This window comes from Corylus avellana, chromosome 7 (genome assembly GCF_965113065.1).
Source record: "Corylus avellana chromosome 7, dhCorAvel1.hap1.2, whole genome shotgun sequence".
Lineage (NCBI taxonomy): Eukaryota > Viridiplantae > Streptophyta > Magnoliopsida > Fagales > Betulaceae > Corylus > Corylus avellana.
In genome coordinates, this window is record NC_142496.1 from 2184174 (window position 1) to 2256262 (window position 72089).

The following is a 72089-nucleotide window of genomic DNA, read 5'->3' on the forward strand; positions in this document are numbered from 1 at the left end:
AGATAAGCATGGCATGAGCAATCCGGCCCTATTAGTATTTGCATTCCGTTCAAGTAAGTTTATTTCATTCTACTAATCAACTAGGAGTGTCTTTAGAGTTACTATAACTTTTCTTATAAATTCTTTATAAACTAACTTGGTTGTTCAGGTAATACTCACTACGTCACCCGCATCTAAATAATTAAATTTGGTTGTGGCCAAAGATATATAGCTGTGTCAGTTTATAAATTAATGTGACACTTATTATGTTAACTACTAACCAATTTAATTTGATTGTGGTTGGGTGTTAATAATATTACAACTTTTACTACCAAATTCTTTACAAAATGACGTGACAGTTCATAATTGCTGAAATAATTACAGTGGCTAACTTGCCAATCACATATTTTAATTATTTTACCAATTATGAATTGACACGTTAGCTTGTAAATTACTTTATAATAAAAATTGTAATTTTCCAAAAAGCGTCAATTAAACTGCTACATTAGCTTGTAACAAATACCATACTTCTCTAAACATTTTTCTATCGATCTTATAATCAAAGTAACACAGCATTGCCTCTGAGAGTTCATTGGAAACCCAAGCGGTGGCCTAGCAATAATCAAGAGAATGTCACTCCTAATTAAATGTAAGACCCAAGAACAAAGAAAGGTGGAGAAAAATTACCCTTAAAATCAGTTGATGGTCCAAACTACTTAATGTAAAGAGTGATTAATTAACACATTAAATTTCATAGCCATGATCTCGATTAGTGTCAATATATATATAATATTCTTTACACAAATCGAAGTTCGCTATGTATCTCTCTGTTCTCATCAGTAGTTTTCATTAATTAAAGTAGCTAATTAACAAAGGGTAGTACTATTTAATTCCCATGCAATTAACCACAACAAAAGCATTATCAATTTCAAGGGATGTACAGCTTGTTGTCACACTTGCATCTCCAAACTTCAGGATAAGACTCCGACTCCGACGTCCCCGGCGTCCCAGGCGGCACCTGCACAAGCACTGGCTTGCACGGCGTGCACTTGCCGCACTTGGACGAGCATTGTGGAGGCGACGATCCGGGTCCACTCAAAAACCTCCTTCCCAAGTTCATCCACCTCTCTTCCTCTCTTCTCTTCTCAAATTCCTGCTGTTCAAAAAAACATAATTAGAGCTGATAATCATTAACATGCAACGTTTGTAATACAATGCTCTAGCGTGCGCCCGAAGCCTCAATGCCACGTCGCCATTCCGTACAGCCATCAAGCTAACGTACGCCCCCCTGAGCATATTCACGAGGTTGAATACAGCCCATTAATTAAATAATAACACGGATTCCGGGAACAGCAGCAGGTGAAAGTTACCGAGACTTTTGTCCAAAAAGCCAAAAACGACATAGTTTCTTCTTCACTAGTACTGCTAACGTGCACCGTTTGTGATATATAGACGCTTAGAATTGATCCTAAACTAATAATTTCATGGAAGACCTTCGTGATCATCCAGAGATACAAGGTTTGAGAAGTTTGGGATTTCGAAAAAACGTGAAGATGGAAATAACAAAATATCCAAGAGCTAGCGAAGTGATATCCTTTCATGACTGGAATAGAATGCTATTCTTCACAAAGAGAAGGAAGGTTAAATCAATGGACTAGAAGAGCTAAGAAGCATATACAATATAATCTATTGATTGACTCATTCTGCAGATAGTTTAGAAAATATTCAGAAATATTGTGTAATTTCAATCATTTCTTTCTACACAGGCTGCCCTTCAATTTTTTTTTGTTCTTGTTCTTGAGTTTTGGAGTTTGACCGCGCGTATACACAACCGCGTTTTCATGGGTATTTCTTTCTCTACTTAGTTCTTTCTTTTGTTCTATTTTGTACCGTGTGTATTATATTATAGGGTAAAATTTACGTAACCCTCTCAAACTACTAAAACAATGACAATGTATCCTCCAATGCTAGCAAAATGACAAAATTAACCCTATAAAATTTTCAATAAGACAAAAATACCTTTAAAATTTTTTTTTTAAAATTTAATTTAAGTATTTTTGTTTTTATTTTAGTAAGGCTAATTTCATCTTTTTATTAAAATTGGGGGTATATTGTCATTGTTTTGGTAGTTTTGAGGGTAAATTGTCACAATTGATACTCTAAGGGGTAGATTAATGTTATTGGAGTGATAGTTTGAAGGAATTACATAAACTTTACCCTATATTATATATATACACACATTTCAATGCTGAATGAACTTTCACACATTTGTCCGTCAAACATGGCATCACTCATAAGAGATGCAGCAGTGACATAAGAATTCGAATCCAAATTTTTTAGGGCATATGATTCTTCATTCCATACTACAGTTAAAAGATAAAATACAATTAAACACACACACACACATATATATATATATATATATATATATATATATATATATATATATATATTAAGCCAAGTTGGTTGTGAGATCCAGGGCAATGTCACTTAGGTTAATAACCTCAGTGTTCTTGTCTGTTAATGGTGATTTACGAACCTCAGGTCCAATGCTGAATGTCTTTTCACAGATTTGTGCTTCGAACATGGCATCACTCATAAGAGATGCAGCAGTAACATAAGAATTCGAATCCAAATTCTTTAGGGCATTAGGTACCTTATCAGAGACAATTGTGTCATAATAACTGGAGCATGTGGTAAGGTAACTTCTAAGAGTAGGATCAATGGACCCTGCGAGCAAGTTCTTCACTTGAGCAAGAGTTCCTGTGGCACTATCCTGCACAAATTCATACACGGCACGTGTGAGCCCTTTGGCATCTGTTGCACTAGTACCGCGAGGGTCCATTCTCAGGTACTTTTCACACACATCAGATTTGTCTGTCTTTGCACAAGTGTCTGATATTAAATCTGCTCCAACCTCCTTCAAGGATTGCTGCAGAAGAACAAGTACTATGAGAAATGTAGCCCATGAGTTGACAAATTTCATCTTGCTTCTTTTTAGGCTTAGTTTTGAATGCTGCAAATTTCTATGCAAAGGATCCTCTGGAAATCAGCAATTTATATACAACTAGAAGAAACGGTCTTTTACCTTAAATAGGGAATTAAACTTATCTTTTCCTAAACCTCCTCCTAACGTGATTTATTTCCTTTTATTGGGTTTTGAATATATGGAAGGGAAGGTACCTGAATGAGATGTGATATACATCCTTTCCTCATCCTTATCTAATCTTCCCGATCTTCAAAATTATCATTAAACCTGTGGAGCCATGTGTGGGATCCACATAGAACCCATAAATTCAGTGGTGATTTTAATAAATGAGAATATGTAGCGCCGGCCCAACCCTTAGGCGGGTTAGGCCGCCGCCTAGGGTCTCTAATTTAATAAGGCCTCCAATTAAAAAAATTTTTTTAAAAAATTCAATAAAAAAATTTTAAGCTGTCCATATTTTTTACTTAAGCCCCCTCCCCCCCCTAATCATGGTAAATAAATAATTTAAGAAGGCCTCCTAATCATAGTAAATAAATAATAATTTAAGCTGTCCAATTAATGAATCCTAATAAAATAATTTCTATAAAAAAAACAAAATTAAATACATATTTGCCATCAATATATACACTTTAATTAGGCTCCCTACTTAATTTTTAAAAATATATTAATATCATTTGATTATCCAACATTCCAAAATAAATAAGGCTTAAAAAATCGATAACAATAAATAAGGGAATCAAATCATAATCAAATATTCAACCCTAATTATGTTACACATGTCCAACTGAAAATAATAATAATAATAATAATAATAATAATAATAATAATCTAGAAGATTGTGTTAAATGTTTAAAATCAAATGGGAAAAACAAATAAATAAATAGTAAAAGATGGAAAATTTCTAAAATGCATTAATATCACATGATTCTTTTCTAAATGCATATATCGCTTATATAATTTTATTGACAATACATGTTGCAGTTGCTTCTGCAGAAAGAAGTTTTTCAAAATTAAAATTGATAAAATTCTACCTAAGATCAACAATATTGTCACAATAGAGATTAAATGGATTAGCCATATTATCAATTGAAAAGAGGATGTTAGAAAATCTTGAATATAAAAACTTAATAAGTAATTTTGCATCCCAAAAAGCGAGAAGAATTATTTTTAAATAAAAATATTTGAATAAATATTATTTATTTAATTTTTAAATATTAAAAAAATAAGGCCACACTTAAAATTTTCGCCTAAGGCCCCAAAATATATTGGGCGACCCTGAGAATATGAGAGAAAGACCGGAGGAGGAAATGAAACATTTTTTGTACTGATTTAGGATATTTTTCGCACCTCATACAGTTAATTTAGGAAATATTCACAGAGATGGTCTAGTTTTCAATCATTTCAACAATGGAGGAGAAATGCTTGTGGGGGCACCCTGTAAAAAACAATTTAGGATCGATGAAGCTTCCTTTTGGAGCTTCATCAGAATAGGAGGAGTGGAGCTTCCTTTTGTAGCTACATACAAGTTGGAGCTTCATCACAATATTCTCCCAACCTTTATTCAGTTTATTGCTCATCTGTTTTGTTTAGTGGTTTAAAAAAACTGTGTTTTTAAAATGTAGTTAATGAAAATGCACTTTTTTAAAAAATGCTTAATTATAAAATTGTAATTTATCTCTTAAAACTATAAACTAGAAAGAAGTGCAAAGAAACTCCGATGTTGTCCTGGTATCAACATATCTAGAGAAAATATATACACTTTTTGCATGGTCATATAACGTAGTGGAAGACTAAGGTAACTAATCAAATAGTAGCGTCTTTGATTCTATTCGAATTAAGTGTATTGGCTTACATAAGAAAGTTCCAAATTAAGAAACAATGATTCTCTCTCTCTCTCTCCCTCTCTTTGTGCTTTGATCTTGTTCAGATTTCTTTACACATTGCAACCACAAAATTGAAAATTTGAAACTCTAAATCACTTTAATCTCTATAGTTTAGCATTTCATCTTCACACCCAATGAAACGAGTAGAGGCATATGAATTTTTTTTTTTTTTTTCAATTATTCATCTATTAGTGTCTCTTGGTTTCTAAAGGCCATTGGACTTTCTGCACAAGCTACCCTTCAATTCATCTTCTTCTTGTTCTTGAGTTTTGGAGTTTGAACTAGATGAAAACTTAGTATATAAAGGGAACAAAACTTTTTTTATTTTTTTTATTACATTTTAGTTCAACCCCCTCAAAAATGAATTTCTGCTTCTGCTTCTGCCACAGCTCCATACCAAAAAATGATTCTTCCTTCCATACTACAGCTAAAAGATAAAACAAAACAAAAGCAAAAAAAAAAAATTAAGGCAAGCTGGTTGTGAGATGCATGGCTATGTCACTCAGGTTAATAACCATAGTGTTCTTGTCTGTTAATGGTGATCTACGAACATCAGGTCCAATGCTGAAAGACCTTTCGCACATTTGTGCTTCAAACATGGCATCACTCATAAGAGATGCAGCAGCTACATAAGAATTCGAATCCAAATTCTTGAGGGCATTTGGGACCTTCTCAGAGACAATTGTGGCATAAAAATTGTTGCACATTTTAAGGTATTTTGTAAGAGCAGGATCATTGGACCCTGTGATCAAGTTCTTCACTCTGGAAAGAGTTCCTGTGGCACTATCCAGCACAAATTCATATGAGACACGTGTCAGCCCTTTGGCATCTCTTGCGCTAGCTCCACGTGGATCCATTCTCAAGTACTTTGCACACAGATAAGATCTGTCTGTCTTCCCACAAGTGTCTGATATTAAATCGGCTCCAACCTCCATCAATGACTGCTGCAGAAGAACAAGTACTACTATGAGAAATGTAGCAAATTTCATCCTTCTTTTTCTTTGGCTTAGTTTTGAGATGCTGCAAATTAATGCTATTGGATCCTATGGAAGTCAGCAATTTATATACAACTAGAAGAAACGGTCTTTTACCTTAAATAGGGAATTAAACTTACTCTTTCTTCTTCCTAAACCTTCTCCTAACTGCATATTTATTTCCTTTATTGGGTTTTGAATATATGGAAGGGAAGGTACCCTTTCCTCATCCTTCTCTTATCCTCTCATTTTTCAAAGTTACTATTAGATGTGTAACTGTAAGGCCATATGTGGATCTCACATATGAATTTTCACAAATCTAATGGTAGTTTTAATTGAACACAGTTTTCTTTCAAACTGGGTTGAATGAGTTTTTCTAACTCAATCTATAAAAATGACAAGTGTTTCTTAAGCGTGTAAAAATCACAATATTCTGTTACACACACCCAACCTTTATTCAGTTTATTGCCCATCCGTTTTGCTTAGCGGTTTCAAAACTTGCTTAATTAATGAAAACACGCTTTTTAAAAAATGCTTAATTATAAAATTGTAATTTTTCTTTTAAAATCATATGTTTTTATAAACGCACCATTTGATTGCAATATCAAAAACGTGACTTTGTTTTTAAATTTACGGGGTAGCTCAATCGACTGTGGATCACGCCTAATAAAGCGGAAGTTACTAGTTCGAATCCTCCCTATTCCTTCCCTGCTTGTGTGGACATGTTAAAAAAAAAAAAAAAAAGGGCGAATTTGTTACATTTTTATAAACGCACCATTCATTCATCTTTAATTATCAATTATATAATGACAGGAATGGGGTGTCTCATTAGGAAGAATTTAGCTTTAAATAAGTTTTCAGATATATATATATATATATATATATATATATATATTGACTGGCCTCAAAAGCCCATCCACCAAAGAGCCCAACAAACCTTTAGAAGCATCAGAACCTATGAATCACCACAAATTCGACAGCCCACGACCAGACTAGTTGCCAAGATCTGAGTCCACCTTTACTCAAGTACAGCGCGCAACCGATGTGAAAAATTACTTAAAAGCTAAAGTAATCTTCTTCATCGGCTAAGACACGAGATGTAACGCCTTAACTCAAATGACATATAATATTGTTTGTTTTTTGTTCTCCCAAACTAGACTTCCCAAAAGTTTATCCATCTTAGTACTACATGTTTTTATAAGTTCGCTTAACTGCAAAGTTCTGATGGCATCATAACCATCACAACTTTAAAACGCGTTATTGTCATAAATAGTGCAAGTATACATATAAGCACATTCTCATCCCCACCCAAGCAATATAGAACGCCACATGAGACACCCCGATTTCTATCATTTGACTTCATCTAGGCTGGTTGTGAGATGCATGGCTATGTCACTACATTTTTATCAGCCATATACTGATTGGATTTTTTTATTTTTGTGAAGCACGGGGGTTAGGCCTAGAGGTGATGAGGGTGTACGTATTTGATTTTTAAATGTCTCTTTTTAAGCCATTCAAGTTTCTTATGGAGGTCACTATCTCTATCATGGAGCAGAGCACCATATATGCCACATTTACTTCCTCCTCCTGATATGCACAAACAAGATCGAATATGTGTACGTGTGATATACTCCTTTTATAGCAAGTGCGATGAGCACTGTGTTTTGTCATCATTTGCACCTAGCTACCGGCCTACCGTAAGCTCTTGCAATATATCTACCTGCAGTAGGATTCAAGTGCATTCCATATCGTTTATTTATTTGTTATTAATTCATTTTCGAAAATTAAAGCAACAATTACTGAGAATTATATGATCTTGTAAAATGCAAAAAGTTAACTCAAAAGTCAAAATTATATACTTTGATGGGTTTCTTTTTGCATGGTGTTAGGGGTGTTTAGGTGGATAGTTAGAAACCATTTCAAATCCGTTATTTGTTCGTCCGCATGAATTATAGGTGAATTTTCAGCTCCTAACTCTGAACGGGAGTGAATACCATATTCACTTTTTGCATACGCCCAGACGGATAGTAAAATATGGGTAGGTAAAGGTGAATATTATCCACCACTATCTACCCATATATATATATATATATATATATATATATATATAGAGTTGGCTTATTGAGACTTTATTTCTATGTGCTTCATGCATTTAGTATTAGCTAATTTCGCTTGATGGTTTGAAATGTTACTAAAACAATAATATGACATTATTTCAAAGCAATTAAAGTCAATTCATTTGTTTTTTTTTTTTTTTTTGAAGAGAATATAATTCAATTCAATTGAGTTGTATTTTGTAGTTTTGTTCTTTTTTCAATTTACAATTTACAAGTGTATTTAGGTTAAAAAAAAATAGGATTAAACACATCTAAAAGATATTTAGAAATTAAGTCCATAGTACAAAAAAAAAAAAAAAAAAAAAGAAAAGAAAAAGGAAAAGAAATATATCCCATAAAAGAGCTCAAATTGCAAAGCGGATGTCATAGGCAGGTAGTATAAAAAAACGCCTTCCCATGTATGGGTATGGGTGGATTCCACCAGTCTAAAATGAGCGGGCGGTTACTAAAACCCGTCATCCACAAAGTGTGAATGTGTCGATGATGCGAAATAAGGATATTATCCATTTACATTTCTAGAAGCTGTACATGTGAATTAGAACTCTACCATGCATGCACCTGTTGATGTTCTAAGATATGATCAGTTCCTTAGGTTGTCGAACCTTTAAATCTCTGGAATATATCATAAATGGACACATGGATGCAGCAAATAGTAGTGGAAATCATAGTTACGTGATTGAAAGAAGCATTCACTTTTTCTAGGAAGTACGAATATCAGGTATATTTCAACTTCAATATTCCATGATGTGGATTCATCGAGGAGGGATACGTTCGTTCGTGATGATGTATATCCATTCATCAAACTTGTTAATTAATTAACTGAAATATTAATTGAAAAAGGAAAGTAGAATATTTATTTATTGAGGTTATGGATAAATGACGTTGCAGATTTACCAAAATTTTCAGTTGTTAGTCATGTGACACCTATGGATTCTGAAATTGATCTTTTTAGTAAGTGGAATGAAAATTTGAAAAGCTCTCTAGCTGTCTCCATCACGCCTGCAATTTTGTCTAATTGAAGAATATTATATATATCTTCATTATTCTTCTAGGGTATATATGTTTTAGGAAAGGGTAATGTTATGTATCACATTTTTATCTTACAATTATCACATAATGTTGATGTGATAGTCTCAAATCTAAATGAAAGGTGAGGAAACGAAAGGGGAACTTAGGGCACGTCACATTTGGTAGCGAAATGACTAGATTAGACTTTCTAGGATTTGACTTGCTAATTTGTTCTTAATTGACTGAGCAAACCATTCGAAGTAATGGATATTAATAATGTGGTCAGAGTTTATTCGCTCTCTTTTTTTCTAAAAAATATATATATCTTTTAAAGAATAATGCAATTTAGTAGAGTATTATATGAAATTAGTCTTTTTAGTAAGTGGAATGAAAGTTTGAAAAGCTCTCTAGCTGTCTCCATCACTCCTCAAGTTTTTCTAATTGAAGAATATTATATATATCTTCATTATTCTTCTAGGGTATATATGTTTTAGGAAAGAGTAATGTTATGTATCACATTTTTATCTCACAACTATCACATGATGTTGATGTGATAGTCTCAAATCTAAATGCCAACCCTTCGATTTTTTCTTCTTTTTTTTAATAAGAACGATACAAAGGTTAGTTTGGAATGCCATGTCAGTATTGAGGGATAAAAATATAGTTTTTAGCATTATTCTTTACGAAATTTTCCTATAAAATTGTAAGAAAAGTCTAGCTCGTGCAATGCGTTGTAAATGAGTACACGGCTCAAAGTTACTAATCTTCAATGGTGAGGAAACGAAAGGGGAACTTAGGGTGCGGCATGTTTAATTTGGTAGCTAAATGACTAGATTAGACTTTCTAGGATTTGACTTGCTAATTTGTTCTTAATTGACTGAGCAAGCCATTCGAAGTAATGGATACTAATAATGTGGTCAGAGTTTATTTGCTCTCTTTTTTTCTATAAGAAAAAAAAACATCTTCTAAAGAATAATGCAATTTAGTAAACTATTATATGACTACTATATAACTTGACGATGTGACAGTAAAAATAAGTTTTTAGATCAATAAGTTCCATAGTTGTCGGTGTAAGTGGCTAATTAGTAACACAATTAGATAGTAGTCATTAAAATAAGTAATTAATATGATTTGGCAAGTTCAAAAGCCTTTTGGATTAAAGTGATGTCTAAAATGTTATATCATCACTAATGTCTCACTTAATTAGAGACTTATTATATTTTTATTTTTACTACTGAAGTATACTCTGGGGTTAATGTAAAACTTATTACTTATGAGCATTTTTGTAATTCACTCATTTAATGTAGAACTGTGGTGTCACATATTAAGGCCGATCACATCTAATAGCCCAAATACTAAGCGCTCATCTCCGGAACAGGAAGATCTTGGTTTAATTTGTAATCAAGGTAATTAAGCTATACATGATTTTTTGGTCAAACAAATAACAATTAATGATGGATTAGTGAAGTACGAACTGCTATTTTCCAATCAAGCCACTAAGAAATAAGGACCTAATTAAACACTATTATTGGATTTTCAACCTTTAAGGTGTAGTGTAACTGGACCAAACTTTGAGATGCCTTGCATGGAGCCATTATTAATCCTCCTCAGACTTAAAAGCAATAAAGATTAATAAGGATTCAGAACCAGACCTGTGAGACTTGTGAAGCTCGAAGAAGGAAAAATCTGTGAGATTATTGCTCATGATGATGCCACGTACAGGTAGTACTACTTGAATGATCTCTTCGAGTAAAGTTGTTATTTATAATTTTAGTTTTAGTACTTAAAATTTTCAATTTTTATGGGTGACTGCCATAAGAGCATATTCATCCGTCAATCCGCAAGGCTTTATTATTATTATTATTATTATTATTATTATTATTATGATTGTCACTTCCAAAAATGAGAAAGCTATCAGAGTGACGCTGCTATGGACGTGATTTTATTGTACTCCACTGAGAATTATATATATATTAATCAAGAAGAAAGAAAGGAAATAGAGTTAGAGAGAAAGAGAGAGGTGGTAGTGTTGGTAGGTTATAGTTGGAGTTGGAGGAGGTGATAAATGGGGAAGAACTAGAGTACATCAAGTAGAGGCTATAGATTATAATTATATATTCTAGGGCTTATAATATCTCTTGTTTAATATATTCTCCAGCAATTGGATATAGTGAAAAGGGCCATTAATCTGCGCAGCAAGAGATTGGTAGAAAGTGTTTTCTTGATAAAAGATAATATATATATATATATAGTCATGAAACACAAGTGCCTAGGGTTTCTGCCTTTATATATGTTTAAAAATTCACAATATGAACCAATTCAACTTGTATGCTGATTTGCATTTTTCATTATATAATCTCTCTATCCCATCTTGTCTAGGACAACTTTACCCACTACAGCAAACATCAAGTTATATGAAAAGGACTCAAGTGGATCGTATATATATATATGATCATGCATTATAGAAAAAGTTAGAAAATGGCTATTATTATCAGCTTCCACTAGCTGCATATTTAAGGCAATTCCATCTTAATGGTAGGCAAAAAGAGAGCTGATAGTGCAAATTTGGTTATGAAAATCAATCTGGGGGTGCCAAAGGCCAGTGAAAAGAGAGAAAAATCTCCTTTGTGCTTCATGTATATGTCCAATACCCCATTAATTAATTACATCTCACTAGGAAAAGTCTTCCAGAAAAGCAATGAAAAGTTGGTAATTTGTGTTTTTTATTTGGATGAATAAGTCATTTTCCATTAAGCAATGAGAAGTTCAATACACAAAAAAATTCTAATTCATTTCTAACCACCTATTCAACACCATTACAATTCAAAAAGTTACAGCACACTAGTCACCTGCCCAAAAGAGGGGAATTCTCCACACAAAACAAAAAATCCTATTCAACTCAAAACCCTTCTTTGAAAAAAAAAATAGAAATTGTACACAATTAGGGAGTGATGAACTATGTATACAAGGCAATCCTTTGACAATTTAAAATGGTCTTCTAGAATTGCCTTATTAAAAAATTAATCAAACGAAAGAAATCAATCGTTGATATCAATTTAAGCTGAAACTCAACAAAGCTTTTTCCCTAGCCATTCATTAATCAGAAATGTTATTTAGTATATTGTTATACGGCTGTGATCACGTGTCAGTAAAAGTCAACTTTTGACTTTTTTTTTTTTTTTTTTTACAAGACTTTGTTAATTCAAAAGCTGATTTACACTGTCACGCACGTCATCTTAATTATATGATAGTCGTATAACAGTCTGTTAAATAGCATTACTCTGCATTCATTAGTTAGAAGCTTTAACTTAATTTAGAAGTTGCTTCTTCAACCAGTTGTACTGAGGGAGGATTGGAGAGATACTCTTTCAACCGTCCCATTTCATGGGCTACATCCAGCATGCTTGGTCTAGTTGAAGGACTGTACTGTGTGCACATGAGGCCAAGCTCAATCATTTCCAGAATAACATCTCTCCATATTTTGCTGTAATGCGTTGGCATGGCAGATGGGGAGCACCTATCTAGTGCTTCTTCAACAATGGGCTCCAGCTTATATGGGTAATGGCTCTTAACCAATTCATGCAAGCTTGAAGCTTCATGGATAAGGAGATCTGTCGGCCGCCTTCCTGTCACAATTTCTAACAAAAGCACTCCAAAGCTATACACATCTCCTTCAGTGGAAGCACGCTTACCCAACCCGTACTCTGCATAATTTGATGAGAGAAAGCACAGTGAGTATTATTGTAAAAACTTAAAAAGGTTTTCATGATATGGGCATGCAGGCATGAACTTTTCATGATTGTCATTGACTTTTCTGGGTATGGCAAATTGGTCCCAAAGAAATGTAGTGTGTTCTAATCATTACTAGCATTTTGAACAAATCATGTTGTAGTATAGTGAGTAATCTGCTCGCCTAATTCACAATACTATCTTAACCCGTAAAACTTGTGGTGGAATCCGAGTTCCTAAAAATTTGTTATCCGAATTGTTAGCAATATTTCAGACAGCAAATATATATGAGAGAGCTTCTTTGGAGCCATCGGTCCCAACAAGTAGGTGGACTGTTGAAGACCTGCTTAGATAGGCGGGCTCTATAAAGACTCTTTCACATTTGCTGTCTGAATTGATAGCAACCACTTAAGGATGGATGGTTGAGTTTTATCTTACTACCACTTAAGTATGGATGGTTGAGGTTTTACCAAGGATGACCAACTCACTAGTCAGTCTTGACCAATCCTTTGATGTGCTGAATTAAGCAACATCAGTTTGCATATTAGGGAAAGAATTGAAAGTGTTAAAATATTAATGAAAATAATTATTTTTTATCAGATTAAAATTTTAATATAATTGATAATTTAATATGGTATCAGAATAAAAATTATGATCGAGATCGATCAAATTTTGTCTCTGTCATTCACCTTTCATTTCAAAAAGAAAAAAAAAAAAACTTACCAGGAGCTATGTAGCCGACAGACCCGCATAACAAGCCTTCTTTTGAGCTGAAGGTCATTGTATCCATTGCAGAAACACTCTGATTATCACTCCCTTTTACAAGCCTTGAAATTCCAAAATCAGTGACCAAAGCTGTCATGTCATCATCAAGAAGAATATTACTTGGTTTAAGATCACAGTGTATAACCTTCACTGGAGAATGATGGTGCAAATATGCCACCCCTTCAGCAACATCACTGCAGATGCTCACCAACTGAACCAAATCCAATCCATTTCTCAATCCATGGCTTGGATACAGATGCCTCTCCAGGCTCCCGTTTGCCATCAGTGGAAGAACAAGAGCCTTAAACTCCGGCCTACTGCAAATTGTGATGATCCTTATCAAATTCCTGTGCCTTGTCCTCTTTAGGACTTGGCATTCTCTCTTGAAGCTCCTGGAAATTTCCCCGGCAGACGACTTCGCATCCAATACCTTTACTGCAATTCTTGTGTTATCTTGAAGAACTCCCTTATAAACATGTCCAAATTGCCCTGTAATTAACAAAATATAAATTAAATGATTAAATGATTAAATTCATTGTTTTCTATCAGCCTAAACTTTTAGAATAAGTTGTGATTTAACAAGTAATTAACCTGAACCGATGAGGCTTGAAGCACTGAAACCGCCGGTGGCTTCAAGAAGTTGTCTATATGAGACTCTTGGGTAATTGAGCTCTTTCCTTTGATCTTGTTCTTCATCTTTCAAATCCTCCCCTCCATTGAAAACTGCCAATTGCCTCCTTCGAATCTTTGACCTGAGTACAAGACGGTAACCAAATATGCAAAAAATGGGTGTTGCAGTTGCAAATAATGACAAGAGGATTGACAGAATAAGCAAGTGATGAGAATGCCTTTTCCTGCATTTTGGCATGCCCTTTATTGAGCCACAGAGGCCATAATTTCCCAGAAAAGAGTCCATGGTGATTGATGCAAATGCCCCCTTGTTAGATACATTTCCAGAGAATTTGTTGAAAGACAAGTTCAGGTGCTTCAAAGTGGGAGACACCTGCAGAGATTGTGGTATCTCTCCAATCAATTGGTTTGAAGATAGATCAAGCTCTCGAAGATAAGGCAACTGCCCTACAGAAAATGGAAGAGTGCCTTCCAAGGAATTATGTGAAAGGTTGAGGTTCTCCAGTGCAATGCAGCTTTTAAGCTGTGGAGGGATTGTGCCAGAGACATTGTTAGAGGATAAATCTATTGCAAGCACCATATCCATTTTGCTTAGCTCCAATGGTAAATGCCCATATAAGTGATTGCTAGACAAATTCAAGTACAGCTTCAAGCTCCTCAACCCTGCAACTTCACTAGGAATAACCCCAGAAATCTTATTGTGAGAAAGGTCTAGAATTTCTAAGTTTACACATTTGCCTAAACTTGGTGGAATTGTTCCTGAGAGCTGGTTCCCATAAAGCAAGAGCCTTCTTAGCTGGGGAAGGTTTGCAAAACTATCCGGAATCGAACCTGAAAGATTATTTCGCGACAAATCTAGAAGACCTAGATGTAGAATGTCACCAAGAGCAGAAGGAATCTCACCAGAGAGTGAATTGTTTGACAAGTAAACCCTCTCTAGCATTCCCATCCTGCATAGTTTTTGAGGGATTGATCCATTAATCAAGTTACTAGACAAGTTCAAGAGGTTAAGATTGACAAGGTTGGAAATGTGAGGAGGAATGGAGCCGTAGATAAGATTCTCATCTAGATGAAGCTGCACAAGATTGGTAGAAAGATCACCAATAATGTAAGGAAGCTCTCCACCAAGATTGTTTCCAGCCAATTCGAGTTCTTGAAGGTCAGATGAATTTGCTAAGGAAGAAAAGAAAGGTTCAAGGTTGGTATTCCCATCATGGCTAACAAAGTCATTATAAGACAAAGCAAGTATTTGTAATCTTGGCATTTCACCAACAATTTCTGATGGTAACTCCCCGCTTAACATATTGGATGCCAAGTCAAGCCATTCAAGATGAGTTGAGTTGGAAAGGGCTCGGGGAACCCTTCCCACAATTTTGTTTGACCAAAGTAAAAGAAATCTCAACTTTGTAAGCACACATTCATTGTTTAAGGGGATTTGGCTGCTCAAAGAATTGTTAGAAAGGTCTATATACTCCAAGGAAAAAGACCCATTGCAGAAAATTGATTCCGGGATTTCGCCATCAAGCCGGTTACTTCCCAGATCAAGATATATAATGTTCTGCAGAAATCCCAACTCGTAGGGAATTTTCCCTTCAAGAAGGTTCCATGATAAGCTAAGTTGTCTTAGATGAGAGAGAGAGCCTAACTCTTTTGGAATGTGACCATGAAAGAAGTTTCCTGACAAATCAAGAACCGTCAAGGAAGAAAGATTGGCTAAAGCAGGGGAAATGGTGCCTCTAAGAAATGTTGCATTGAGAATAAGCTCTGTGACTCTTTCACTTGCACTGTTGCACTTCACACCTGACCAGTTGCAGATATGAAAATCCGAGGAGTTTTTCCAATTCTCAAACACCCCTCCCGGGTCAGAAACGACACCTTTCATGAAAGAAAGCAATGATGCTCTGTCATTCATAAGCAGAACATGAGCATTTTCTTCTCCATGGACTCCAAACAAAACAATAACCAAACAAAGAAAACTGAACATGGAAAACTTGCAGAAACCCATTGTTGTACTGAAAAGTACAATGGGAATTAAACAAACAGAAAAAAACAAAAAAAAAAAAAAGAAGAAAGAAATTCAGAGAGAGATTGAGGGGGGAGGGAGAGAGTTGATGATATGACACAAAAGAAATGCGACAACATGCGGGCTTAAGAAGTGAACAGCTTGATCCGAGGAATTAAGTGCATGTCATGCTACAATCTTCGTGCCTAACTACCGTTGAAGGAACGGACGTACGTTTGGCGCCTGTGAAACTTGACTTTGAAAGCCGCCAATGGGTGTGGAACACGTAAGCAACGTTAAGATCCGGGCAGCACTGGTGCTTGACATGTCAGCACCGGCCGGCCTAACCCTTTCTTATCACATTTGTTTGTTCATTTCTCTGTTGTTGATCTTTTGCTGTTTAGTGGATGATGTGCTGTTAAAGAGGATAAATTTAGGTTATAGGCACGCTTAGGGGCGGATGACGTGGCGGCTTCGTGTGTACTGGTCTTGGTACACTTGTCGGCTGAGTTCTGTGTTCATACTCTTATATATATATATATATTGGGCTTTCAGAAATGAATAGCACACATGCAACTAACCTTATAAAAAGGGACTTATTTTATATAAACCACAAGGACTATTTTAGTATTTTTCCTAATTAATTATTACCTTACGTGAGATTTAAGCCATGCACAAGTTTGTGGAAAAATTGATATGGAAGATTGCAAGATTAGGGAGACCTCCTGTTATTTTTTTTTTTGAAGGTAACTTTTACGGTAATTTTGTTTATAAAAAAAAAAAAAAAAAAAAAAAAGGTCTCGAGTAACTCTTTTATGAGTAATGTTACGCATATTTCAGACACACTTCTTTATATTTGGCTTTTAAAATTATGATAAAAATGTAATAAATATTCATCCCAAATTTAATAACCGTTTTAAAAACCACATATAAGGGTAGAAAAGTGGAATTAAAATCCTCTTTAGTTCATTTGAACAGTTAGTTATATTAGAGCATCTTCAAGAGAATAGGCAAATCCTTCATAATAGTCAAACTGTTATTAGCCTTTTTTCCTATCCAGCAAAGTAGTTATTTTGCAGTTTTTCCTTTTAGTATGAATAATAAATAGGTTGATTAGCCGATTCACACTATAAACTTTGTTTATTATTATTTTTGTCTCCATTTCTTCCTTTTACTCTCTCTCTCTCTTCTTTTTTTCACACTCTTTTCCACACAAAATAATATTTAAAGAAAATAGATAGTAGAATAGAGAATATGTTAGAGTGTGTATGAAAAAATGAGCAGGTAAAGTAAAAAATTGTACTTTTTCAATAACTATTTTGCTTACTTTTGCTGGAGATGTTCTTATAGGAGTATTTTTATCCCCTTAAAAAGTGAAATGACAAAAATACTCATTAAATATAACTAATTGGATACTCTCCAGTTTATTTGAACTGGAGAGGATCCAGTTCATAAAAGTGAGTGAAAAAAAAAAAAGTGAAAATATGTATAGCATTACTCCTATTATGGACCAAGATCCTCTCTAATTAAAAAAATTGGAGAGAAATCTGTTAGTTATAACATAAGAGTAAAACGGTAATTTTATTTGGACTGTTTTACCCTCATGTTATAACTAGCAGATATCTCTCCAATTTTTTTCAACGGGAGAGAATCCTAGTTCTCCTTATACCGGCGGTTGGTGGAAAGCCAAACTCAACTCATAAATGTAAATTAAAAACATAATTTAGATTAGACTAATGAGAATAAGAAAACTTATTTGGTGGGCTTTCACTACAGGAAAGCTGTTATTAAATAAAAGCCTGTTATTGTTTGGTGAGACTTTTTTTTTTTGTGGCTTTTCACGAATACTTTTGCTTTTAAAAATTAGAAGTCATATAACAGTTTAACACGTTTTGCCGTAATTTTTTTTTTTAATTGCTTGTGTGAAATGGTTTTTGCATTAAGAAACAAGTCCTGAAGCTACCCAAGTGTTGACATTGAATTAGGATCCTCATTCCTCAAGCACGGGCCAATAGTTTATTGCTAAACTAATATTATAATAGTTTATGTAGAAAAATCAAATTTAGTCATATGTTGACTTTAGCCTTTTAAGTTTTCAATTTCGACAATTAGGTCTTTACGTTTTCATATGGTTTTAAATAGGTTACATATTTAATTTACCGTCCAATTAATTAACGACATACCATGTCAGACAAATCAATTAATGTCACTTAGCTCTCGTTTGACATATCACGTGTTAATTGTATATGCCAACGAGACATAACTATACTCCTAAAAAAAAAAAAGGTAGCAGGCCAACTTTGTTACATGATACGTACAATTGGCACATGAAATGTCGGCTATAGCCACGTGTCATTAATTGATTGGTTTGATGTGGTGTAATACCATTAATTGATTAGATAATAAGTTTTGACGAAATGACCTATTTGAAATCGGAGAAAAACTTAATAACCTAATTTTCGAAGTTGAAAACCTAAGGATTAAATTAAAACAGTATGAAATTAAAAACCTATGGACTAAATTTGATTTAAACATGCTAATAAGTATGAGGTTAAAGAAGCATCATCCAAACAATATACCTTGACGGGTTTATCTTATAGCAATGGAGTTACGTTTTTTCTTAACATCGTTCTATAATGATAATATTTTTTCCATAAATCTAACCAAAAGAATAATCTCTCTCTCTCTCTCTCTCTCTCTCTCAAGTAGGGATTGGTATCTAAGGACTTACCAAAAAGGCCGAAGGACAGGGCATGTGAGGGCCCAATGTCTGGCCCAAAGGCCCAAAACTGTTAAACCGGGCTAGGCCTAGAGAAACAAACCCATACAATGATAATACTTTTAGCGAAATATCTTTCTTCTTCTTTTTTTATTTTTTTTTATTTTTTTATTTTTTTTAATAATAAATTTTACATATATACTTGCATTTCCATACTTTTAAATGTACACTTCTTAATGTAACACTAAAAATTACCATTATATTCAAAATTAAAATAATGATAATTTAAAATCTAATACTAATTTTAGTATCACATTAGCAAATACGCATTTGAGAGTAATTTTTGACGATTAATTCTACACATACTCCATACTTTTTTGCACTCATTTTTCACGCTCTTTGTAGTGGATTTTAAACTACCATTAATGTAAGAATAATCAGTGATTTCGCTCCTTAGTGAAGATTTAATATCATCATTGAAAGTAAGTTGATTACTTACTTTCCCACTGTGATTTGCATATTCTGATTCTAAATCTAATGAGAGGTCCTCTTGGGCATGTTCTGAAATCTTGCATTTGATGGGCCTCTTATTTTTTATTTGATTTGGAACATCACGCTGATTTGACATGGATATAATAAACATACGTGAAAAGTAGTATACTCCGAAAGAAAAGGCTTAAAATAAAACTAAACCCATGGTTTGAACTTAATTAGATTCAATGTAGGACTTAAATCTTTTTTATATTCATACATATATACTTAACAATTTTTCTCTCACCAGCATAGACGCTTATTAATCTTATGGGTCGTCTCTATGATCACTTGTGTAGGCTATGTGGACTTTATTCCCTACACCGGCCGTAAAAAACCTCCCACTATTCATGTATGAGCATCATCCCGGCTCCAATTACAAAATAGACTATTATTATATATCCACTATACCGAAATATATACTCCATTCTCTTGTGGATTATGTTAGTTTTATATATGTATCATGTCTAGGGGTGTCAATGCGGGCGGTTTTTAACCGCCCGCTAACCGTATTAACCACTATAACACCTAGCGGTTATTGGGTTTACCGCTAACCGCCTTTTATATAATATATTTTTATAATTATGATTACAAAAATATTTATACATATAACATAATCACTTGGATCATTAAATCACAATTTTTTTAAAAAATAATTAAATCACAATTTGAGTATTAATATATTATCACTATAATTTATATGATTATATCACATAATCAATTGATCATTAAATCATTTGATTATATAATAACAAATTATACATATATAATATGACATAACTCATAAGTATATCAATTCATACTAATACAACAATTAAATATTTAGAAACTTATTTTCAATGTATGTTATAAACTTATAAGTCTATAAGTCCATATAAGTCTACATATGCATATGAATAATATAAATGTATAATATCAACACTTAATCATATGATTCAATGACAATTCAAATATTTTATTCAAGACTTCAAGTGAATCATATTATTAATGTACAATGATGATATGATTCGTATAATATCAAATTAAGTAATTGACATTGGATTAAACAATTACCAATGTGTTACTTATAGACACAATTTAAGTATTAATGTATTATCATTATAATTTTAGTAATTTATATATTATCACTATAATTGATATGATTATATCACATGATGAATTGATCATTAAATCATATGATTATATAATAATAAACAATACATATATAATATGATATAACTCATAAGTCATAAGTCTACAAGTTAATCATATGATTCATGTACAATGATAATCACAATTGATTCAATTGAATTAAACAATATATTACTTATAACTACAATTTAATTAAAGCATTATTGCACTAAAAATACAAACAAACAAAAAAACGAGGAAAAAAAAAAGCCCAAAAACGTCTAAAAAACCCAAAAAAAAGAAGCCCAAAAAGGCCTAAAAAAAGTCCAAAAACATCCAAAAAGCCTAATTTTGAAAAAGTGGTTAGGGGCGATTATCTATTTCACTAACCACTAACCCGCAGTTAACCGCTAACCGTTAACCGCTAGGCGGTTAGCGATTGCGGTTAGTAAAATCTACTAACCGCTTTGACACTCCTAAAATTCATGTCATCATTGGCTTTTATACCATTGGGCTATCGTTGAAAAATTTTCTAATGATACTATAATGTGTGAATTCAAACATAATTTAGATTAGACTAATGACAATAAAAAATAAATTAATTAAAAAAAAAAACTTATTTACTAGAGGAAAGCTGTTTATTAAATAAGTGTTTTATTGTTTGTTGACTTCTTTTTTATTTTTCTGGCTTCCCACGAATACTTTTGTTTTTAAAAATAGAAGTCATATTAACACGTTTTGCTACAACTTTTTTTTAGTATTTATTAGTATTGCTTGTGTGAAATACTTATTATTTATTATTTTTTGCATGAAGAAACAACTCTTGAAGCGACCCAATTCTGAATTTTCTAACGAGGCATCTAAGCACAAAGCACTTACCAAAAAGGCCGAAAAAGGCCGAATAACAGGATAAGTGAGGGCCCAATGTGAAGCTCAAAGGCCCAAAAACTGTTAAACCCGGGTAGGCCGAAAGAAAGAAACACATGGGATCAGTTCTACCGAAAGGCCCTTCTTTTATTGCTTCCGTCACAATTTTTTTTTTTTTTTTTTTGGGGGGGGGGGGGGTTATTAGGGGTGGGCAGATTAATCATTTATCGTCTATCGATTGCGACCGATCCAACATTAATTGCCTACCGCTAAAAGTCGGTCGATAATCAGTTAAAAATTTTTATACCGACGTCGGTTCGGTTCGGTTAATCGGTACAAATATTTTTTTGTCGATTAACCGATAAGTAACCGATAATAAATATTTTTTCAGTAGAACATATTAGTTGGTGGATTCTATGACCAATTTATTAGTAGAACATATGTATGGTGGACTCTTATTGTGTTAATTAATATACCCATTTAAAATATATTTGATTCAATAAGATATTTGAGTCCCAAAAAATAATTTGGGCTCCCAAAACAATTGATTTTTTGCCCAATTAAAAAAGCTCACGGTTAAGTGATTAACCTAAGCGAATTTAACCTAAACTTTCGAAATAAATCCTTATCGAAATGTAATAAAAAAAAAAAAAAATAGACAGAAAGATGGTTAGAGTGAAATACATGTAAAAGCTTCAAGTTTTCAATTGGAACGAAAGGCTCAAGATGCGAAGAAAGGAGCCGAGCGATCTCTCCGACCCGCAGAGTGTTCTTGTTTATCATCAGCAATAACTTTACCACCAGGATTCTCGGTGAAGGCGTCGTCGACGCCATCCATAGAAACACCGAGAAGGTGTTCACATTTGAGCACCAACAACTGTGGTCTCGGGACTCCACCGAGATGTTGTCATGTAATGCCGTTTCGGCCACCGTTCAATTCCTCCCCGAGACGGTCCGAACACTAGGGGTCGATATATCGGATTGCCTTGTGCATCATTATCGGTTCAGCCTGGACCGGCCGGTTCGGCCAAGGATTGTGATCGTCGTTGAAGTATCTCGGAGCAGAAGCGTGGAGTATTGTTCGCGAGAGGAGAGTCTAGGGATGGAGTGGATGAATTTGTTTCCTCCTTTGGTTTGCTATCAGAATGTGGAGGCGGAACCGCTGTACATCGGCGATCTACCCAATAATGAGCCGTCATTGTCCTATACGGAAGAGATTAATGGCTTCGTGGATGCTCTGACGTAGTTTCTCTGTGTAAAGAAGATCTTCCCCACCAAACCCATTAACTTTGATGATCCCGTAGGCTATGTCAAAGTGCCAGTTAAGTTTGCCTTGGAGACATTTGATCAAACAGTTGGTGGATATTGCGCTATTTGTCTCCAACTTTTGTCGTCGCCCGGCGAGACAGTGGAGCTAGCCAGGACGCCTTGCGCTCATATTTTCCACATGCACTGCATCACCCAGTGGTTTACCAACAATCCTTCTTGCCCCATGTATCGGTTGGAACTGCTGTTTTTTAGCTAGCCAACTAGCCATATTAATGTTAATTCATAAATACATAAATAAATACATTGATTGTATTTTTTTAAACACAATTAATCGGATTTGAACTAGCAACTCATCAAATGATAAATCTGTTTACAAGTCCTCTCAAGAACAAATTCAACAGGCCAAGAAGATCAAGTGTGTTGAACGTATAGTAGTACTTGTAATTGAAAATGTAATAATTGTAGTCAATTTGAGTTGAATCACATTATAGTGTATAAAATTTTAAGGATGAGAATGGGCATTAGGGGTGTTCAAGCGAGTCGATTATAACCGCTCTGCTACCGTTAACCGCATAACCGCTTTGGTAGGCGGTTATTAAAAAATGATAACCACCTAGGGCGGTTAGCGGTTTTAGGGGTAGGAAAAATAACCACCTATATATATATATATATATATAACATCAAAATAATGCTATCTTGGTGTTTTTCTCCGAAACATTTTGGAGGAAAACAAACGCTCACTCAATCATGACTCAACCTTATTTATACACATTAGGGTTTCATGATATTCTCTCAGTCTCAGACTCTCTTACAACTCAAGTCTCACGCGGCGCCGTCCCTTTCTCTCGTTGCCATCCCTCTCTCTTGGACTCTCTGTATCTCCTCTCTCTCATCGTCTCTCTCTCTTTGTCTCATAGTCTCACATTCTGAATGGCTGCTAATCACAATCGGGTGAGTTTTTGTCTATTTATTTTGTAGTTTATGGGCTGCCTACTTATAGTTGCTAAGAAAGTAAAGGAAAAACTCACAGATTATTGCAATTATTTTGCATCTTCTTGATTTATGCAGATTGTTAATTGTTATACTCATTTTTTTTGTTAATCTTCTTTTTGTTAGTTGTTATATGCATCTTGTATTTTACCACTTAAAGCACCTAAAAAAGTCCAAAAGCCCATATAAAAAAGAGGTGATAAAATTGCCGATTATTGATTTTAGTAACTGTTAACCGTCGGTTATAAAATAGCCGCTAACCGCCTAGGCGGAATGGTTATTAAAATTTCATAACGGCTTTAGGTGGTTGCGGTTAGCGGTTTTAGCCAATAACTGCTAACTGCAATCACTTGTACAACCCTAACGGGCATGAATCCCCAATTCAGGTAATGCAAACAAGGGCATGACCCTTAAAATGCCTTTTAACACTACCTGAACCCCTAACTGGCACTAACCACGACCATCAATAGTCGGTTGAGAGGGGGACAACATTCTCAAAAAAAGAAAAGGTGGCAAGCACAAAGCATTCTTCATCACAGGGATAAACCAAACATTGTCAGGGAGACAACTAGCCACAAAATACACCAAGAAACAGAAAAAAAGAAAAATAAATAAGCCAAAAAAAAAAAAAATCCACAGAGCAGTAGCACGCTTGGAGCGCGAGGTGGAGGATGGCATTCTAAGGAGCTATTCGAAGGGTGAGATCCACGCTCCAACACGTAGATGTTTGATGGAGAGATGGTTGGTGGCGGCAGAGGCGGATGGTGCTAATTAGGGATGTTCAAACAGTAACCGTAACCGCAACCGACTAGTCGGTTATTGGTTATTTTATAACCGATAGTTATCAGTTATTCAATCCAATAACCAATCGGTTATACCCGCTTTTTTTATTATTAAAAAGGGCTTTTGGGTTTTTTAAATGTTTTGGGTCTTTAATTTACTATTTTTGGTCTTATTTTAAGGGCTTTGGGCCAAAAAGTTCCAAAATAAATGAAAAAAAAAAATGGCCCAATAAATTGTAGCCGAAAAACATTGCCAAAATCCATTAATCCAAATTCAAATGAAAAAATTAAAAAGACAAAAAAGTCAACAAGTTTGGATATTACAAAAATGAAAAAATGAAAAAAAAAAAAAAAAAAAACATGGCCCAATAAATTGTAGCCCAAAAACATAGCCAAAATCCATTAATCCAAATTCAAATGAAAAAAATTAAAAAGACAAAAAAGTCAACAAGTCTGGATATTACAAAATCTGGAATATATATATATATATATAGTCGGTTAGCGGTTATTGGTTATCGGTTATAATCGGTCATTGGTTGGAGGGCCGGTCATAACCCACCTGGATGAACAGTGCTAATGAACACGATGGAGTAGAGGATGTCATGTTAGGTTTGGTGGAAGAAAGTAGATTGAGCTTTCGAAAATTTTGATTTAAAAATCTTGACAGATTTGGCGATGGCATGGTGGAAAATGTGAATGGCATGGTCGAAAGGGTTTGGCACTACTATTTGAGGAAGAACACCAAAAGAGGAGGAGAATGAAGGAAGGAAATATGAGAAATCATCCCTCCTCCCTTAGACCGCACCAATGACAATAGGGATGTCGTGAGTGCACTTGTGAGTGTTGAGTATCACATTGAGAAAATATAAAAGAAAAAAGTACTTAATATACCTAAGTGGACCTTAACCCATTAGCTTAGGTTTTTGGGCTAGAGTTGTGTTCAACTATATATATTAATGTACTTTTGGTAAAAATTCCATAACCTCTTTATCTTCAAACAAGTGGTATAAGAGCTATAGTTAGCTTCCTGGAATGGGTATTTGGATGCGTTGGGTTTGAAGTTGTGTCTGCAACCGCAATTCTTGCTGCGAGACACTCTTAGAAATGTAAAAAGACTCACAAGCGGGGGGGAGTTTGGTCAATGTGAAGAGACTCACAAGTGAGGTGGAGATTGTTATGAGTGCACTTGTGAATGTTGAGTCTCACATTGAGAAAATATAAAAGAAATGAGTACTTAATAGTTAATAATACCTAAGTAGACTTTAGCCCATTAGCTTAAATTTTTGGGCTAGAATTGTGTTCAATTATGTATATTAATATACTCTTGGTAAAAACTTCGTAATCCCTTAATCTCCCAACATAGAAGCTTAAAAAAAAAAAAAAAAAAATAAAAAAAAAAAAAGACTTTACTCTTGAGAGAAGGTGGAGCCCGTCTCTCTAAGTGAGAGGCTCAAGAAACAAAAGACACTGTAACTTCTTTCGATCCAAGACTGAATTCTATAGCTTCTTTTTTCTTTTTTCTTTTTTTATTATTTTTTTTAATTGAAGCAATTACTCCCAAACTACTATAAAATTACAATGTAAACCCTTTGTACCAAAAATATCCTTATAAAAAAAAATTAGAAAAAAATACAAATTAAAGACCAAAAAAACATTAAAAAAGGTTACCCACAACAGCAGTTTCTTTTATTATTATTATTATTATTATTATTATTTTTCCTTTCCAAATGTATAAGAGTACTTGTGGTACAAAATGAGTACATTCTAATTTTTTGGTAATTTGAAAAAAAATTTCTTCAATTAAACGTTTGTGACATTACAAATTACCTGATAGTTCAAGAGGCTATGTGTACTTTCTCTCTCTTTTAATTCCATTGTTATCTGGCTCTAGTTTGTTGTGTTCCTCTCAGAGGGGAGAGAGACACCTCTTAGAACCAAGTCAGCCAATTGCAACTCCAATTGATATAGTGATTATGTTTGATAATGGTAAAATAGGTAAAATAAGTTTGCAAATTTTATACTTTTAATTCATCTATAATTCAACAAAGCCCCCAATCGAGTTTATTTTAACGATATTATATATGTTTTATTATAATGTGATATTACACGTTACAATTGGTAAAGTGTTACTTAATTCTTTTAACCTATGTTGTGCTATGTGGCACTTATTTTGATTGCCAAATAAATTTGTAAAAAATTGTAATAAAAGCTATGGTAAACCAAATATTTTCTTTGAATTACACATTACTCAAGTATATATGTCTACACACATGATTCCTTATCATTAAAATAAAAAATAAAATAAAAAATCAAAGTTTTTAAGGCCAAAAAGAAAAATATTTAAGGCTCATTTGGTTCGCAGATTGAGTATTCCGTTAAGAAAATGAATAATTATTATCAGGAATAGAGGAAAATGGAATGGAATAATCATTTATATTCCTTAGTTTGGTAGCAATACATGTTTTCTAATTAGAATTAAACTAAAATTACCAAAAACCCCAGCCTTCTTTAAAAAAAAAAAAAAAAAAAATCTCATATTAATAAAAAAAACAAATTTTAGGGTTAAAATAAAATAAAAAATAATAAGGGGTTTTTTGGAAAATTTATTCAAATCCATAAGGAATAACTATTCAACTTATTTTTTAGAGGAATAATTATTATTGTATGTATGAGATTAGTCATTCCCATGAAAATAACTATTCCCAAGAATAGATCCATACCAAACAAAAAAAATGACTATTTCATAAAAATAATCATTCTATTTTAAGGGTCTATTTCGCAAACCAAACAAGCTCTTAATCTTTTAATGTGTTCTGTCTTCACTAAAAAAGTCCAAATATCATAAAGAAAAAAACCACTAAATCAAAGTTTTAAATCTATTTCACTTGGAACTAATAAAATAAATTGTTTATTTTGTTTTAAAAAAAAAGTTGCGCGCAATAAATATCTTCAGAAATGGCCAAGAACGGCCTTTTTTTTTTTTTTTTTTTTAAATAAATAAAAAAAATCCAAGAACGGGGTTTTAGGGAGGTTTGATTGTCATCCTCTTGTTCTTCTTCTTCTTCACAGACCAAGTGGGACTCGAACGCACGCAGACACACAGACAGAGTCTCTCTTCCCTCTCTCTTACTTGAAACCAAAATGCACTCTGCAGCCTCTTTCTCTCCAGGCCCTCAAGCTCAAATATACAGCACCTCTTGGAAAAGACCCCCCAAAATCAACACCAAGGCCCACAAAAGCCTTCACTTCCTCTTCAGCTCAAATTCCAACACTCTCTTCAGACCTTCGCTCTCTTCCACTCCTTTCCCACTCAACCTCAAATCTACTTCACACCCAATTCAGCTCCACCCCTTAGCAGACTCAGTCCATGACAATCTCGTCGAAAACCTTGAGAATTCCGTGAATTCCCACATACCCATCAATGAAATCCGCAAAGTTACGCCCTTAGAATCGTTCCCAAGAATCTTCATCCAAGACCCACCTTGGATTGCCTCACTGTTCTTGAAGGGTCTGTACAAAAAGAGCAACCAAGAAGTGAGATTGGAGTTCAAGGAAATGGAGAAGAGGAAGTATAATTTGCTAAGGAGGAGGCAGATTAAGGCGGAGACTGAGGCGTGGGAAAGAATGGTGGAGGAGTATAGGGAGTTACAGAGGGAGATGTGTGAGAAGAAGTTGGCTCCCAATTTGCCGTATGTGAAGGCATTGTTTTTGGGGTGGTTTGAGCCGTTGAGGGATGCGATAGAGAGAGAGCAGAAGGTGCAGCGGACGAAGAAGCAGAAGGCGGCGTTTGCGCCTCACATAGATTTGTTGCCACCGGATAAGATGGCGGTTATTGTTATGCATAAGATGATGGGGTTGTTTATGGTGGGAAATCAGGAGGGGTATGTTCAGGTTGTTCAGGCTGCAGTGCAGGTTGGTGTGGCTATAGAGCAAGAGGTGAGTGATAAAGTTCTGAATTTGGTTAGCTTTGGGCTTTTGGTTTAATTGATCTAAATGGTGTGCCTATTGTTGTTTGCAAAGTTTTTAAAGCAACGCCTATAAGTCATGCTGTTATCTAGCTAATAAAAAATACAATGTACATCTGAGGTGGTATTGAACTATGGGGATTTGATGTTCATGGTGGAGGAATTATTACTTATCAAAACAGAAGTTCAGTCTTAAGAAAAATTGTAGGATATACCAACTACGTCTAGAATCTCGTTCGTCTTTTTAAAGTGGAAAAGTGTATCACACTTCAAATGCATTATGCTTGATAGTTACTTTGCTCTTCAATTTCCCATTGGGATAATAAATAAATTTACTAGAAAGATATAGCACAGCCTACAAATTTCTTAGACCTATAGAAACATGAAATATAAAAAAAATCATTTGTTACAAGGCAACAAGATGGATAAAATTTGTTTAAATGGAGCAGATTTAGTCTAGGCAAACTTAAATGATTATATACAACTAATTGACAAGTCGGGCATCTGTGTGTAAAATTAAGAAGAAGAAACTGGATTATGGTTTAGACCAAGAGCCAGTTAAGTTTGTGCTCATGGCACTGTCTAAATTTGTTGAAATTGTTGCTTGTATCAGATGGTCAGAAGCAACGGTCTCTTAAACGATTCATCCCTAAATAGAAATCAAACACTCACATGTACCACAATCTTCTGGTATTGGTTACTAGGTGCATGGATTTTTCAGGCACTAGAGAACCACAGTTGCTTTGTACTCTCTTTGTTTAGGGTTATGTGGTTTATGCCTTGAATGGTGGTGGAGGTGCTCGCAGGATGGAGAGGGCACTAAGGCTTGGAAAATATAGTGAGATTTGGCAAGCCATTCCCTTGTGTCATATGTGGTGATTTTGAGATTGCTTTATGATTGAATAGCTGGTAATAGTAGCTTATCCTTCTCCACTTTGCTTGAGATCACTGCTAGCTGTATTTCTTCTTCTTTTGTTATTTTATTTTGCGTCTCTCTTTTACAGAACTTGATTCCTAGAGTTTTGCCCCTTGCATTTTTTATTTATTGCTCACACTTGTAAACAAAGGTATTCAGTTAGAGTGATATGAGGTAGTGAAGATAAGTTGTGGTTGGTCCCCTCCAAAAGATGGTTGTTTAAGGTTAGACCCTTCTATTGTTCCTTGGTATGTAGTGAAGTCTACCGCTTTTCTTGGAAGAGTGTTTGGTGGACTAAGGCTCTCTTGAGGGCGGCTTCTTTCGCTTGGTCGGTGGCTCTAGGTAACATCCTTACCATGGATACCTCAGGAAGTGGCACATCATTGTGGTGGATTAATGTTGCATGTTTCAGAGGAATGGGGAGTCCATGGACAATCTTGTTCTTCATTGCAACGTCACTTATGCCATTTGGATTGCCTTTTTTAGTCGTTTTGGATTGTCTTGGGTTATGCTTAGACGTGTAGTTGATCTGTATGTGTATTGGCAAACTACCAACAGTATGCGGAGTGTTGTTGTGTGGAAGATGGTGCCTACATGCCTTTTATGATGTTTATGGAGGAAAATAATTGATAGATGTTTTTAGAACTATGAGAGGACTTTAGAGAAGATTAAGTTATTTTTTTTCTTCAAAACTTTGTATCTTTGGACTGCTGCTTATATTTCTCTTTTAACAAGTAGTTGTAGTGATTTTCTTGTTCTTTTTACTTCTTCTAGTTAGGTGCTTCATCTTGTATACTTCCTATGTACTTAGGGGCGCATTTACGGTTTTAATGATATTATATATTATATATATATAAGGTGTAACTAACTTAGAGGTGCAGTACAATCTGTTTGATCTTGTTAATGTTGTTATTTTTCAGGTTAGAATTCATAGTTTCTTGGAGAAAACTAAGAATTACCAGAGCAAGAAGATTTTAGCTGATACAGAAGAGGGTCTGCGCAAGGAGAAGGAGATACTTAGGAAACGTGTAAATAGTTTAATTAGAACGAGAAGATTGAAGGACGTGCAAAAGCTATTGAAGAATGAAGAATTTGAGGCTTGGGGTCGAGATACCCAGGCTAAGGTTTGTGGCTATTTAATGTTTTGCTTTCACCTGGCCAATATATCAAGTTTTTCTAGATTTGGAAATTAAGAAGTGCAATTTGCAGCTGGGAAGCCGCTTGATAGAATTATTAACTGAAACGGCTTATGTGCAACCTCCACTAAACCAGTCACCGGATGGCCCACCTGATGTTCGACCTGCATTCAGGCATACATTTAAACCTGTAACAAATCCAGGGTGAGAATATAACCATTTATCTTTCCATTAGCAAATTTTCTTTAGGAGTGGACCCTGTGCTTCTAACTTATGATCACTTTCATATAGTCGATCATTTGGCCACTTCCCAGGTGGTGATTTGCCCGGGTTGATGAGCACACACACACACTCATAGATGCATGTGCACACGGTCATAATTCTGAATCATTTCTTGATCCTTGTAGGCAGAAAATTGTGAAGAAATATGGAGTTATAGAATGTGATCCTCTAGTCCTTATGGGGCTTGATAAAACTGTAAGTTAAGACATCTCCTTTTGTTTTGATGTTTTCTGTTTGGTGCAATTGAAATTAATTGACATTATGAAGTCAATTAAATGCATTGTGAGTTCTGTCTTGGAATACAGAATGTCAAACTGTGATCTCACCCATTTGTTTTGCCTAAAGAAATCTGATCTTGAAAACCTATTTATAGGTAAATGCATTGGCTTAATATTACCTGCTTCTTCTACATATCTGCTAATATCTTGTCCAAGATATTACATTTGAAAGGACTTTATCATTTGTCATTTCTTTACGATCGAGTGGTTGTACTAAAAAATTACATGAAATTTCTGAGTTGAATTTTCATCTTCCACTCTAGTGCATATTAGTCATGGTACTACTGTTTAACCTGATTTTTAATTGAAATTAATTAAATTATTGGATTAATGTGATACAACCCTACAGTGATAAGCCTGTAGAGGTTCCAAGTATGCAATATAAATTGTGGACGTCTTTACTTTTAACTTCTACTACCTAATCATTATTTAATGTCTTGTTTCTTTGCAGGCTAAGCATATGTTGATTCCTTATGTGCCCATGTTGGTACCTCCAAAAAAGTGGAAAGGGTATGATATAGATAGAATAAGTAATTTTAATGTTGGAATTTTCTCCTGAAAAGGCCTTTTGTTGGGTATGCTTTATAAAAGTGGAAATCTAGTTCTTGGAACATAATGAATGACTTCAAATAGAAGGGAAAAACTGGCTGCAACCCATTACCCAGAATTTTTTTAATATTTTTGCTATTCGTATTTTAAAATTCTTTGTGAAATTCCCTCAGGTATGACAAGGGTGGACACTTGTTCCTACCTTCTTATGTCATGCGTACTCATGGATCCAGGAAGCAGCAGGATGCAGTTAAGATTGTTCCTGCGAAACAGATGCAAAAGGTTTTTGAGGTGCAAAATATTTAAAGTTCTCTTATTTGTGTATTTTCATATTTTTCTTGTGGTAGTAGGTCAAGGACAAAGGTGGTTGTTCACTTTTTGGTTGTTTTTTCCTTGTTTCCATTTTTTATGGGTCCTTTTTTGTTTCTTCACGCCCTTTGATCTTTGAAACTTCACATTAAACTTAGCCTTGAAGATTCAAAACTTGTCTTTTGTTGATGCAAACATTGAATGAGTAATGTTTACTTGTGAGAAGTGCATTTTAATTATCTGTTTTTCCCTTTTCTTGTAACAAATTTTTTAACTTACTGTTTTTCATCACAGCTTGGATCCAATTGCTGGTGCTTCTTTACCCTAGGAGTTACTTTTATGCTAATTTGATTCTGAACATACAGGCCCTGGATATGCTTGGCAACACCAAATGGAGAGTAAATAGAAGAGTTCTTAACATAGTCGAATGCATTTGGGCTAGAGGAGGCAATATTGCTGGCTTAGTCAATCGTGAAGATGTGAGCACCTTATGAAGTTTAACATTTGAGAAATATACTATCTTTTTTTTTAAACATATCATTTGCATTCTACTTTTGCATTACTATATTGTAAGCGTTATTGAAATAAGTGTTTTCATGGCATGCTCTAAAATGAGGTGCAACCAATAAGCATGGTGGCATAGATTGATTGCACCTATATATTCTCTCCAGACTCCTGAAAGGAATTCTTTGCATTAGTTGGCATAAGCATACTATGACATGGCAGCATTCATTTTTCCCATATACCCATACTAGGCAAACCTTTTGTTGACTGCTCCTGTATTAAATATTTGTTTGGGATTTGAAGTCAAACCACGATTACTTTTAGAGCCAACCATTATTAACTACCCAAACCCCTCCCACCCCCCCGACCCAAAATTCTTTTTGCGAGCCAAAAAAAGCTTTCTTGGATTGAGTTGAGAGAGAGGAGAGCACAGTGGCTTCAGCAACAAGTTTTTACTTGCAGCGAGTTTCTCTCTAGCAATTCATCTCAACTAGTTGATTCTCTCTCTCTCTCTCTCTCCCTTTTCCGACTGCAAAGGAATTTTTGGCTTTATCTGCGCCTACTCAATGTTTTTAGTTTCCTTTAGCTATGGTGGAAAGTTTCCTTTACCAATTTGGTTCGGTCAGAGTATTTTGCTTTTAATTATTTGTTTTCTGACTATTGGTTGGGCAATATTTGACAATTTAAGCTTTCCTTCTTTTCAGTTCGCTCCACAAGGCATGTGTAGGTGATTGTTAGTTGTATTAGGCGTGCATTTCTTTATTTTTAATTCTGACTATATTATTAGTCCTACTGTTGCAGTGTTGAGCTGCTTATTCTTAACAATAAGTCCAAATGTTCTCTGTTGAATTTAGTGAGTGAAGTCTTTCTATTTTGAATTTTCATCTTCAATTGACCAATTAATATATATATATATATATATATATATATATATATATATATATATATATATTGTCAATTATAAAATCTGAGATGTCTCAACTTTGCTTTTACCTTTAAAAAATGTGAATGTAAGGATCCTGTGGTTGCATCAATATTACTAGTGTTTTCGCAGATGTGGGTTCCAGAACCCACCAAATGATGGCTCCCATTTCTTGGATATTCTTTTCAACACTGACTTCATTGAATGATCCATGGTATTATAAAATGACACCCCCTGACATGTCCGCCTTGTGTTGAGGCAACCCACAAGAAATGCTATTGATTAAGGATCTTTCAATCCATTCCCTTTGTGGTAAAACTGACTTGGCTTGAATGAAGAGTTTCTTTTGATGGTAATTTTTGCAGGCTCATTGTAGTAGGTATCTCGTGAAACACCTTTTACTTAAATGATTCATCTGGCCATTATTTATTCCTCATTTGCTTGTAGGTTCCTATACCAGAGAAACCATCCTCAGAGGATTCAACAGAAATTCAGGAATGGAAATGGAATTTGAGAAAGGCAAAGAAGATTAATCGGGAGAGGCATTCTCAACGATGTGATACTGAACTTAAGCTTTCTGTAAGATCTCCAGTTCTTACATCTGAGATTATCAAATAAACTTCTGGCATTTGTTTTGTAACATTGGGCAGTCCATTGATCCACTCGCTAAACTAGTGAACTCATGATCTTTCATATGTTACCTCCAAAAAGAAGAAAAAAAAAATCGCTGTGTAAACGATTTTGTGTACTTCACATAAATGCAATTTTACCATATAACACTTTGTCTAGACTTTGGCTGGAAGAATTGTGATCACACTTATGCTATTCCTTTTGTGAGTATTGATATGACCAAACTCATATTCATATAGGTGGCTCAAAAAATGAGAGATGAGGAAGGCTTTTATTATCCCCATAATCTTGATTTCCGTGGCCGAGCATATCCAATGCACCCACATTTGAATCATTTGAGTTCTGATCTATGTCGAGGAATACTTGAGTTTGCCGAAGGGCGACCATTAGGGAAGTCTGGCTTACACTGGCTGAAGATACATTTAGCGAACCTGTATTCAGGCGGTGTTGAGAAGCTTTCACATGATGGACGTCTAGCATTTGTTGATAATCATCTTCGTGATATATTTGATTCAGCAGACAACCCTATTAATGGAAACCGGTGGTGGTTAACAGCAGAAGATCCTTTTCAGTTCTTAGCTGCTTGTATTAATCTTTCAGAAGCCTTAAGAAGCTCATCACCGCTTACCATCATCTCACACTTGCCAATTCATCAGGTAATGCTTCATCAGAAGCCTTAAAATAGTGGAAAAAAAGCACTGTAGCTTATGCAAATTTATTATGAATGCAAATATTTCTGTACTTGTTTTATAATTATTGACTTTATCTCTGTAAATTAACTCAATCCTTATATTTTTGTCAATTTAATGCAATATAAAATTTACTTTTCGCCTGCTGCACTCCTAACTAGGCAGGATATATAAATATCTCTAACCTCATCCTTAGCTTGGATATCCCTTATATTCGTAATGATATTTGCCACTCTCAGAAATTATTAGCTCAAAGGGAACCTTTTGGTTTGCAGCATGGAGAAATATCAAAAGTTCCTTGTGCTGTTTTCCCTTTGGCTAACAAGCATTATTGATTTGATCACTTTTTCCCACCTAATGTCCACTTGAGCTTGTCAGGACTTGGTAGGGAACAAAGTTCTTAGCCTATTTGTTATTCTTTCTGCTAGACCCAAAGAAAATTGTGAAATTGTCATTGGTCCCAAAAGCTCAAGTTTTGGGGACAAACGGAGATTCAAGGTATCAGAGTAGTCCTGATTTCAAACTCCACGTTATATCTCCCATTTAAGTTGAATATTCCACGTATTGAGCTTCTCTTAATGAGGGAGAGTTTGAGTCCACACGTGTAGGAAAGTGTTAAAATATTAGTTAAATGATTAAATTTACCCCATCTTGTTAGTATAAACTTCTGGGATAGGTAGTGATTTAACAAAAATTTGATGTTGCAACTTTTGTTACTAAATGTGCTGTTGTTCTTAGAGGCTGGAGGATTTATCAGAGCTACCATCATAGCCTTCTCTTTTTAAATTTTGATGATTCACATGATTATGAAGAAGTAATCAAGCTAATATTTCCAAATTCTAGTAAATCCAAATGTCATTGGAATTTAAAGTTTACACTCATTTACAAATAGCTCTGATGACAGCTATTAACATCACTTGAGTAAGATCCTTATGTATGGTTTTGTAGAGAAGCATATACGGATCCATCCAACTTTTGGTCTAAATATTCTTAAAGAAGTCATCACATATTGTCATGTCATCATCATGTACGTCACATCGGAAGTTACTAACTATTGATTCATTGTTTGCAGTCATCTTCTTTATGTGCTGCATTCTCTTTGGAGTTGTGCCACTTTAAATGGAACATGTTATACTGACCCTATGTGCATCTTATGCTTTTTTTTTTGTGAAAATAAAAAATTCTCCTTTTACTCGAGTCTTATTGATAATTTTTCGTGCATGGTTCTCTGTCTTATGCCTTTGAAATCATTTCTTTACCTTTCTGAAATAGACATTTTTATACCAATGTTTCTTTATTCAGTGTTTTTTTTCTTTGGGAATATATTATTAATTCAGAGCTCAATACTTTTTAGGATGGTTCATGCAATGGTTTACAGCACTATGCAGCATTGGGAAGAGACAGTGTAAGCTGCTTTATTATGTTTCTTCTGTCTAGATGATTTATTCATCAGATTCATCACACTCCACTTCTTTTTTTCCCCTTAGATTTTTATTGATTTTGGATGCCTTTACCTGCATCATTCTTTCATGTTATGCAACTACTTAAGTGATATAGCTTCATAAACATACAGTGTCAATTCCGAGCAACTTTATCTCTTATCAGCAGCTTTTCTTTTTGTTTTTTAAATTTTTATAATTTATTTTATGTTAAATCTAGAAGGTCCTTGTTGAATGCCTTATTCTCTGATGTACTAGGCATGTGGCTCGGAATCATTTCTTTTAGCAACCTGGTGGTGTCACTCTCGTGAATTTGTTTCCTGCCATGCTGAGTATGAAGATGATTAATTACTTTCATAAGAAACTTTCAGCCACTTGGTTATGCTAATTTGTTATAAATTCCACTTCTGTATTGTGTGGTGTGTATTTTTACTGCAAAATTGGGTTTCAAAAATCCTTGCCTAGGGCTTGCCCAAGTGTAAAATGCTGTATAAGCTATGCCTGATATTTCACCCGTTCCTTTGTGTGATCAGAATATTTTTATCTGATCCCTTAATCTCTAAAATCTGACTATTGAGAACTTATATTGTATGGTGTTCTGGCTTGCTGATTGATTTGAAATGCATTTGTATCCTAACTTGTCTCCTGTGGTAAATTTGTGTTCTCAGATGGAAGCAGCTGCAGTCAACTTAATTGCTGGAGACAAACCTGCTGATGTTTACTCAGAAATTGCTGTGAGGTATATTAAGATTCAGCTTTAGCGTATTGACTTGATCATTACCTGCCACAGGTGTCAGAGACACATTTAATGTCTTTCGCAAAAATACCTAATAGTTTATGATCTTTCTGGTGAAAATTCAATATTTCTGTATAATACTTTTATTGTCTTATCTTGTATTTGTAAATCTGGGCAGGGTTCATGATATTATGAAAAGGGACAGCAACAAGGACCCAGCTACAAATCCACATGCTGTATTAGCAAAGATCTTAATTGATCAGGTTGAATAATTGTGGTTTTCGCTTTTATTTTATCTTATAATAGTTTTTGTGTTTTCCTTTTTTGATTGACAGAATAAGGTTGTCAAACCTTTCAGGTCGATCGGAAATTGGTGAAACAGACTGTGATGACTTCAGTATATGGTGTTACTTATGTTGGGGCACGGGAGCAGATAAAAAGAAGATTAGAGGAGAAGGGTCTCATTACTGATGACAGATTGCTGTTTACTGCAGCTTGCTATGCTGCTAAAGTAAGCAACCAGCCACTTAAATAGCAGGGATTAGGTTCTTGCTGTTAGAGATGTATGGTTGCCTAATGCAAATTCTGCTATAGTGTTTTGGGGTCAAGAGCTACTTGTGAAACTTTCTTAGATATCATTATGAAGAAAATTTTCTAGGAAGTTGAAGATACAATGCAAAGTCAGCCAATCTTATATTGTATTTCTAGTGTTAACCATTGTGCGAGTGATGGCGTGATGCGTTGTGGGACCCACCATGGTCCATGTCGCTTATCTCTTTGAATATTTACTTTTTTTTTTCTTTTTTTTTTTTTTTTTTTTTTTGGGGAATCTTAAATACAAGTGATTTGATATTTGAATTTTCAATTTTAACTTTAAAATATCTTTTTTGTAGGTAACTTTGGCTGCCCTTGGCGAGATATTCCAAGCTGCACGGGGCATAATGGGTTGGCTTGGTGATTGTGCCAAGGTATATGCATTACTGGCACATTCTGGATATTGAATTATAATGACAGCCCTTAGGCGGATGTGAAACTTAGTTTTTCCTTTTGTTGAATTGCTGGATTTTAAAACTTCTGCAGGTAATTGCTTCTGAAAATCAACCTGTGCGTTGGACCACTCCTCTTGGTCTTCCAGTTGTACAACCCTACTGTAGAAGTGAAAGGCATCTTGTGAGTGAGCTTAGTTGTATATTTACACACGACAAAACCTTATAATTGGTTGATCTCACTGCTTGAGGTGGAAGTTTCTATAAAAGAATATTAGGTGGCATGCTTTCTTGTTGTTTCGACATATTAATGATCTAAATAGATGTCATATACGTTTGTCACATTCTTTTTGGCTGGCACAAGGAAATGGGAATTAGTTGGTGAAAAAAGTTTTATGGGTAGGGTTGTTGTTAGAGATCATCTCTAAGCTATCAGTGGACATCTTATTGATTATCTTGTCGCTTAATGCATGCCATGTAACTAGATGACTCATAGTCTCTAACGTATGGAATAATGGGGGCGACCTTAATTTTCTGTTGCACTTGGAATAACTTGAGTAGCAGCAAAACTTGACTTTCCCTACATGTGCGGAAGTATTCTGTTCAAAATAGTAGCTGTTTTCAAACACAGGAGACAGATTTGGAAGAGGAAAAAAAAAAAAAAAAAATACAATACCCGTTTTTGGTACTGTTTCATGTTTTGCGTCCTTATTTGCTGGATGAGGAAGCCCATTGCAGGGTGTGAAAGCTAAATTTGATTCAAAATTACATTCTCCTAACATCTAATCAGCTCCATAAATAACCTGAACTGAACTAACTTATCTAGTCATGGGGCTGCAGATAAGAACGTCTCTTCAGGTTTTGGCTTTGCAGCGGGAGGGTAAATCGGTGAGCTTCCAACATTGTCTTGTTTTTGGTATTTCTTTCCTTGATATCTTATACAGTCATTCGAGAATTTCATTATTATGTCAATTTCAGGTAGATGTTAGAAAACAGAGAACTGCATTTCCGCCAAATTTTGTCCATTCACTTGATGGTACACACATGATGATGACTGCTATTGCCTGCAGGGATGCTGGCTTACGTTTTGCAGGTTTGTCACATACTCTATATTAGATTAAATATGTGAAAGTAATCCTGCTTTTATGCCTTTTGCAATGGAGATCAGAACAGTATTGAAACAGGACTTTTACTTTTTAACATAGTTTTTACATGCTTGTCAACTTAACTTGTTTGCAGGGGTGCATGACTCCTTCTGGACTCATGCGTGTGACATGGAAAAAATGAATCAGATACTTCGAGAAAAATTTGTGGAGCTTTATAGCGAGCCAATCCTTGAAAATGTAAGTGTATCATGACCTATGTAAATAAGAGATGTCATCAATTGAGAGTTTTCCTGGGCCTGTTCTGACTTAGGGAAAGGATGATTTTGTATGACGCAAATAAATTCCAGAGGCTCTCCCCATCCAAAAAAAAGTGTTTTGCTGGGTGAAAACATAAAATTAAAAGTTGCAGCATTTAAGCAACTTAACTGGAATTCTTCTCTTTGTGAGGCACATTCCAATGTTTGGAATAAAGTTGCAGCATTTACATTTGTGACTTAATTTGAACACTTTTGGATATAAAATGGCACCTTCCAACTATGCTTTCAATCAGGCAATATACGGAAATCTGTTTTATGAAATACAGACACACACACACACTTTATAGCGTACGAATACTTGAAAATGCAAGTATATCAAGACCTAGTTTCTCTACATTAGCATGAGAGGCCTAAATTAAGAACTTTTTCTTTTTATTTATTTTTATAAGTAATTGAGATATCATTAAAAGCGTTTAAGGCTCCTCCAAGTACACATGGAGTATACAAGAGAAACCATCTAACTACTAGGAGCAAAAATACTTATCAAAAAAAAAAAAAAAAAACTTATCAAAAAACTACTAGGAGCAAAAATAACAAGAAAATCATGATAACTAATCACCGAACTAGAAACAAAAGTAGTTGTCCAAAGACATAGTGTGTTGAAAAATAAAGACTTAAGCCCTTCCTAAGTCCTCTCATAGTCATTAAAACTTCTATCATTCATTTCCTTCCAAAGACCTAAATTGAGAACTGACATGGGCGTGTTAATTTTACCCAGGGAATGAATGCCTTGGTATTGCCAGATGAATGATTTCCTCAGGCATCATCATCATTGTCTTTTTCTTCTTCTTCTTCTTGATAACTCCTTGTCTGTTGCAAGGCAAAAAAAAGTGAAACTAAATTTAAAAGCAGTGGTACTTACCTATGCAACTTCTCTAACGCCTCTGAAATAAGGCAATACATGCTTGTCTTCTTCTATTATGTTTCAGCTTATAGTGAATCTGCTTCATATATTCTAAGATTTCCTATCATAAAGATGTTAGTGGAAATATATACACACATAAATTCATATATTCATATATGCATACATAATACACATGCATGCCCACCCCCTTGGCATCCATAGATAGTGCTTCCACTGTCCCGCTTTCAATTTATAACATTAGGATCATTTATGGTAATAGATTTTCTCACACTATCTGATTTTCCTTGTCAGGAAAAATAAATAAATAAATAAAATTTTCCTATTTATTTCCTTTTGACATTTTTATACATTTTAACTCCCATCATCCACAGTTGCTCGAGAGTTTCCAGACATCACATCCATCGTTAGTGTTTCCTCCCCTCCCAGCGAGAGGTGACTTTGACTTGCGAAAGGTTCTTGAATCTCCATACTTTTTCAACTGATACTGCAAGACTGACAAATCATGACCATATTTATACTTCTTCTGATGCAAAAAGCATCATTGAGTTCTCTGGGAAAGTTCATCCCAAATTGAACGGGAAGTTGGAGAAGGAAAAAGTTGCCTGTGGTTGCTTCTGTAAAGGCTGACAAGGACAAAAATTGGATGTGCATGTTCCGGCAAGTCCTGCTGGGACTCTATCTTGATATGGTGATTAAGATTGCACAACAGGCTGGTTGTGGATTGGAGGCTAATATGGTTCAGCTTGATCATGAATACAGGAAAGGGAAATCTCCCATCCACTGAAATTTGCCTTGTTGAAAATTTGCATATTACTTCAGTTGATTTTTTCAAGGGGAAGACATAGAGAAAGATGTAAATACTGCAGCAAGCATTTCTATGAGCAAATTGGAAGAGGTCATCCTAATGGCGCAAGATCAAGTAAATTCTTTTTTTTTCCCATGTGTTTTCATGTATATACATTTTGTATCAGAATAGAAAGAGAATGCCAGAATGGCGTTGAAAGGCAGGAAGAGATTTACTGTGCATGTATATGCCGAAAAGGCAAACTCAATTAATTATATCTTTGGGCCAGAAAATTAAGTTGGAAGGAATTCATTTTTTACACTCCACATTGAAAGATTGAAATAGCAGAAAAAGAAAAGTCAGTACATGTTTTAGCCTTGGGTGCAGCTTTTGACTAGGTGATTTCCAGAGAGCAAAAGTTCTTGTGAAATGGATCCTTGGAAGTGATTCATGTTAAAAAGAATTACAATCATATTGTTAAATCCTTGCTGGATAAAGATTTTGCTTTGAGTGTTATGAAATCAGCAATTCCATGGTCTTCTGCTGTAACCTCTGGACAAATACGATTGAATCAAAATGTTATAATTTTATCTGCAATGCTAGGAACCAATCTCACCACTTAAATGTAACTATTACCTGGATTACTCCATTATAGCACCCTGCACCTTGTTGAGCATTTTATATGGTTGTAAAATCCTTTATCTGAGGACACTCTGATATATGACCTGATAGCTTAATTATATTCTGTTTCATTTCTATTGTTACTTACTATTTAGGAGCAAAATTGAATTATAGTTTTAGGCAAGATTTCTGAAGGACAACAGGGTGACTAATAGGAATGTGTAGCATATAGAGCATTATAATTTAACTGCAGACAACCCTTTTTTGTTTTTTAAGCTTCAGGAACCTAGAAGACTTGGAACCCTTTTGGTGCATTGCTTTCTTTAAGATTTCAGGACCATATTTACAGAGTTTTGAAGGATATCTGAGTCAACAAGTGGCAGAACAGAAATAAGAAAGAACATTTTACCCAAACTACCAAGGACAAGGGGTTTTAGTGTTTAGGGTGTCCAGAGTTTTAATTTTATATGAGAAAAAACATGCACTACAAGAAGCTCACACTCGTAAGAGTCCATTTGGCCCTCCGATTTCGCAGGTCAAAAATACTTTTTAAACAAAATCATGGAAAGTATCATGTTTGGAAATACGTTTGAGAAAGAGCAATTTTTAAACATGAAAAAATTCACGTTTTCAAATTGCAGATAAGTGGTGCGTTTTTTAAGGCAAATCACGATTTTACCAGATACTTAATCATGTTTAAAAATCATGTTATCACTAATTGCATTTTGAAAGCATTATTTACAAAACAAACGTTTTAGAACCGCTAAACCAAACAAAGTATACAGAGAGTTACAAAACCAAAAGCCCCAAAAGGCTTGTCAAATTTAATATTTAGTGGTGAATCGAGATTGAAGTTTAGGTTTGTTTGAAATAATAGTAACCTATATGCAAAACCTCAATAAAAGTCTTCCCTTAATCTTCACGACTCTAGTTAAGAATCATATTTTTCCTTTCTCAATTCTTCGCATAATCGCCCAAATATGTTTTTCAAGACTATTTATTTTTCATCTTTCTCGCTCAACCTATTTTCTAGCAATCACGGTTTTCTAACTCAATATCTTGCTTGTTTTGTGTTTTTGCCTTTCTTCTCATATATATAATTATCTCATTCTCCCTCTCTCAGCATCGTTAAGGAAAAGTAGAATCTAAAGGAAGATCAAGATCTGACTTCACCAAAGAAAAGATAGATCTATATCCACAGTTTTTTTCAATAGATTCATGAGCATATATAAGTACACTACATTGCACAAAGCGAAATAGCTGAAGATTTCTATGTATCTGTTTCAACCCATTTTGATTTATGGGGTAAAATAATCAACTTAGAATTACAAACACCAATCCTATAATGAATTGCAATACTTTTAACTATAGATAAAACAAGCAACACCGCCCGTGTAACCCAAAAGTTAAACTCTTGGCACAATCATAGAAAGGTTTGAGCCTTAGTGGCATCTACCCATAAGAAAGGTGCAGCCTCATTTGAGTCCTTTGGTGACATTTTACCTCCCCTTCATTTTTTTGTACCCCTCTTAGTGAAAAATTTTTACCCAGATGCTTGTAATTCTTTATCTTCTTTTACAGCATATGCCAACCAATTTCCTGTACTGCTGCTTGGCTTGGGTGTCAAGAACGGTTTAATTCAGCCGCCTCAACTACATTATCAGCAGATATGCTACCTGAAGAGTCAAAGCAAAAAACTTGTCTTACGCTAGAATCTGCGAAATCATTCAACCTGCACACAAATGTAAAAGCATACTAGGGTATTTACATCAAACAGGGTTATCAACATAAAGTTGAAGAGATCTGATGCCAACTACATTCATATGCATTGACCAGAAACCTCAAAGAATAGAGTTGTACCCTGTTTCAAAAGAGAGTAACAAGAAGTTCTCAGCAATCTAAGGCAGTTTAATTCAGATTCGGCAACAGATTTTTCCTTCTTAATTATTGCATAAAATGCATTGGCAGTACCTCTCGAAAGCTGTTTGAGCTTCAGCTAATATTGGACTATGTAATATTACAACTGTCTGCAAGCAAAACGGAAGGGAACAACATGGACCTACTATCCCATCTACCAGTCCCTGCAGTACCATGCATATGTCAGAAACCAATATAACTGTGCGAAAGAAAAAAAAAAAAAAAAAAAAAAGAAAAGAAAAAGTGTCCTAACGTACAAGCTATAAAGAAAAGAAAAAATCAAAACAATTTCTGAAGGTTCAGGAGAACGGTTGATTCCACAGATAATGTTGAATGCTATGGATTTTTAACATTTGCTACATGTTTAAATCAGTTATCCAGCAACAGTTATCATGACCTAATTGTAAGTGCATTCTATGATTAGAAAAAAAAAAAAAAAAAAAGTCAGTCTAAAAGTACTTCATGATCCTTGTCTAACAGTAACAAGCAGAACAATCTGAGATGCATACTTATAAGAACGCTAAAATGAACCAAACCAGGATAGTAGACGCAGATTTTTGGACATTTCTCAAGTTATATTCAATATAAGTTAAGTAAATGCAGAAGCTGCAATCAGAAGATACGAATGGGGAAAAAAAAAAAAAAAAAAAAAGCCCAGGGTTTGGTCACAAAGTTAGGGCTTTCCTACAAAAATATAACAAAATACAATAGTAGCAGAATGACATGCACAAACATTAAATTTTGAGATGTATTTGAGTAGGATCTCAAACGCACCGGGCCCAGACTGTTTTCAAGTGTAGAGGCTTAACAAGCTACAAACCCTGAAATATTATAACATTAACTCTGTCACCAACCCATCTGCTTCATCCATAAGGACCACTTAACAGCCTCTAAAAATTTATCATTCTTCTGCAGTGTGGTGATCAAATTGATGTAGGTTATCTTATCAGGTTCTATCCCATTTTCTCTCATTTCCTTGACCAAATGTACAGCATCTTCAACCATTCCTGCAATTCCATAAGCCTTGATCAATGTGTTATAGCTGCACAAATCAAGTCCAAGTCCACGCTCTTTTAATTCGGAGAGAACGCCAGTGACTTCAGCTATCCACCCTTGCTCTCCATAGATATTGATCATTATGTTATATGTGTAGTGGTCAGAAGCACATTTTGATTCCTTCATTCTCTGTAAGACGCTTCTAAAGATCTCCATTTGTTTGTCTTTCCCATAAGCATCCAACATACAATTGTAGGCTTCAAGAGAAACTGAAAATCCTTTAAATTGCATCTTTCGAACTGTTGACGACATGTTTTTGAATTTTTTATTTTGGCCATATGCAGCTATAATAGTATTGTAAGAGATCACATCGACCAAGCCTCTTTTCTGGGCCATCCAGAACAACCTTTTAGCTTTAATGAAAAGCTTGGATTTTCCATAAACATTAAGCATGACATTGATGGTAATAGTATTAGGAGAAAACCCTCGCTGAAGCATTTCGTCAAAAATCCTGGAAACCTCATCAACTGGCAGAGCATGAGCACAGCAGTTTATCACACAATTGTACATTTCCTGATCCCAAGTCACTCCATTCTTCATAATGCTATAGTATACACCTGCCAATTTATCAAGCATGCCACATCGCTGATATATGCGGAGCATATCGCGGAACAGATAAATGTCTGGAACAATGTCCCTCCGCTTGTCCATCATGTCTAAAACAGAGCAAGCCTTGCTCAAAGATCCGGCTTTGGTATACATTCTTACAATAATGCTAAAAGCAATAATGTCCAGGGCAATTCCTGCAGATACCAATTTCAGATAAAGTTTCTCAGCTTTGGGGAAGAGACCCATGACACTGTAAATGTCAATCATTGTGCATGAAATGTGCAAGTTTGGCTTGTCATCATGTTTAGGCATCTGAGTGTATATCTTAACAGCGTTCTCAAGATGACCCAACTCTTTGCATGAGCAAATCAACAAATGATACAAGTTATTCTCGAAAAATAGATCCTTCCAGACTTTGTCCCCCAACACTTTTATGGCATCATCCACCAAGCAGTGTTTCACATATGCCATGACCAAAATAGAGCAAGAGGTCTGATTAACAAGAACATGGTCATATAAAGAACCTTTCAGTATCAGAGGCACTTTATCAATCCTTCCAGCTCTCTCATATGCCTGCAAAAGAGTTCCAAGGATGGAGGAGCATTGGCATCCCATCTTCAGCATATCATCAAGAGTTTCTAGAGCACCCTCTTCATCCTCATGTCTGGCTTGCAAGTTTATTAGTGTGTACAAGTTAGATGAGTTAGGCTTGTATCCCGACCGCTTGAGCTCCTTCAAATGCCATTCTGCCTCCTTATAATTGTCTGCACGACCCCAACCTTCAATCATGGAACGGTAAGTAGTTTCGTCAGGCTCTAGTCCAACTTCCTGGATGCCCAGAAATACGCGTTGAGCAGCATACATGTTGGATATCTTCCCATACCCAGTTATCAATGTATTGTATGCAACAATATTTGGGGAAAACCCTGCTTCATGCATTGAGATTAATACCAGTTCAGCTTCCTCTAATTTGCCTTGGTGACAGTATGTATTCAGCATTACTAACCAATTCTCCAAATTTAGTACCACTTCATCTTCTCTCATCAAACCAATAACCTCTTCCGCCTTGTCATACAAACGCAAACGGGTAAAAATTGTGATCATCGCTGAGTATGCAGACTGACAAACAATCCCAAAGTTCCTCATTTGGCAAAAAGTAAATTGTGCCTCCTCAACACTCCAACCCTTCTGGTAAAGCCCCATAAGCATCCCAAAGGTAGCAACATTAGGCTGAACCCCATTTTCCAACATCATTCGAAACCACTTTGCACCCAACTCTACCCGCCCCAACTTATAACAAGCATAAATAACAGTATTAAAAACCCGACAATCCAATTCACAACCCAATTTAGAACTTAATTTCCGAACCATCGTCTCTGCTGCATCCCAATCTTCTCTTCTACCAAGCACTCGAAGAACTAAAGAATGAGCCCTTACATTCTGCTCTAACTTCCCATTGCTTCTCATCCACTCAAAGAACACCAGAGTTTTGCTATCACTACTACACTTCTCTAGCCGTTTCAAAATGGCATTACACTGCTCCAAACTCAAGTCTGACCCAATAGCAGAGTAATTAACATCCAATTCACCATCACCCACAAACAAATTCTCTGTTTCTCGTTCACCACCATTCCTTCTGTACCTAAGTTTCAAACCCGCCTCCCTTTTACTCCCCTTCTTTGTACCCTGAAACCTTTTTTCAACTTCGCGTTTTAAATTCTGGTTTTTCGCAACCAAGCTCTCCTTTACCAAACCTTTAGTTGGAGACAAAACAAAGTCGCTATCAGCTATATTAGATTCGGTCACTTCAGGCAATTCAGTGTCAAAACGAGAGACCTTAATGTGATTGACCCTAGTCACTGAATTGATTTTACAAGGTCTACTTACATGAAGGTAGCTAAGAATCGAAGAAACCGAGCACAAATTTGAAAGTTGAGCTGGATTTACATTGACCTTCTTTGAATCATATCTATCAAAGGAAATGGAAAGTTTAAGTGAAGCCATGGTTCACAGTGACCTACTTACAAACAGGTTCCGTGCGTCCATCAGTCCTGTGAGCGCTAATGAAGCGTAAGTTCAGCTTGAGAACGTTTGTTTGACATAAAAGGAAAGCCTAAGAGGGATAGAAAGAGGAAATGTATGTATGATGATAGGCATACCTTGGGGTTTAAGAGATAATGGAGGTTGAAGCAGTGGAGGAAAGTAACCGCTATTAGACGATACTCTGAGGCCTGGAAGTGCCCAAAACAAAGCAAATGCCCAAGTTGGCCGAAAAGGACCAATGATTTTTTCTATGGCTGAAATGATACGTGGGGTCATTGTATCTTTTTGGGTTAATTAATTCTACTCTCTTCACCACGCTCATTTACACTGACTTTTTAAGCGATTTTTTTTAGTGATTGATATTAAAAATCAATTAAAACACGTAACGTCAACGGTGTTAAAGAAGTGATTAATGAGTGTAAATAGTAACATTAGGAACAGGATTCTCTCCGATTCAAATGAACTGGATAAAATATCCAATTCGTTAAAGTTGACGAATATTTTTGTCTTTTCACTTTTTGATGAGACAAAAATATTATTCTACTATAACTAACTGGATATTCTCAAATTCAAATGAAATTGAGAGAAACCTAATTCACTCATTAAGAACTTGAATATATATATATATATATATATATATATATATATATATATAAAACACATATCAATGTTATAGATTAAATTTATGTTAATCTAGACTATGTTGTTTATGTTTGTACTTGTACTTTTTATTGTCTCATGGTTAAATTATAGAGGTTAAATATGGGTTTTATACAATTCTATGATACTTCAATTATTAGTGTCGGGCCTGCTTTTGTCTTTGGTTTGATGTTTTTTTCCTTTTTTTTTTTTTTCTTTTTTCATGTGCTAAAAATCTTGTACATAAATTAGTCAAAAGCACCGAACTAAGATCATTTAGAAATTTTTAAAATATTCTGTTATGTAGAATTTCTTAGATCCTAAATACTGATAAATGCTTATGTGATAAATACTAGATTTATAAAAATGAGAAATGTTGCCGTGTTAAAATCTCAGTTATTTTATTTGAAATCAATGGTTGAAATTTAAAGAAATCAACAAAATAAAATACCCAAAAATTCTAGCGAATCCACCAGTATTACCTATTCTTATTTACAGAGGTTCAAAGTGGAACTTGCTTTTCTCCTTTACTAGTTGTAGAGTTTGGAGTTGGGTCTTGAGCTCAAATTGCACTCACATCAAGGCATGACCCAGTTGCTAACTTCATCCATGAGACGCAATTGATGTTAGAGGAACTCTTAGGCTCACAACTCATCTAAATCTCCTTTTCGACTACTGATAGTCGGCTGTGTCGTTCTTTTTCGACCACTGATGGTCTTGTCGGCTACCCTTTGGGGTGTTGTTCCGTTTACGAAATTTTGCTGTTTATTACTGCCTGTTGAAGCACAGTTTTCCAAATGGTGACGTGGTATGCCTGCCGAGCTTGAGTTGACCAATACACAAACTATTTGGCTGCCCAACAAAGAAAGGAGAAGGATCGAAGTGACCGGGGGTGAGCCGGCGAGAACACTCTGATGCCTAAGTCAGAATGAGAAAGAGAAAGGATATTAGTAACAACTACAAAGCTGAGATAGCAAGAGTTGCGATTACCTTTGCTTTGATAACATGACTTGTATTTATAGGCAGTGAGAGAATTTGATCTTCCACACAATCAGGAATATTATCCCTTGATATTAGCTTAACAAACATTTAAATGAAGGATCATGTTTGTTAGCTGTTCCATGATTTTAGTGGCCTGAAATCAGGGAATCAGCTTTGTAGCTTTTAGGCCGTGCTAAGTTAGTGTGTCCGAGTGGGACTCGGTCGCCTTTGTGATCTTAGATGTCAACTGATGTATCTTCATTGATATGTAGAAGATTTGGATTGTAAATGGATGTGGTAACTTTTGAATAGACAAAATCTTTTATCTGTTAACAGCAGCATCTTCTAGGATATCTGAGTTATTCCCTTTGCCGAGACCTGTATGCCCTGAGTTAGTCTTGGACTTTATGGTCTCAGCTGAGAGGGTCTCGGATTCTATAGTCTCGGACACGTAGGTCTTGGATATGAAGGTCTTGGATTCATGAGTCTTGGGCTTTCTCAGATTGGACCTGAGGATTGTTGAATACTTAATGGGCTGATCCATGACCCGACAATTACCCCCCAATTTCGATGTTTGTAGAACTACAAAAATTTCATGTCTTTATAGAATGGGTCTACTATCCGAGACCAGCTGTTTTAGGAAAAATCTCGAGACAACCAATGACCATCTGAGCCTTGTCTCGGACGACTAAGGCGGGGAAATTTGAATTTCAAATTTTTGAGCGGTTTTAATTTTCAAATCTTGGAGGGAAAAACTTTTGAATTTCAAATTTCGAGTGGTGTCGATTGGTCTTCCCGAGACACTGTCGGTTCACTGAACTAGGTGCTCGAGTACTCTTATCGGCGCATTTAATGTGCATACTGCCGAGGCAAGCCTTTAAAAGGCGGTTGACCCTCCTTTTTCCACCTACTTTCTCTACTTCGTGGTCAAGCCCTAGCCTTCTGCTTTTTATCTGTTCTTCGAGAGCCTTCTTTCTTCCTTTTTCTTATATCATCAGTCTGGCGATGAGGGATCAGGTTCCCATGGCCTCGACGGCAACACTTATCCAGCTTGCTGGCGGCCGTTGTTAACTAGGGCCAACGAAGCCAAAATCCGAGAGGAGTGTTTTATTCCCAAATCCGTTAAGCTGCGATTTGATGACGAACGGGTAGGTGCTATAGTGTGTTCTGATGCGCACGAGATTTGTCTGTACAAGACTATGTTTCGTGCTGGTTTTCGACTATCCTTTCTGTCAATAGTGCGAGAATTTCTGAGCTATCTGAATTTGGCTCCGCATCAAATCGTGCCCAACGCTTAGAGGCTTATCTATGCCTGCATGATACTGTGGCCTATGGCACTCGAACCGAGACATCACCTCTCTGCCCGAGAATTTTTATGGGTATATCAACTCCAAAAGAACCCGAAGTGCGAGGGCTTATACAATTTCCAGTCTCAACGGGGTAAATTTTTCCATGTAGATGGCAAGTATTCTAGCAACCACTCGTGGAAAGGAAAGTATTTCTTTGTAACAGGTCAGTGGGAGTTTCACCCTACTGAAGCTGCCCAAGGTCCGAGAGTGCCTCGGGAAACAAGCGTTCTTGCCGGGAATACCTCTAAAGAGCCAATTCTCACCAGTGAAGAACAGCGTCGTGTGGATGACGTTTTAAAGTGGACTAGGAAACACGAGAGTTTATTGAACTATTCGTCATTAATGAGTATAGCCTCGGAGGGGATAGGCCTCGTTACCCAAGGAGGGGCTGGCGGGGGTAAGAAGAGGCTTGCTTCCGTGATCCTAAGTTTGTTATTTTTAATCCTCCAGCAGCCAACACCCGAGGGGCTACCCCGCGGAAGGCCAAGGTCGACAAAGGCAAAGGTAAACTAATCGAATTACCAAAACAGAAGAATTTTCCACTCCGTACCAGTGGGATCTTAAAAATAGGTGAGGGAGTGGCCCAACCCGCTACTCCGCAATTCCGAACCACAAGCCTGTTGAAGATGGATACAAGGGTTAAGAAACTCACCACTCCTCCTCGGGTAGCCAGTACTCTGCGCTTGGTAGATGAGCCCAAAGAGCCTGAGGCCCCTCAACCGAAAAAGAGGAAACTAGTAAAAGTGGCAGAAGCAACAATGTAGGATCAATTCACCAGCTTGTTGGCTGCCAAGCGAAAGGCCGGTCCTGGACCTGTGGTAAAACCAGCAGCAGAGGTTGAAGCCTTCCTTGCGAATGAACCTGTCTCAGTGCAACCGTTAAACACCACTCCCTTGGCCTCGGCCGGAGCTGTGGTTGGGACTGCAATCCCCATTGAATCTCTATCGCTCGAACCTCTGGGCTCCAATATCCAACATATCTTGGATGAGGTAGAGTTTGAGGAACATTCAGATAGCTCCACAAGGACGGTGCGTGAAAAGACCGAGGGCCCTATGGTAGCTGCCGAGGGAACTCGACCTCTCTCCCCTATTGTTGAGGTGGAATCAGAAGCCCGAACTTCAAAACCTGCAATGGCTCAGCCGCCATCACCCTCACATGCCAAAAAGGCTGATGTTGCGGAGAGAGCCTCGACTAGTGAGAGAGTGTCTTCTACTGAGACCTCATCTTCTTCCGTCTCGCCCATAAGACCTTAGGGGGCGGACTGGACTGTCGGCGGGCGCCTTGTAGAGTTCAGTGGTGACTTGAAGGGCAACCCTTTCTTAGCATTGGTGGATCTGATTCAGCACGAGAGCCTTACAATGGAACATGACATATCTGCTCAAGGCATGACGAAGCAGATGATTTTTTTCCAACTTATTGTAAGTATAATATCTTTCTCCTTCTTTTTCCTTATATTTACATACTGATAAAATCCTTGTTACAGGGTATCATGAGATCGCTGGTCTTGTATTGTTACTTCCGGAAGGTAGCTAAGGACTCGACCCTTAAGACAAATAGCCTCAAAGATATAGTTACTGATCTGGAAGCCGAAAATGCCAGGCTAAAGGAGATAGTAGTTAAACAAGACGAAGAGCTGCTGCTCTCTGGTCAACAACAGTCAATAATGCAAGCCGAGACTTCCGAGGTGGCTGTGGCTCGGGAAAGGGATGAGTCTAAGGTCACTGAGCTATCGGCGGAGGTTGAAAGTCTCCGAGCTGAAATAAACCGACTCCAGGAGGACAATTCTATTATAAAAGAAGACCTGAACCAGCTGGAAGAGGCGCACACGGGGGTTTCGGATCAGCTGAAATTAGCTCAGGATGAAATCTTGGAACAGAAAGCCTTGGTGGTGAAGACAAATGAAGCCAAAGTGGTTGCCGAGGAGAAACTCAAGTTCTTCAAAGGCAAGTACGTCCAGGTGAGGGCTCAGCTGAAGGAGGCCAAAACCCAAGCTGCCAATTATTTGCGTCAACTATCCTTTGCTTCATGGGTTTGGAATTTTGCCTGGGCCGATAGACTTATCCTGGGCTTCGAAACTTTTAGGGCTTGGGCTAAGGACACGACCCGGAAGATTACACATATGTTCCTTTGGGGCAGGTCCTCTAATGTGCCCAGCAAAACAGTATGCTAGAGTGATTGTTCTTGTCTTCCTCCATTATGTAGTGAAAATGTTCAAATGGGAACCAATGCTTTCAAATGAGAAAATTATAATCGAGTCAGCCCCCGTTCTAGCAAAGGGTTTCCCAGTTTGGCTTTCTCCTCTCCAAATTAGTAAGGGTTTTATGATATGATTTCATTTGATTTATTTCTTCTGTTTGTATCGATATTTTTCTCCTTGTAATGTGTACTTAATTTGTTGTATAACTTTAAGTTGCTATTAACTTAGTTTCTAATTAGCTTAGTTGCTATTTAGCATGCCATGAATGTGGTTGTATCACCACCAACCGTATCTTGAATAGCTGTGCTCATAGGAGCATGACGCCGTTTGGCAACCCTTTTCCATCCCTTCAACACTATTCACGCCTTTTTTTTTCCCAAAAAAATTAACATAAAAACATTTTCATAGTTTCATTTTTTATATCACATCATTTAGTACTTTTTATTATTATTCAAATAAAAAAATCACTATAAACAAAATTTTTTCACTTTTCCATACAAAACATTCTTACTTTTTATTCATATTAAGTAATCCACGTTAGCTACATTAGCAAAGGGAAAAAGGGTTTGCCAAACACTCTCCTAACTTATGGCAAGGAAGATGGCCATGCCCCCTCTCCCAACCTAATATTTTTTAAACAGTAATTTAATTGATGATTTTAAAAGTCACCTAAAGAAGTGCGATATTGAGTGTGAAGAAGTGGGAGTGTGTTTAGTATTACCCCTTTTTAAAACCGTTGATCTATACTTGTATGGATTTTTATTTGGAGAATTGGTTATTATCAAAGTTTATTACGAATATAATTTATCTATATTCTTGATGGGTTTTTACATGGAAAGTTAAAGCTACAAGCATTTTGCAAGTATATCTCTGATTTGTGATATTTGATGTCTTTGTGGCATAACGGTGACCTTGGATAAATTTATTGTAAAAATATTTCTATGGGAATTTTATTTGCTCACAATAATTTGGAATATGAAATATTAATTAGTTTGTTTAAACTTACTAATCCCATTAATTACCTACGCTCATCCTTATTTCTTGTAAATTTTTCAAAATTAGCAGGTGGTTCCTCGAGTTGATTAGATACTCAAGTAGCTGAATGTGGGAGGGAGTTGTTGGAGTCTAATTAGAATTAGAGGTTTCAATAAGTGTGTTGTAGTGTTTGCTTTTCTTTAATTAGTTGGAATGTGAGACAATTGAAGTTATAGTTTTTAAATATTAATGGACCCAGACTATGCTGCTGCATGGGGGAATATATTTTAGAGACATATATGGATTTTTGATTTATTGTATTTGATAGTTACTGAGTACTTTAATGAAGAAGTGTGTTTTATTATTAAGTTTTGTTGGGTTATTTATTTATCTCTAATTGCAGTTTACAAATAATTTGGTAGTATAAATCATTGATTTTTAGTTGAAATAGAGTGGAAGAAGAAAATATTTCAAATAAGTGTAAAATCAGGTCTAAGTTGGTGCCATGTGCATTATGAGTAACGCATGTCATTATAAAATTGGATCTAAAACGTGGCTCACTAACGGAATCCACCAAGATTTTGTACATATATAAGTTAATAGTTAAGACTTATTTGTTATTTTTGCATACCACATGAAGTTTATTGCAAATCCATGTAGCCACAGAGATTGATTTTGCTTTTCTTTTTTTCCTCAAAGAAAATTACCTCCTTATTTGCGTCTTATAAACTGAATGACCTCTCAAAGAGAAAAAGAGAACACAAAAACTTTTTTTTTTTGGGGGAAAAAAGGCATAGTTTAAAATATCGAAAGTGTCAAATCACTACTTATCTCAAAAGATAACATACACTATTTTAATTGAAATGAAAAATTAATTTGTAGAGTTAAGATTCAAATTCAAAAGTACCTCAGCACTAATATCATGGTAAATCACCACTTATCTATATATTTAAATTGATAAAAAAATAATTTCAATTATTTAGTTAATACTTTAATAAAAGTAACTATGTTATAGGTGCTTTATTTGAAAATTGAATATGCAAAGATATTGATGCAACATGGTCCACATGCAAAATCTAGAAGAGAAACAAAAAGAGAAAAACTTGAAAAAAACTATAAGGTTTATATTGAATGATATTGCACATTCAACACTCACATATATTAATATATATTATATTGCATTACATGATTGAGTTGCTGTTTGTCTCACATCAAACTAATTATGACATAATTTACATCTTTCAACAAGTATAGAATTTTCTGCATTTATTTGGTAACTTGCATGAAAGTTATACATATGTATTATTGGAGAGACCATTCTCTTTCAAGCTAAATTGGGCTCATGAAGTTCAACATGCAATCATTTGCTTATGCATTCAGGCTATCATGCAAATAGAACTCGCTTCCGATATTCTCCAAGAGCCCATATCGGGAAAATGTTTCTATATGATGAGTAGTTTAGTGTGCAGTTTCTCATAAATACTCCAGTGATTTCCTGTTGCCAATAGCCATCGATTATATATATATGCCATGCTTGAAAAAAATAAATTAATAAGTAAAAAATGATTTTGATAAAGAAGAAAAGGAAAAAAAAAAGAAGGAAAAATCCAACTTGCATACACTTAAATGGACAAAATTTTCCTTCAAATTGGATTCAAAGAAATGCCACTCTTCACACCTATTTATCACATTCAATTTACACCAACTAAAGTTGAGTGTTTTAAGTGGCTTTTCAGGTAAGTCATTTAAAGAAAATGAAAGCTATTTAAAATACGTCAGTGTGAAGAGTATCATTACTCATTAAATTGACACGTTTTCAAAAGCACGTGAGAATCGTTGCTAATTTAAAGACATGTTAATTTAATAGCATGGACCGTAGGAAAACTTTGTGAACTTATCTAAATGTGTTGGATTCTAAATAGACATGAATTACCTGTTGAGGGAAGTCACCATCTTCCATTTGTGAATTGATTAATACTCTTACTCCATGATGAATTGGTGTTGGGTCTATCTGGGCCTAAAGTTGTGAAAACATTCAAAATCAACATATGGGTATGTTTGTATTTCCTAAAAGTTGAATATCTAAGCTTCATACCTTCTTGACTTTATTTGTGTAAATGATCTTAATTTTTCTATTCATATGCATGCATGCATGTAGAGTTTTTTGGTAATATTTTTTCTTTCTATAACGAAATATTATTACATTCTTTGGTCTTCTTATGCAGCATTAACAATGCTATGTTATAGTGCAGTGCAAATAGTTGACTATTTGAAGAGAAAATGATGTACTGACCTGCCCAGCCTCAATGAGGGACAACAAGGCCCACGCGGTTTGGACTAAATTTGCACGATTGCCTTCTATATTCGTCCAAACCTATTTCACAAAGAAACAAACTTGAGTTCTTTCTTTTCATTCTCCAATTTTTTTATTTTTATTTTTCATATGGTTTGGTAGTATACATATTTATAGTTGGATAGAGATTCTCAACAATCTTGTTGTCTCACTTGTTAGCAATTCGGACTCGCTCTTATAGGACCCATCTGTCTGAACAGGTTTTGGGCAACTCGTTCCTTGTTCGGACAAATGAACTCTGTAAAAACTTTCTTATATTTGTTGCCCGAGAATCTAAATTCAAATTGAAATGATCTATTCCATACCTTGTTTTGGCTTGATAGGTAACTTTCTCCCCAACCACCATTAGGTAGCTGTTTTGATAGCAAAAATTCACAAGCTTTGCGCAATGCAAGACAATTTTTGTAGCTTCTTCCACAGGCTGCCAGTGCCCCTACAGCAAACCATGTACCATAGGTGTAGCAAATCCCCCAATAACCATACCTGTAAAAATGATCTTTTATCCTTCAATAATACTTAATATAGGTTAAAATATTTATTAAACTATTCAATTCCTATACAGTAATGATATTTAGTAGAATGTGATGTGACTATAATAAAACTTGATGAGTTAGTACGTAGTGAAAATTAGCCTTTATATCATATCGTATATATATATATATAAAAAAAAAACCAATGACTACTTTTCACTGTCACCATCATCCTAAGTGTATGGAGACAACTGATTGATCATGATTCAGCTTGATATTAAAGCAAATGTTCTGAGTTTTGAACATTGTCTCCAAATTTAATATAGAGCTAAATTACCATGACCCATCAAGTTCTTGGACGTCTTCAATGTATTGAATTCCCCTAGAAATGCTACTGTCTATCTCTATCCTCCGGTGCTTGGGATAGAGCTTCCTAAAGAGTACCAGAGCTTGAACTGCAGATGAAGTGCACTCTACGTACCTATAAGGTGCATGACACAACCTTGTTGTTAGGAAGCAAATATGAGCAAAACCCTTGTATATATACATTGGTGTGTTGAAGATTTCTTACTCTCTCTCAATAAGGGTATCTTCAAAGAACTCTGTGGGGTTGAACTTCTGAGAAATTAGATACAAAAAATTATGTTAACTAGTGCAGGGAATATAAAAGAAGAAGATTTTTAATTGTCAAGCTTTGAGAAGTTACCTCCAACCAAGCATATGCTCTTTGAGTCTCCCATGCTGGGAAGCCACCATTATTACTCTGAAGTGGCAATTGAAAGAATTTCAATTATTCGTGTGAAGCATTTGGGAAAGCTTAATCATAATGAAGTTTCAGAAGTGAAACCAAACAACATTTTATGTATCCTTAATTTCTAACTGAGTCAAAAATAGAATTTGAAAGGTTGACTTGTTACTTGTAGAGAAAGAATGACATTCACAGCATTATAAAATCGTTGTGTCTCCATTTTCTCCCCAACAAGGTCCGGAGGCATTTGTGAGAACAAGATTGCAACCTGCAAAAGAGAAGATTTTGCCAAATGTCAGATTCTGCTTCGAAACAAATTTTGGTAATTTATTTTGATAGAGTTGAGTGATTACCTTTAGCCCTTCAGCAGTGCAGTCAGAGACTTGCCAGCCATGGTCCTGCATGGAAAATGTCCATGCTCCTTTGCTTATGTGGCGATACATAGCTTTGAAGTCCCCAGAAGGGTTTTCTAGGACCTAGAAAATAACATGATTATTATGTTAAAGCACATTATCATTGGAAAAACAATGTAAGGAGTATATCATATATATATTTTTGACCTGTGAAGCCTTTACAAATTCATGTGCTTTACGAAGGGTTGGCCAATACTCTTCATTTAGATTACAAGAGAGAATTGCTTGAATAGCAAAGCCCGCATCCCACATCTGAGAGCCGAAACTCTACATCAGATAAACCAGGCATCATTTATTACTACATTTCAAAATAAAATATTTGATTTTAAATGGACCAAGATTTTGCAGGCTTAACTTTTGGGTGAATGCTTCAATATGTTTTTGGATGTGATAATTAATTGGTTTGTTCTTGTTCCACATAAGACCATGTTAGAACATTTTATTTTCTGATTTATTCCCTTCTTTAGTCTAGATGAAAGGAAAGGGGTGATAATATATAGAACCTGAATTTTTAAGCCATCTTCAGCAACCCAATAGTTGTCTGGAATCCTGCCTAGATGAAGCTTGTATGCCTCCCCATTTGGATCTTCAGCCCAACAGGCAATCAAACATAGTACCTGTAATAAAATAACCATGCATGAAAATTCAGCTCATTGATGAAAATATCAAATACTTAATATATATATATATATATATATATATATATATATATATATATATATATATATATATATATATATATATATATATATATATTGATTGTATCTGCAACCCTAGCACACTAGTTTTTGACCTTTTCAACGCTTCCAATGCAAAGGTATCTGCTGTTCTCATCCTCATAATGCACATGACCAATTGCAGCTTTGAGTGCTTTCTCTCTCATCATTGAAAATGGCCAATAGCTCAGGATAGGCTCGACTACATGGTGAAGAAATCCCCATAGCATATCTTGTATGAGGGAATGCGGATAGTAGAGATCCTCCTAAATTAGCAACATTGGTGAGTTTTATGTATGAATTAACTTCACCAAGAATCTTCACAATTGCTTGTGTAATTTGAATATGTATGGTGATAATGATATATTGTCTTGGCTGAACACATTTTTGCAAAAACCTTGTGCAGAGGCTTCTGATAAAAAAAGAAATGCAGAAGGATTAAGATTCAACAAACCTTTGCAATTGTATTCCGGGCTTTATTCCAGTTAATTTGATGGTAAGCCTCATTATATAACTCTTGTCTTAGTGATTCAATCAATCCAGTGATTGGACCAACAAACCTCTTCCCATATAAATAAGACATTGGCATGTAAACCAAACGACAATAGCATAACATTTTGCCTGCATTTCATGTAACGAACACCTTGAGTATTAGATACATGCACCAAGGCTAACTCTTTGATACACACACCTTTAGTAGTATATATATCTTGTTATGTGCTTTCCAACAAAAAGATGTACGTGAGTGGAAAAAACCTGGATGCATGGGGAAGATTTTAGGAAGAAGCCAGAACTCTGGGGGTAGTGGATTGCAGCCTGACCACTCATACACTCCCAGTACCTTCACATGAGATGAGACATTTGAGTTTTCACTTGACAAATAACTCAATGAGACTACTTTACATCACAAGTTCATGAATCACAATATGCTAAAGATTATATATTACAGTTGAAAGTAAATATGCTTCCATCATTCTCATTAGGTGTTTTGTTAGCTAATTTGTCAAAACCAACATATGGTAATGGTTTCGACTTTCAAATGGTCATATATACCGTGACCCAAAACTTTCCCCATGAAGGAATAGCCACTAAACCACCATGGTCAAGGATCCATTTCCGGCCTCTAGCCATTGCCCCATCTTCACCATCTTCAGGCCCCTCTCCAAGTATTCTCAAGGCAATGTAGCTCAATGCTGACCCAAACATTGTGCTGTGACCCTCTATATGGAAGCCCCAACCTCCATCTTCGTTCTATCCAACAAATACACAAGTTTAAAAATTAGCCAACTTTTTAGTTTTCCAGCTAGGACTTCAAAGACACAAACTTATGTTCGAAAAAGAATAAAAGAATAAAACCTGATGATTATACAAGTATCGAATAATTTCCTTCTGGTGTGCTAGTGAAAATATAGCATTGAGGCCTCCAGTGATGTATAGTGCCATTACCTGCATATCATAATAATATGAAATTAAGTTAGATTTAAGAAACAAGAATAAAGATGCACATATATTTGTATATAGAATGGTGAGAAAAAAACATACAAAGGGTTGCAGGAAAAACAAAGGGCCAGCAGATTCAGCAGGCCAATGGCCATCATGGGCTTGAATGGAGGAATAAAAGCTCAATGCTCTTCTCATTGTAGTAACCACTGCTTCCTCTGTTATGACTTCTGTTTCTTTCACTTCCACTGGTGCTGGAATTGGTGGACATGGGTTCTCCTTCCTAAGCTGTGAGTTTTCCATATCAAATAGAGAAATGTTCGACTGAAAAATAAGTAAAAAATCCTCACAATTGAAATTTTCTAGATTCTAACACAAATCACAACCATATGATCATAATATTGAAGCATTTTGCTGGTTAATAACACGGTCTGACCTTAGCTTGGTACTAAAATTATTCTAATCATTGATATTATGGTAAATATTTAAATGTCTACATAAAAACTTGAGTGTTGGAAAGGGTACTTCATTTTTCTACAAATCCCTTACATTTATTATGTTAGCCATTAAACAATAAATTTATTTACCTGTAAAATTTGACTTGTTAATTTAATTATATGGTGGCGTACATGGTAAATATCATGTGAATGGTCATGTTAGTTTGTAAATGAGTATAGTAAAAACTATAGTACCCTAAACGTTTTCCTAAAAAACATAACAACAGATGAGAGAGAGATTATTTCACTCAGCCTTAAATTTGGGCCTAATTCTCATGGGTCCAAACAATTGATCAGGGCCTCTGTGATGAAAACGAAAATGGGATTTGAATTTATTTATTTTTTAAAATTACAATATTCCCTAAAATACCATCACATTATCAATGTCTCCCCTCTTAAACTATTGATTGAGTCAATGTTGAAATTAATTCCAAGTATGGAGAGGTAGAGTTTTTCGACTTTTAAGAGTTTCCTATGTTTCTCAAACATTCGAATTGGATATCAAATGCTCAATGACAAACATTCGCATTGGATCTTGAACGCTCGATGGCGAATGCTCGAATTGAATCTCTAATGATCGAAGTTGGATTCTGAACGTTCGATGTTGGATTCCGAACGTTCAATACATATCTGAAATTTATTTTAAGACACCTCATCTCTTTGGACACACATGGTAGGCTCTAAATAGGACCGTCCATCCCTTAAGCCCTATTTTCACCCTTTTGAGCTAAGAGAGCCCTAGAGCGAATGAGTGAGAGAGATGTATAGAGTGAGAAGGAGCTTTCTTGTGGTTTATTCTTCAAAGGAGTTACCTTCTTCAACTTAATCTTGTGTGCCCGCAGGTACGGCCATATCTTCTTGTTATTCACATGATTAGCTTCTATTAATGTTGTTTTGGTGGATTAGACAACCTTGACGTGTAGATCTAGGTTTTGGGTTGAATATTGTAGGGTTGTTTTAAGTTTTAACATGTGATTAATGATGGCTAGTCGCTTAATGGTTATGGACGTATTTTGTTATGCATTGAGGTATTATTATGGTTTAGAACTGTGTTAAGTGTCTTAAAAGAGCCTTAGGTCATGTTAGAATAGGTAAAGCTTGGACCTTTTTAGAGAATGAAGATTTTGCGCGATTTTCGAATGTCAAACGATCAAGGCTGAATGATCGAGGGGTTAACCGAATGTTTGATGATCAGATATAATGAGCATTTTGCCCATAATTTCGATTTAAGGGTATTTCCATCTAGATTGGAGACTAATAATAAATCCTTTCATAGATTTGGAAGTTGGAGACTGTCCAAGTGATTATTCGATGGAAAACCAAGACCAATGTGAGTAAAAATCACATAGATACTTGGTATTTGAATTCTTACACGAGATGATTATTTTATGTATGATACGCGCATATTTACAACTTACACGAAATATATTTTAGAAGGATGTGAAATCCACTTTTGGGAAATGATTGATGAATAATGAAAAGTTGAAATATGTGGATTTTGTAAATGCATGCATGCAAAAGATGTGAATAATTGCATTGTATGACGACCAAGCATGAGGATGTACTTGGATGATCTTTGAGTCCGAATCATAGTTGGTAGCTATGATGGAGGATGGTAGTACGCAGTTGGGTTGTATATCCTTGAGATTTCATTATATGTAGTATTTGATATTGAGGATTTCTTTCGTTTTGGATAATCGTTATCTTTGTCTATCGATTTCCTTATGACTATTAGATTTGGTTTGTAATATTTTGCGTTTGACTTGATGTTCAGTTTTAAACCGAAACTCTAGATATTATCTATGTTTATGACTTGGTACTTTTAGTTTTGCTACGGTATTTTTTTAACAAGTTTTGAATATTGACTCTTTTCTTGTACGATAAGCAATAAGACTTTTGTTGTATGTTCTCTCATGAGAGCACTATGTTTACGTGTGTTCCGATTTCATCCAAATGGAAGTGGGGTGACATGTCGGGGAATCAATTATCAATTAATTTTTTCTCGGGGCATTACACAACGGGATGGAGCTGTAATACAGAACATATCCTCTTTTATGTATATATATATATATATATAATGGTAAAAATTATATTTTTATCTCACAATAATGATGTGGCAGTCCCAACAAACCCTTGGATTACTCTTTGTTAATAAATAAATAAATAAAGGTTGGTTGGAACTGCTACTTCAACATTGTTAAATAGTTGTAGGATAAAAATATAGTATATAAACCTCTCAATTTCACCTCCTGAACTTTCAATTTGTTACAATCTATTTCATTCCATTAGTTTCTGGATATTAAAAATGATAAAATAACATTTATACCTCTCAATTTTTTATAAAATTTAAAATTAAATATTAAAAAAATAAAGTTATTAAACAAAAAAAAAAGAACCCACACTGGGTCACAACCCTTGTGACCCAAGTGGGCCACTAGTGACCACGGCAGGTCTCGGCTAGAGACCCGCCGCGGGTAAGTAGACCCACTCTGGGATCACGACCGCGACCTAGTGTGGGTCATGGCCTAACCCACGGCTGGGTTTGGTTGCGACCCAACCGGGGTCTACTTACCCATGGCCGTGGGTAAGAAGACCTTTAAAAAAAAAAACAAATTGAAAGTTGAAGGATAATTTGGTCTTTTAAATCATTTCCGTTAGGGGTTAATGTCAAAAATTAAAGGAGGGGGTAGATTGTATCAAATTAAAAGTTCGAGAGGTAAAATTGAGAGTTTTTAAAATTTGAAGGATCTTTTCAAATCTTTTGATAGTTCAAGGATCGTTTGTAAAGTTTTCCCAACATTTAATTATTCAAAATTTCTACTTTAGCTAATATCATGTTAAACCATTATTCATCGCAAAAACTTAAGTTAACAACAAATAATAATAAATATAATTATTTAATTAATATTCTAACATTTTTTTCTTATCATGTAATGTATGATCTCAAATTCTTTTTAAATAAGTGAGACCCAACCTGTAAAATATTTAATTATTCAAAATTTCTACTGTTAAACTATTATTCGTTAACAATAAATAACAATAAATTTAATTAATATTTAATATGCTTTTTATATATATACATGAGAAAAAAGAGGAGAGGGAGAGAGAGTGAGATATATATATATATATCGGCAAAAATAAATATAATTATTTAATTAATATTCTAACATTTTTTTCTTATCACGTAATGTATGATCTCAAATTCTTTTTGAACAAGTGAGACCCAACAGATAAAATATTTAATTATTCAAAATTTCTCCTATTAAACTATTATTCGTTAACAATAAATAATAATAAATTTAATCATTAATTTAATTAATATTTAATATGCTTTATATATATACATGAGAAAGAAGAGACGTCAAAGATATATATATAGGCAAAGGCATTAACCTGCATCCTCATCAAAAGATCAGCGCTCTGTTTCATCCAAAACCGATTTTTCTTGAACTCGTGGCGGGCCTTCTCAACTTGAGCACGTTCGTCGGGAGTGCCGGCATTAGGATCGAATTCCCAGTGTTGCCGGCCGATGAAATTGTTTCCGGTGACCAGCCCTGGCCCTCCTTCGGCTATCTTCAACTTCCACATCCTTTATGTTCTAACAAATAACCGACACTACTACTACTCAGACAATATATATATATAATGCCAGGAACAACAATAATTATGTATCAAACTCAGTAATAAATAATAATATGGTGAACCTTAATTTCAGAAAATGTTTGAGCCTCTTTATTTCTTTTCAATTAAAAACTGTAAAAGGCTAAAAAATAAATAAATCAATGGGATGGATTTCTTATCAATTGGAAAAGTCAGCATGAATTGACAGGGACTCAGAGAGAGCATGCAAGACATTTAACTAGTGAGTAATGATCAATCAAACGTTCGAGCAGTGGTTGACAATAAACCAAACGGGTAGTAGTTGAAAGTAAACCAAACGGGTAGTAATTGAAAATAAACCAAATGGAGACGTGGCTGAAAAACATTTAATCAATATTTGATACTTGTCCTCATAAAAGAAATGCATGTCTCTACAAGACTACAACCGACTCAAGCTGATCCTTGTTTTCTCACCAAAAAAAAATTGTATTGAATGGAAACTAGTGAGTAATGATCAATCAAACGTTCGAGCAGTGGTTGACAATAAACCAAACGGGTAGTAGTTGAAAGTAAACCAAACGGGTAGTAATTGAAAATAAACCAAATGGAGACGTGGCTGAAAAACATTTAATCAATATTTGATACTTGTCCCCATAAAAGAAATGCAAACAATAATTATGTATCAAACTCAGTAATAAATAATAATATGGTGAACCTTGATTTCAGAAAATGTTTGAGCCTCTTTATTTCTTTTCAATTAAAAACTGTAAAAGGCTAAAAAATAAATAAATCAATGGGATGGATTTCTTATCAATTGGAAAAGTCAGCATGAATTGACAGGGACTCAGAGAGAGCATTCAAGACATTTAACTAGTGAGTAATGATCAATCAAACGTTCGGGCAGTGGTTGACAATAAACCAAACGGGTAGTAGTTGAAAGTAAACCAAACGGGTAGTAATTGAAAATAAACCAAATGGAGACGTGGCTGAAAAACATTTAATCAATATTTGATACTTGTCCTCATAAAAGAAATGCATGTCTCTACAAGACTACAACCGACTCAAGCTGATCCTTGTTTTCTCACCAAAAAAAAATTGTATTGAATGGAAACTAGTGAGTAATGATCAATCAAACGTTCGGGCAGTGGTTGACAATAAACCAAACGGGTAGTAGTTGAAAATAAACCAAACGGAGACATGGCTGAAAATGAACCTTGGTTGAGGTGAGCGATAATTGGAGAGGAAATGTTGATATTTGCAGTGAAAGCATGTTTCATTTTTTTTTAAAAAAAAAATGATCGTTAAAAACAAAATTTTAAAATATGGACATTAGAAAAAGGCAAAAATTCAAAAAATATGACCATTAGGAAAATGCAAACATTCTAAAATATAAATGTTTGAGAAATAATAAACAAATCTTTGTAGAAGAATATTTAAATAAAATAATGAAAGTGAATAGTTAAAATAGCGAGGCTACTGAGAGAGAGCAGTGGCGAAGACAGCAGCCTTAACCCCCAAAAACTTCTTTTACCAGTGAAATTTTTTTGTTTGGCTTGAACTTGCCCATCTTAAAAACTCTCAACCACTAATTCAGGGGCACCCTTAGCAGAACTCCTTGTAGGATTCTCTTGTAGCTATTGACGTTAAACCAGCAAATTTGTTGCTACTGTTTCAATCTTCACACTTTAGAGCCCTTAGTAAATTAAAGGAGAAACTTCACTGAAGACCTCTGAACTTCCACCCGTTTTGAAATAGCTCCTCTAAACTTCAAAATCTCTAAATTTAGTCCCCTAAACTTTCAATTGCTCTCAATTTGGACCTCTCTGTCAATTTTAGCCGTTAAAAAATACAAAAAAGACTAAAATATCCCTGATTTTTGTTTTTTTAAAAATAAAAAAATGTTTTGGAAGTTGAAATTTTATACAAAAGTCAGGGGTATAAACGTCATGTAACATTTAAAATTTGACGGAGGAGTCCAAATTGAGAGCAATTGAAAGTTCAGCGGACTAAATTGAGAGATTTTGAAGTTTAGGGGGGGTATTTGAAAATAGGTAAAAGTTCGAGAGTCTTCAATGAAGTTTCCCCTTATTTTTATTTTGGAAATGGAAGCCAAACTTTACAAAATAAAAAAATGGAAGCCAAAACTTCCACAACAACACTACCATACATATCATAATTCAAAATTTGGCATTTTTAAAAAATAAAATAAATTGAATCACCCATAGTTCTTTTTTTTTTTTTTTTTTTTTTTTTTTTTTTTTTAAAGATGGATAAATGGATATACACTATTTAAACTTTAAAGTGTTTAAAACATATTTGCAGGAATAGCTTTTGCATTATATAATTAAATTTTTTGGATAATCTCTATCTCCATCAAAGTAAATTAAGCAAAATTGATTTTTAGATATTATCTGGAAACAACTCTTTTTTTTTAAAAAAATTCCTTTCAACATGCATATTGCATTAAAAATGGATGATCATTGTGCATCTAGAAACTCTAACTCATAAGATGATACTTTGATGGTCCTGAAGCTGTCAATAGATTTAATTTATTGATTCAGACGGAAAGAGGTAATTCATTAATGTTCAGTGAGTTCTAACCGCAAGACATCCCATCCCGTAAATAAATTTTGAAACTTCTCATACTACCCCCTAATTAGATTGAACTCAATCACTACTATATATATATATATATATATATATATATATATATATATATTTGTTAGTTATATTTTGCCCCCTATGAACAAAAGTTTTAGCTCCGCCACTGGTTGAGAGTGCTTTAAAAAAGTTAGTAGTTAAAATTAATAATGTGATTTTTAACTATTTTTTGAAAATATAAACTAGACTACAAAATACACCTAGAAAGGGGGATGAATATGTGTTTAACAAAAATAAATGTTGAATTAAAAATAGGATTAATAACTTTTTTGGTACCTCGGTTTTAACATTTTTATTTTTCTCCTTAGGTTTTAAAACCTGACAAATCTAGTACCTCACTTATGGGAAAAGACAAAATCAATACCTCCGTTAGTTTTCATTAGTCCCAATTAACGGAATTTCCACGTGTTACTCCCATAATATGCCATGTGTCCTAAAAAAAAAAAAAAAAAAAAACTAAACCTAAAAAAAATAAATAAATAAATAAAAGAGAAAATTTTATGGGGTGGTTGGCCGCCCCCAAGGCCGGTCTGGGGGTGGTCTTGATTCTTAAAGTGATTCGCTTTTATCGGATCGTCCGATAAACTTCTTATCATTGATGAACAAAACAGTTTCTCAAACACAACAACACTCTAAGAGAAAATAGCTTGGGGTAATTACATTTTTCCTACCATCAACTACAACGCATTGTCAATTTTTCCCCCTGAACTGCCAATCTTACTGCCCGACTCTATCATACTACTATTTTCTTCCCAAAACCCCCTTCCATCAGTCAAACTCGTTAAAAAATTTGAAATTACCTAAATACCCTAACTATATAAATGAAAATTACATATAATACCCTTAAAATTAAACAAATCAAAAATCAAAATTAAAAAACTAAATAAAAATTAAAACAAAAAAATATAAATATATTAAAATTTTTTTTAAAAAAAAAACTTTTAAATTAATTTATAAAAATAAAAAAGTCAATATAAAAATAGTAAAAAAACAATTAAAAAGGACTTAAAATAAAAAAAAAATAAAAATAAAATAAAAATAAAAATAAAAAAGAGAGGGAAATTTCACTTACCCCTTACATGCCTTTTGTAAACACCCCCCCAAAGTTTAAAATCTCTTACTTTGATGTATCGAACTTTCATTTTGTTCCAAATATCCCATTCCGTTAGGATTTTCTGTGAAATCTTAACAGAGAGGTATGAAATTCCTAAAATACACTCATTTTTTATTAAAAAATAAATTTTATTAATAAATTAAAAAAAAAAATGAAAGACCCATCGTGGGTCACTTTGTGACCCACCGGTAGGTCACCTTGGTGACTCACCGTAGGTCTTTGTGACCCAAAGGTGACCCACTTTGAGGGTCACCTTGTCACAAGTGATCCTCCAGAGGGTCACTTTCTGACCCTAAGTGGGTTGCAAAGGACCCATCGGAGGGTCACTTGTGACCTATCGTGGGTCACAAACCCTCTGTTGGGTCACAACAAGATGAAGATCGAGGACATCCCTTGTTTGGATGCAACTATGACACAGTTGGTGAACTTGGGCCAAGAACAAATGCCTGATGCAGCAGGGATAAAGGAATTTTTCTTTAACCCTTTCTCGGATCAACAGCAGCAAGTTACCGAGTCGGCCCCTGATGATGCTCAATCTGCTGAGGCCGACATCGCCGAGTCTGCATCTGCCGAGGCCCCTAATGTTACTCCTACTTTTATCCTCAAGGCAAAATGATGTAAAACCATTTAATGGTTCCTTGTATATATCTCAAATTTCTATTTTTAATGAAATGAGTTTCAGCGTTTATACGGGTCTTGGAATAATAACCTTTTGATGTTTGTTTATTACTTAAGGTAGTTAGAAAAACTTATAATTACATTTCTCCAAGTTAGGTTTTGGAGATTTTGATTTAACTTTAGTTTTGCTACCCCGAGTTAGGTCTCGGAGAGTTTCATTACGTTTTTTATTCTAGGTTATGTTACGTTAAGAGAGAGAGAGCTTCTTTTGGTTGCATCTCTTTAAGGCTCGGAAGAACCTTTTCAGTTGTATTCTCCGGGACTTATAGAACCATTCAATTTGTACTTACAAAATTTATATGTTGTTTAACTCCGAGATACTTTTATTCATTGAAATGAGAATAATGAAACGATGAAGAAATCACATATCACAGCATTTAGACACAGTACTTTTTAAGGTGCTCAGCGTTCCAAGGCCTTTGAAGAGCCTTACCTTTGGAATTTTCCAAGTGGTATGCTCCTGCTCTTTTGCACTCAATCACCCTATAAGGTCTTTCCTAATTAGGAGCCAGCTTTCCCTCAGCTGAATCCTTGGTTGCCAGAGTAGCTTTACGTAGGACCATATCTCCAACTTTGAAGCTCCGAGGCTTGACCTTCCTGTTGAAATACCAAGTCACTCTTGCCTGATATGCTATCATAGTTACCTGGGCTTGATCCCACTTTTCTTGCAGCAAGTCCAAATGCAGCTGTAAACCCTCGTTATTGGTCTCGGATTGGAAGGTCTCTACACGATAGTTGCCCGAGCCTACCTCGGCTAGAATGACTGCCTCAGTTCCAAATGCTAAGGCATATGGTGTCTCCTCAGTTGGAATTCTTTTAGTTGTTCGGTATACCCATAATACTTCTGGAAGGTCATCCGCCCAATTTCCTTTCCGATCATCCAGCTTCTTCTTCAAGATCTTGAAGATCGTTTTGTTGGTAGCCTCTACCTGCCTGTTAGCCTGGGGGTGCCCTAGAGATGAATAATAGTTCCTTATCTGAAGCTAGGCACACTAGTCTCGGAATGAGTCGCAGTCAAACTGCTTGCCATTATCTGTGATAAATGCATGAGGATTGCCATACCGGCATATGATGTTCTTCCACAAAAATCGTTCTATTGCCTTAGCTGTGATACTAAGGCTTCAACCTCTGCCCATTTGGTGAAATAATCTATAGCGACAACCGCAAACCTTACACCTCCCCTGCTCCGAGGCAATGGTCCCACTATGTCTGCCCCCCATTGGGAAAAGGGCCAAGGTGAAGAGATTGCACTCAGGTCTTCAGAAGGTTGATGAATGATATTAGCGAATCGCTGGCACTTGTCACAATTTCTGACTAATTTTGCCGAGTCCCGATTCATGTTAGGCCAATAGAAACCCGCTCGGACTGCTTATTTGCCAGTATTCTAGCTCCAGCATGGCCTCCACAAATCCCTTCATGGATTTCTCTAAGGATATAGTTTCCTTCTTCCTTTGAAACACATTTTAGGAGTGGCAACATGAAATCTCGCTTGTACAGGATTCCATTCACCATTGTAAACCTTTCAGCTCTTATCTTCAATCGGATAGCCAACTTTTGCTCTGAGGGAAGGACTCCTTTTTTCAGGTATTCCACTATTTCCAATTGCCAATCAGGTATGGTCTTGGTTGTCGAGACTGACACCGACTCGGTAACGGATGACTGTGGAAGAATTTGGATAGGAGTATCGTCTTCAATTTCTCCTTCAGCTGTTAAGGCCATTCGGGCCAATCGGTCTGCTCTCTCATTCTCAGGCCTCAGAATTTTTACAATGCTGAACTTCTTAAATAGGCACTGCTTCTCTTGCACTTTTGATAAATATAGCTTCATCCTCACTCCTTTGGCTTCAAATTCACCTTGGATATGTCCAACAATAACTTGGGAATCACTTCGTACTTCCACAAATCTACCTCCCATTTCATGAGCTATACTGAGTCCTGCTAGGACTACCTCGTACTCAGCTTCATTATTTGTGGTTTTAAACTTCAGCTTCAAAGAACTACATAATTCTTTCCCATCAGGGGTAATCATTACTATTCTAGCTCCACCGTGCGTCTTTGTAGATGATCCATCTACATAAACTACCCATGTTTCATCATTCGGCCAACTGGTGATATCTGGCAAATTAGTGAATTCTGCCAGAAAATCAGCCAGTGCTTGACCTTTGAGAGAATTTCGAGGGAGAAACTCAATGTCGAATTCTCCCAGCTCAATTGCCCAGTTAGCTAATCTTCCCGACAGATCTAGCTTTCTTAGCACTTTCTTCAATGGGTATTCAGTCAACACCCTGATTGTATGAGCTTATAAGTAAGGTCGGAGTTTTCTGGATGCTATGATCAAGGCGAAAGCCAGTTTCTCCACCTGAGGGTATCTTTCTTCAGCGCCTCTTAAGGCTCTACTTATGAAGTATACAGGCTTTTGAATTCCTTCTTCTTCTCAGATTAATGTAGCGCTCACAGCCGTTGGGGACATGGCTAAGTACAAATACAGCATTTCTCCGGGTATTGTCTAACTTAACAAAGGTGAGGTCGTTAGATATTTTTTTAGCTGTCCAAAGGCTTCTTCACATTCATCAGTCCACTCAAAAGCCTTTCGCAAGACTTTAAAAAATGGAAGGCACTTATCAGTCAACCGTGAAATGAACCGATTCAGTGTCGCTATCCTTCCTGTCAATTGTTGGAGCTGTTTTAAGTTTCTTGAAGACTGCATATCCAGGACAGCTTGTATCTTCTCAGGGTTAGCTTCTATTCCTCGTCTCGACACCATGTAACCGAGAAACTTTTCGGACGAGACTCCAAACGTACATTTTGAGGGATTCAACTTCATCCTGTATTCCTTCAAGGTTGCAAACGTCTCTTGCAAGTCGGGTACATGATCCTGCGGTAGCGCACTCTTGACTAGCATGTCGTCGACGTATATCTCCATATTGCGTCCGATCTGGTCTCGGAACATTTTGTTTACCAGCCTCTGGTACGTTGCTCTTGCATTCTTCAAACCGTAGGGCATGACTTTGTAACAGTACAGGCCTCGGTCAATTATGAATGCAGTTTTCTCATGATCTTTTGGATGCATGTATATTTGGTTATAACCAGAGAAGGCGTCCATAAAGCTGAGTAAGCCGTACCCAGCTGTTGAGTCCACCAATGCATCGATGCGAGGTAATGGAAAGCATACCACTTTGAAGCTTTCACCATCTTCTACATCCCATTGGATTTTTTTGACTAATACTACATTGGCTAACCAATCGGGATAATAAACTTCCTCAATAAAATGAGCCTTGAGAAGCTTCTCTACTTCTTCAGCTATTGCCATATTCCGTTCAGGGGCAAACTTCCTTCTTTTTTGCTTGACTGGCTTCACACTCGGGTCCAAATTGAGTTGGTGGAGAATGTCTTCAGGACTAATTCCTGGCATATCTTCATGGGTCCATGTGAAAACTTCTAAATTTCCTCGCAGGAAGGTGGCGAGACCGTCCCGGACTCTAGGACCAAGTTGTGTCCCAATCTTCAAAATTTTGCCTTCACCAACTACTACATCTTCTAGAGGTTCGGCTGGTTCTCCCTTCGGTTCACCCCTGCTATTACCACCTACTATACCAATGACAATAGGAGCTAGATCCGAGACCCTCTTGAAAGACGTATTGTAACATCTTCTCGCCTGAGTCTGATCTCCCTTCACTTCCCCGACTCCTTCCGTTGGGAACTTCATCATCAAATGGTATGTTGAAGTTACGGCCTTCAACTTATTCAAAGTAGGCTGATCGATGATGGCATTGTAGGCACCGGGTCAGTCAAGAGCCAAGAAGTCTACCATTACAGTTTTCTGCTTTGGTGCCATCCCTGCTATCACATGGAGTGAAATTAGGCCGATTGGCTGGACTTGCTCCCCTGCGAATCCAACCAGGGTGGAACTAAATGGTCTGATCCTATCACGATCAATACCCATTTGTTTGAAAATCGGCCAGTACAGAACATCAGCCGAACTTCCATTGTCCACCAAAATTCTATGGATCATATTGTTGGCTACTGTCACCTTTACTACTAGCAGATCATCATGTGGCTGCATTACCCCTCTAGCATCTTCTTCAGAGAAAAAAAGGACCACTAAATCTTTCTTTGCAACCTTGGAAGGTCTATGTACTGTAAAGATTTCCTCGACCTGTGTCTTCCTAGCGTAGGCTTTCCTAGCCGAGTTTGACTGCCCTCCACCAGCTATTCCTCCGGCAATAGTGTGGATTTCACCTACCACTCCTTGATCCCGAGGGGGTCTCAGATCCTCTCTCGGTCCATCCTCCCGATCATGTCTTGGCTCTCATCCT

General features: G+C 35.5%; 5 protein-coding genes across 8 annotated transcripts; 1 reads left to right on the forward strand and 4 right to left on the reverse strand.

The window, feature by feature from the left end:
- Positions 1-12080: 12080 nt before the first annotated feature.
- LOC132185917 (Leucine-rich receptor-like protein kinase family protein) lies at positions 12081-16079 on the reverse strand. The gene is made up of 3 exons (XM_059599729.2): positions 14036-16079; positions 13403-13933; positions 12081-12654 (listed from the first exon to the last, which is right to left on the reverse strand). Exons 1-3 carry the CDS (start codon positions 16077-16079, stop codon positions 12254-12256), a joined length of 2976 nt encoding a protein of 991 aa, XP_059455712.2. The 3' UTR covers positions 12081-12253.
- Positions 16080-27417: 11338 nt separating this feature from the next.
- SCA3 (DNA/RNA polymerases superfamily protein) lies at positions 27418-41083 on the forward strand. 2 transcript variants are annotated; one of them, XM_059597349.2, is made up of 19 exons: positions 27418-28280; positions 30146-30349; positions 30435-30565; positions 30769-30838; positions 31373-31431; positions 31644-31761; positions 32145-32258; positions 33653-33784; positions 34075-34491; positions 35879-35929; positions 36632-36702; positions 36878-36962; positions 37058-37210; positions 37593-37667; positions 37780-37869; positions 38526-38573; positions 38664-38778; positions 38925-39028; positions 40345-41083. In XM_059597349.2, exons 1-19 carry the CDS (start codon positions 27486-27488, stop codon positions 40453-40455), a joined length of 2943 nt encoding a protein of 980 aa, XP_059453332.2. In that variant the 5' UTR covers positions 27418-27485; the 3' UTR covers positions 40456-41083. The 2 variants fall into 2 exon arrangements, with proteins under 2 accessions (XP_059453332.2, XP_059453333.2); XM_059597350.2 differs by lacking the exons at positions 37780-37869; positions 38526-38573; positions 38664-38778; positions 38925-39028; positions 40345-41083 and having other exon boundaries at positions 37051-37210.
- A 1688-nt stretch (positions 41084-42771) lies between these two features.
- LOC132185905 (Tetratricopeptide repeat (TPR)-like superfamily protein) lies at positions 42772-46917 on the reverse strand. 3 transcript variants are annotated; one of them, XM_059599718.2, is made up of 4 exons: positions 44070-46917; positions 43350-43459; positions 43147-43239; positions 42772-43054 (listed from the first exon to the last, which is right to left on the reverse strand). In XM_059599718.2, the coding sequence occupies exon 1, from the start codon at positions 46902-46904 to the stop codon at positions 44142-44144; it is 2763 nt and encodes a 920-aa protein (XP_059455701.2). In that variant the 5' UTR covers positions 46905-46917; the 3' UTR covers positions 42772-43054; positions 43147-43239; positions 43350-43459; positions 44070-44141. The 3 variants fall into 3 exon arrangements, with proteins under 3 accessions (XP_059455701.2, XP_059455702.2, XP_088374761.1); XM_059599719.2 differs by lacking the exon at positions 43147-43239; XM_088518635.1 differs by having other exon boundaries at positions 43022-43239.
- A 7297-nt stretch (positions 46918-54214) lies between these two features.
- On the reverse strand, positions 54215-63432 carry LOC132185907 (lupeol synthase). The gene is made up of 17 exons (XM_088518636.1): positions 63115-63432; positions 59141-59512; positions 58838-59035; positions 58541-58625; positions 58239-58405; positions 57862-58050; positions 57572-57685; positions 57216-57335; positions 57009-57131; positions 56825-56923; positions 56614-56670; positions 56479-56525; positions 56245-56388; positions 55743-55920; positions 55378-55458; positions 55018-55101; positions 54215-54579 (listed from the first exon to the last, which is right to left on the reverse strand). Exons 1-17 carry the CDS (start codon positions 63307-63309, stop codon positions 54469-54471), a joined length of 2364 nt encoding a protein of 787 aa, XP_088374762.1. The 5' UTR covers positions 63310-63432; the 3' UTR covers positions 54215-54468.
- A 4839-nt stretch (positions 63433-68271) lies between these two features.
- On the reverse strand, positions 68272-69113 carry LOC148584332 (uncharacterized). The gene is made up of 2 exons (XM_088518148.1): positions 68901-69113; positions 68272-68715 (listed from the first exon to the last, which is right to left on the reverse strand). Exons 1-2 carry the CDS (start codon positions 69111-69113, stop codon positions 68272-68274), a joined length of 657 nt encoding a protein of 218 aa, XP_088374274.1.
- Between the last annotated feature and the right edge of the window lie 2976 nt (positions 69114-72089).

Coding starts and splice junctions, on each gene's coding strand:
- LOC132185907 (XM_088518636.1), bottom strand. CDS start 63,309: ATGTGGAAGTTGAAGATAGCCGAAGGAGGGCCAGGGCTGGTCACCGGA. Junction 55,459..55,742: donor ACCTATCAAGCCAAAACAAG/GTATGGAATAGA, acceptor TTTGTGAAATAG/GTTTGGACGAATATAGAAGG. Junction 55,102..55,377: donor CCCTCATTGAGGCTGGGCAG/GTCAGTACATCA, acceptor TCACAACTTTAG/GCCCAGATAGACCCAACACC.
- LOC132185917 (XM_059599729.2), bottom strand. CDS start 16,079: ATGGGTTTCTGCAAGTTTTCCATGTTCAGTTTTCTTTGTTTGGTTATT. Junction 13,934..14,035: donor TTCAAGCCTCATCGGTTCAG/GTTAATTACTTG, acceptor TGTTAATTACAG/GGCAATTTGGACATGTTTAT. Junction 12,655..13,402: donor TGTCGGCTACATAGCTCCTG/GTAAGTTTTTTT, acceptor CAAATTATGCAG/AGTACGGGTTGGGTAAGCGT.
- LOC148584332 (XM_088518148.1), bottom strand. CDS start 69,113: ATGAATCGGGACTCGGCAAAATTAGTCAGAAATTGTGACAAGTGCCAG. Junction 68,716..68,900: donor ATTTCACCAAATGGGCAGAG/GTTGAAGCCTTA, acceptor GGGCACCCCCAG/GCTAACAGGCAGGTAGAGGC.
- SCA3 (XM_059597349.2), top strand. CDS start 27,486: ATGCACTCTGCAGCCTCTTTCTCTCCAGGCCCTCAAGCTCAAATATAC. Junction 33,785..34,074: donor ATACTGAACTTAAGCTTTCT/GTAAGATCTCCA, acceptor ATATTCATATAG/GTGGCTCAAAAAATGAGAGA. Junction 38,574..38,663: donor TGCAGCGGGAGGGTAAATCG/GTGAGCTTCCAA, acceptor TGTCAATTTCAG/GTAGATGTTAGAAAACAGAG.
- LOC132185905 (XM_059599719.2), bottom strand. CDS start 46,904: ATGGCTTCACTTAAACTTTCCATTTCCTTTGATAGATATGATTCAAAG.